General features: G+C 34.1%; 5 protein-coding genes and 1 long non-coding RNA gene across 17 annotated transcripts; 5 read left to right on the top strand and 1 right to left on the bottom strand.

Moving 5' to 3' along the window:
- The first annotated feature begins 11202 nt into the window (after nt 1-11202).
- Nucleotides 11203-13665, top strand: LOC141612412 (UDP-glycosyltransferase 76B1-like). Its single transcript, XM_074431178.1, has 2 exons — nt 11203-11830; nt 12764-13665. Exons 1-2 carry the CDS (start codon nt 11326-11328, stop codon nt 13606-13608), a joined length of 1350 nt encoding a protein of 449 aa, XP_074287279.1. The 5' UTR covers nt 11203-11325; the 3' UTR covers nt 13609-13665.
- Nucleotides 13666-18586: 4921 nt separating this feature from the next.
- On the top strand, nt 18587-21746 carry LOC141612413 (UDP-glycosyltransferase 76B1-like). The gene is made up of 2 exons (XM_074431179.1): nt 18587-19270; nt 20838-21746. Exons 1-2 carry the CDS (start codon nt 18766-18768, stop codon nt 21677-21679), a joined length of 1347 nt encoding a protein of 448 aa, XP_074287280.1. The 5' UTR covers nt 18587-18765; the 3' UTR covers nt 21680-21746.
- A 12182-nt stretch (nt 21747-33928) lies between these two features.
- LOC141612411 (uncharacterized) lies at nt 33929-41891 on the bottom strand. 11 transcript variants are annotated; one of them, XR_012529092.1, is made up of 13 exons: nt 41657-41889; nt 41280-41432; nt 40882-40920; nt 39965-40274; nt 39477-39757; nt 39218-39259; nt 38831-39086; nt 37146-37894; nt 36156-36286; nt 35697-35798; nt 35267-35341; nt 34781-34982; nt 33929-34214 (listed from the first exon to the last, which is right to left on the bottom strand). It is a non-coding gene; the product is annotated as an uncharacterized LOC141612411 (long non-coding RNA). The 11 variants fall into 11 exon arrangements; XR_012529094.1 differs by having other exon boundaries at nt 41308-41432; XR_012529087.1 differs by adding an exon at nt 34458-34564 and having other exon boundaries at nt 37805-37894; nt 40882-41432; nt 41657-41888.
- Nucleotides 41892-43150: 1259 nt separating this feature from the next.
- On the top strand, nt 43151-47611 carry LOC141612409 (PHD finger protein ING1). 2 transcript variants are annotated; one of them, XM_074431175.1, is made up of 7 exons: nt 43151-43360; nt 45109-45180; nt 45319-45506; nt 46224-46287; nt 46383-46482; nt 46994-47147; nt 47250-47611. In XM_074431175.1, the coding sequence occupies exons 1-7, from the start codon at nt 43330-43332 to the stop codon at nt 47358-47360; spliced, it is 720 nt and encodes a 239-aa protein (XP_074287276.1). In that variant the 5' UTR covers nt 43151-43329; the 3' UTR covers nt 47361-47611. The 2 variants fall into 2 exon arrangements, with proteins under 2 accessions (XP_074287276.1, XP_074287277.1); XM_074431176.1 differs by having other exon boundaries at nt 43170-43360; nt 45319-45476.
- An 11588-nt stretch (nt 47612-59199) lies between these two features.
- Nucleotides 59200-60625, top strand: LOC141615374 (WUSCHEL-related homeobox 5-like). The gene is made up of 2 exons (XM_074433760.1): nt 59200-59678; nt 60261-60625. The coding sequence occupies exons 1-2, from the start codon at nt 59309-59311 to the stop codon at nt 60470-60472; spliced, it is 582 nt and encodes a 193-aa protein (XP_074289861.1). The 5' UTR covers nt 59200-59308; the 3' UTR covers nt 60473-60625.
- Nucleotides 60626-63930: 3305 nt separating this feature from the next.
- On the top strand, nt 63931-71838 carry LOC141612418 (26S proteasome non-ATPase regulatory subunit 7 homolog A). Its single transcript, XM_074431186.1, has 10 exons — nt 63931-64311; nt 66338-66430; nt 66542-66623; nt 67979-68075; nt 68491-68566; nt 68712-68770; nt 69145-69267; nt 70158-70215; nt 70305-70390; nt 71512-71838. Exons 1-10 carry the CDS (start codon nt 64125-64127, stop codon nt 71584-71586), a joined length of 936 nt encoding a protein of 311 aa, XP_074287287.1. The 5' UTR covers nt 63931-64124; the 3' UTR covers nt 71587-71838.
- Nucleotides 71839-72089: the final 251 nt, after the last annotated feature.

Below are 72089 nucleotides of genomic sequence, written 5' to 3'. Positions count from 1 at the left end.
CATAGCCCATATATGAACATTTTATGGTTAGAGGTGACCATTTTCTAACCATTAAAATATAAAATTGTCACATAATGGTTATATCTGACCATAAAATGAACACATGCCCATTTGAAGACTTAAGACGAAAACGACTGTTTGAAGGGAGACCTCGTGTGCATTACTACATAATTGCATATATACTACAATTTACATACGTATGGTGGCATGCAGTGTGTATGAAAGTACAAGTGATGTTCATTATCTTGACACAAATTTCGAATCTGTTTTACTTTACTAATTACTTAGAAGTTTTGAGATCATCATCAGAAAATGATATGTAGTTATTTAAACGATTTTACAGTTGTGTTATTCGAAAGTCACATATAATTAATAGAATGAAACATCTCTATAAAAAGAGTATCCGTTACTATACTAGGTTTGTGATATACGAATTAATATCCTTAATTTATAACTTAGGTCTTGGTTTTTTAAGCTAAAATGAGTTCAATTAAACTGAATAGATGAGTTGAGCTGAGCTGAACTGAACTGAATTGAACTAAATGAATTGCAATTATAAGTTAGAAAGAACGAGATCTTAATACATTATTTTAGACGGCCGGTTGTAGACGATTATCTCAAAAGATAATTTTGTCTCTCTTAGCTAGTCCTCTAATTAACTTATTGCATAGATTAGATTATTGGGAACTTTGTTGTATACATAGTGGCATAAAACAAGGTGATTAGCCCTGTTTTAAGCAACATTCTTGGTCATAATCATCTGTTGTTTAGTTAAGATTGTCGGCAATCAACTAGGTTTGTTTAATTCTAATTTGAATAATTAATTATTAAGTTGTGGATAAACAATAATTAATTAAATGTTGACAAATTGAAAGTATTAAACTATTTTAATTTTGATAATAATTGAACCCATTTCGTAAATTCTTGCCAACGTTCTTCTCCTTTTGCCACTCTCCAAGCCTACACATACATAATGCTTCTATTGCACATGCACCAACATATATTTTTTATACGTGCATAAGTGCATTTCTTATCGTTTTGGCTTGGTTCACTTAATTGTTGACAAATTTTTGGTTAATGGAAATTAATTTATAGAATATAATGTTTTGAATTCATGGATTATTTATCATAATGAAATTATTCACTATACGGCTACTTCGTTCGGTGTACCGAATAATTTAATTTTATTTGTCATTAGGAATATTTTTTTTCTATTTCCTACAATTTAACTATATTAGGTTTAAAATTAAAACTTCAACGAGTAATATAAAAAAAAGGAAGAAATGTTTGTGTCGTTTATCGTACATTCGTACTTTTTAATTCTATAGATATACGAAAATAAATTTCATTTCTAAATCAATAGAATTTTCAATATTATGCTCTCCAAATGAGGATATCGTTACTAATAACGTCACAAGCCAAAATAAAAAATCTTCTCTATATCGGAGAGACGCGCACACCACACTACATTGACATCATATGACAATCACAAGTGTTAGAAATATATTATAATCAAGAATTATCATAAATTCATCAGTTGATGATAATGCCACCAATAAGAAAAAAATTCTCTAAACCGGAGAGACGCTTACGCCACACTTCATTGGGCATCATAGGGCAATCAAAAGTGTTAAAACATGTATATTATGATCATGAATTATCATAATTCATAAAAATATCCTATACAAAAGTGTTAAAACATCATACACTATTAGCTATACTACTACATCTTTCTTTAACAATAATGTTGCATCACATAGTAAATTAGATAATGGATATATTCTTATTTTAGACGGACACTATCCGTTTAAAGCTGTTGATGGATAGTGGCTCTCTCACAAAATGCAAGTGGGAGGGTAAGTGGGGTATCCATATCAACCCACTTACACTATCTACTCTCGTTTTATGAGAGAGACATTATCTATTTACAGCTTTAAACGAGTAGCGTCGATCTACAATAATACAATAAGACGGATGGTTGATAATGATAATTGGTGATGCGACAAGATCCTTTGCTTGTGAACTTAGTAAACGGAATTATTATCCCATTTGCTTCCTCTCCAATTTAAGCTCATACCTATCCGTCAATTGCGTCTTACTTATTATTCATATCCCCAAATGGGTTAGGTCCACATTTTAATCTACTGGTCCGATGGGCTCAGATGTTTTCATGTCTCTTTCATCTTATTTTATCTTTATTAAAAGAAGAACATTTAAAACCCTCACATTAACCCATCTCATCACAATATATGTATATTCTACATTCGAAGTTGATTTTGACGTGATTTCACCCCAAGTTATGAGGAAAAATTCTTGTGTACTCTGGGAGTACCGTACTCCTTACACCTAGGTTATTATTATATTCTATTTGGTGGATTAGTTGTAAGTGTAAGGAGTACGGTACTCCCGGAGGACGTAAGAATTTTTCAGTTATGAGCATCACCTCTCATAACAACAAGGATCCTCTCCATTTCTTTCCTCTCTATTTCCTCTTACAAACTCATTTAATAATATTATCTCCTCTATACCCTATTAAACCTTTATTTTTATGCATAAATCGTAAACCGTTTGATATTGACCAGATACAATTTGGACCGTTGATAGAGAATGGCCTCTCCATTTCTTTTTAGGGAATGAAGATGATTTTGACTCCTCTCATAAGTCATGACTTTTTTTTAACTTAAATTAGTTGACATCTACAAATTATCGATTGATCATGTTGAAGAAATATCATCCAATTGGAATGTAGGAGTCTTTTTCACCGGCTTACATAATTTGAAACAATTATAAAGTTAGGGAGTTAGTAATAGTCGTTGTCTTCGCGGAATAATGAAAACTTTGAAATTTAAATTAAGTCCTTATATGAAGAAGTTTAACCAATGATTTGCTTGAGATTGACTAGTTTGAGTATTTAGCTTAATAAGTCAAATTGGAAAATGAAATATGAAGAACTAAAATAGCAACAATTATTATGTGACAGACAAAAAGTGATCATTTTATGATAAATAGTGAGTAGTGATTATTTTATATTAAAAAATGGTCACTTTATTAAAACAAATTAAAATAGATTATTTTAATATTAAATGATCATTTTTTATTATAAACTAAGGATGCTGATTTTCGCAGTACATATTTTACTCATCGCAGTACACTATTGACAATTATACCCCTTTTATTCCCCCCCCCCCTCATTTTCTCTCTCTAATATCTTTCTAACTTATTCTCTCTAATTAAACACACCTATTTTCCATTGATAAATTAAGTAGTGTGTTCATAACTTTTTCACTTCATTGAAAATTTATTTTTACAAACACATAATTGATAAATAACTTTTACAAACGCATATATTGCATTCATAAACGGAATACTAAATTGAAAAAAGATGAAAAAAAGATCTAATTAAACTAACACCACCTATGCTGCTCACCTTTCTCTTCCTCTTGTAACGCTGTATTCATAGTCGCAGATTTCACCCAATTAAATTGATAATGTAAAGTTATCTTGGCCTTTAGATTTACTCAAGGGGCAAGCTTCTATTTCTAATACGTAATACGTAAGTAGATTTCTAATGCGTTTGATGGGACAATGGGACATGATAGTTTGAGTTCTAAATTGCATTTGAATGTTACGTGTTTCTTTGATAAGTAGATTTTCAAAGTAAATGATTGTAATATCTTTGAGAATTGAATATAAACGATGATTTTTCAATTAATTTCAGCATAAACCCTAATTAAAAAAGATACAAAATTATAATAGAGTCAATTTGATTATTAATGATAATGTGTTACTGAATTAAATACTTGCTCCATACTCGAATAATCATTCATAATTGAAGAATTTTAAGGGGATGAAGAAAGTTAAGGATTTAACCACAGGGAGAAATTAGAGAGAATTAGGTTTGTGTTTTTTAGCCAAGGGTAAAGGAATGGAAAATTTAGTGCAAAAAGTACTGTAATAAGTAAAATACGTACTGCGAAAATAAATTACGTAAACTAATCATGTTCTAAATGATCGCAGGTTGATAATCTAATTTGCGGCAAATAAAGTTGTGATATCTCACATGATTAATTATCATCATTAAGAAATATTGTTTTTTTTTTTTTTTTTTTTTTTTTTGGCAGCTGTAAAACAAGTTCTACCTATACATATGGCAATTGACTCATTTGGTCAAGTGCGCTTATTTTAATAAAAACATAACCTAAAGCAACAAAGTAAAAGTAACTGCATTGGGTAAACGAAGCGTGTTGATGGTGTGTGGACTACCAACACAATGATCATCATCCAAATCAATCTTGAAGTGGCAATCAGAACTCGCCACAAACTCGAACAAAACCTTACTCTTTTTTGTCAACGGTGCTTCGGAGAAATACCTGCAACAAGACACAAAAATGTGTCTTGGAGATTCATCCCCTAGGCTATAAGACACAACTCCTGGAAACCAACGAGACCCTTGAACCGTCGAGGCTGAGCAAAGTGTACTTACGCCACTAGGACGTAGAAAGGAAAAGCGGAAAGCATACCACGAAAGTCTGCCTCCAAAGGAGAAAAAACTCCTACACTCCGAAACACAAACCCAACAGACAAGTACCTTGTAGCCAAGAAACGTGAGTAAGTAGATTGGTAGTAAAATAAGAGCCACTTTGTTGATCAACCTCCTAACCAACATCATCTCAGAAGGATAAATAGAGATGGGCACAACACAAGCCGAATGCAGAATTACCCTTACCCTTATTGGGATTATGACGGCTAAAATTATTCGGAAGAACATAAAAAGACTGAAAGAAAATTTAAAAACCATGAGCTTGTAGAAGAGACCACCGCAGCCAACCAAACCAACACAGATTCCAGACCCCTACTCGACCCAACCATGACACTTCACATACCCCAAACCTTCAACCGTAAACTCATTCCAGACGAACCGACAGACCCAACGACCACCCAAACTGATCGGTCAACACAGTGACCACAATAGACCAAATCAAACCACGATTCTCCAAAACAGCCTCCCGAGGCCACAGCCTCACATGCAACAAGACCAACAAAGTCCAACGAAGATAACAGACCATAAAACCGCCAAAAACAACCGTAAACCTGACAAGGGACAGACAAAGCAAAGAACCGATAGGTGGGGGAAATGGGGGGATCACCAATCGGTCCCAAACTGCAACTGACACCCCAGACAACGGACCGATTGATGGGGGAAATGGGGGGATCACCAATCGGTCTGCAACTGACACACCAGACGACGGACCAATTGGTGGGGGAAAAGGGGGGATCACCAATCGGTCCAAAACTGACCCGAAAAGCAAAGCTCATCGACACAACACAACAAAGACTGCCGGACTTAACAACACCAAAACCGACCACAAAAACATTAAAAACCTAGGACAAAGGCCTTACCAGGGGGTGGGGAAAGGGGCGAGGGGTAGGGGAAACACCCCCTGACCAAGGGTGCATGCAAGACTGGCGCAGACAAGGCGGAGAATCGGAAGAAGAGAAGAAAATTGGATCAACAAGGCAATACTACACAACCAATCAGTCGGCCGATCATCAAAAAAACTCGTAGGAACGAGAGCCACGGCGGAAGAACAGGGTGAAGGGCCGAATCCGCCGGAGATAAGCCATGAAAGAGCCCATCTCCGGCGGAGGTTAGGGGAGAAAAAAGGAGGAAGTGTGTGGGAGGCGGAGGCGGCGGATCAAAATAAGGAATTAGGGTTTTTTTGGTTTAGAGAGAAGGGGGAGAAAAGTAGAGCCTTTTTATTCATGGAATATTGGAATTCATGGGTATTAAGAAATATTGGAATAACCAATAATAACATTCCAATTACAAATGTCAAACGTTGTCCCATAACGAACGAGCAGCCCATCATTAGCCTGTCTACCATAGCGTGCTAGATAGCAATCATGTTAGTTCATATGGAGCATTTGAACATTATGATTATACTTCCTCCATTCAACTCCACCCTACCACTTTCTTTTTTCACGTTTGTCAACGCGTGTTTTACGCGTTAAATATCGTTAGCTACGTATTTGCAAAAAATATAAAAGTTAGATATTTTTAATATACTCGTAAAGACGAATCAAACAAGATCCCACATGAATATATTTCCACTTACGTATCGAGAGAAAATCGAAATTGAACACACAAATGTGAATAGTGTACGAAAGGGAAATAAGTAGAGTGGAGTTGAATGGAGGAAGTACAACGTAGTACGTAGGACCGTTTTACATTGTAAAATAATTTTATTATATAAAAAGATAACGTATTTATTAGTAATAAATAAACAGTCTTTTTATAAATGAGGGACGTCTCGTGATATAAGACCTTCTTATACTATAATTTGTGTATGATTATTAATAATAATCCTAAATTGTGGACCTCAGCCCCCAGGGACAAAATAAGACCATAATTCAGTTTCACTAGTTCTCTACAGAATATTTACGTACAGTAACGGAGTCAGGATTTAAACTTGGTGGGCGAAAAAATTTAGGGGGGACGAACAAATAATGATCTAAGGTACATTTGAAAAAAAATCGAAAAATTTAATTAAAAAACTTGAAATTTTCATCCGTCAGGAGGGACGACCGCATCCGCTAACTCCCCTAGCTCCACCACTATTTACGTATAAGTCTATGAGAAAACCATAACACAGTTACACAACAGATGTCAACTAGCTTTATTGGTAAAGTCCTGAGAAGTAATTCACTAATCCTCACGACATGGGTTTAAATTTCGTCGACAACGATTCACCTTTGTGACTCGCTTAAAAAAAAAAAAAAAAAAAAAAAAAGACTACCCAAATTGTCACTTACTACTTTGGGCCTGATAATGGCTGTCCAAAAATTCTTTCTAGTTTTAAGCCCATCCCTCACCACTTTTTCACATAGTGGATTGGGCTTAAAGCAAACAATTTGTGCTCGTTATCTGATAAATGCTCAGTTGCTAATTTGTGTACAATTTGTGTCATAATACACTCATAAGTCGTAACTCGCAAGTATTTTTGAATTTAGCACAAAGATTAAAAAGAGGGGAGGAGATTATTTGTCGATGATGTTATTAAGTGACATATGGATAGTAGGTTACGTAAATGATCCAATTATCATTCAAAAATATTCCAAATATAAAAAGGTATAAATGAGACACCCATAAATGAAATAGGTAAACAAATGACCATGACGACAATGATCATTCAAGATAATCATATTTGGGGATGCGGAAATTCTTTAATATTTTTCTGTTCCAATCATTTATTTACCTTTGGTTTTGCACAAAGATCAAGGAAAGAGCCAAAGGGGAGGACGTCAATTATAGGAGGACAATTGGACCAAATTGAATGTGCAGGACATAATTGCTAACCAAAACTATTCTCAAAATAGAAAAAGTACAATGGAGCGAAACACCCAAAATGAAAAATGTAAACAAATAACTGGAATGGTAGGAGTTCTTTTTAAATTAATGTAAACAATTTTATTAGTTATACAATTCATGTTGAAAAATAGAATTTGAGAAATCCCAAAAATATTGCAAGCAAAAATAGGACAATTTTTAAAAATAGAGAGTAAGGGGGTGTTTGATCGCGTGTGGGGTATGAGTTTGGAATCAGGAATAATACCCAGGTGGTATGGATTTGGAACTTGATTGCTCATACCTTGTGTTTGTTTCAGTTTTAGATGAAATAGGGTTGAACTTTATCAAAATTTAAAACATCTAAAACACAACATTAAAAATAATTAATTTTTATATTAAAACTCATGAAAATAAAGATTTGATCAGATAAATGAAAAAAAATAATTTAAAATGTTCCATATAAGTATTATCCCGAATAAAGGAGGAGGGTTATAGTTGAGCCTCAATCAAAACCTTAAGGTGATGGTTGAGGCCCAACTACTATAATTATTTCTATTACGCTCCCCCATTCAAATGATCATTGGGTTTTAAGAGTGGTTAGTGCACAAGCTTTCGTGTACCGTGGGTTGAAATTCCACTTCGTGAGTTATTGAAATTGTCATGCATGATTCGAACCTTTGATCACGCTGACTCTGATACATGATAGATGAACCATCTCAACCAAAACCTTAAGGTGATGGTTGGGGCTCAACTACTATAATTATTCCCTATTAATCCCTATGGATAATTTATACTTATTTTATTTAATGAGAGATATAAAGTAAATGTAAACTATTAATTGGGACGAGGATATTAATCTTAAAGTTAAGACAAAGTAAAATGCATAATTGAAAAGAAAAATTCATATACACCCGTGTCACTATGTGAGATGATAGTTAACACATTTTAATTAAAACAGATAACTCGTTCTTAAAAAACTAGCTGTGTTGTTGTAGTTAGACCTGCCAACCAAAACCTTACCCCGACTCGACCCAGTTTTTCAGGGCCAAAGACTCGTCAATCTTGACCCGCATTCCGAAATGACACATTATTTTAGGATCGAAATCCGATCCGACCCATTTGACTCGATGGATCAAAGATAAATAAAAAATATTATTAAAATATTGATGTTTTTATATTTTATTTAAAATAATAAATAGAAAAGTAGTTATTTTAATATTTTAAATGAAAAAATTAATTAAAATTCAATTTTATTTCATTTTTATTTCATTTAATAATAAATTAATTTGTTATAATAATTTTATTTTTATAAATCTCTTAATATAAGTATGATAAGTAGTGAATATAATTATTTTATTATTATTGTTAAGTGAATTTATTTTAAAAATATGTTTTTTTTAATTGAAAAATGGGAAAATAGAAGACGTTCTAATCATTTTTTCACCTTTATTCTGACCTTATCCAACTCGAGAGTCGTATGACCGAACTCGTATTCTGACCTAATCCACAAACCGACCCGTTTAACAGGTCTAGTTGTAGACTGTAGTGCATGTATGGTGCAGTATATGTATCCCACGTTGTATTGTGAGTGTGGGGTTGAATAGGGCATGTGAATTACTACTACACGACTATGGAAGTCTGCTGGCAGACTGCTCGTAAAGATGATGCAGTTAAGAATGTGACTGCAATGCATCCATGTCTACAACAACATGTCCATAAAATGGGATCAAGTTTTTATGGTAATAGTTGAGGCTTAACTATTATAATTATTCTATTAGAAATAAAATAAATGTAAATTATTTATTTCTAGAGAATATTACATTACGTAATTCACACCTTGAAATTTTCATCCAACTACCAATTCAAACTCCACTGTTGAACATATAAACATGTAACATGGGTTCATATCCGATTTAACATGTATTTTGAATAATTAAGCCAAGTTGACATCCTTTGTATTGTCATGTTCAAAGTCTACAATTCTAATTTCTCTTACTACGGAGTAAATAATCAAATAATCAAATAATCAAATTAAAGGCAAATAACGACAATAATTTGGGATGAATATGGAATATTATAAGAGCATTAAATTTTATGATTTGATACCAAAAATTGAGGTAGGTAAGCACACACGAGACACGACCATTCGACCAATCATTCTATCGTACTACCCGGACCTGTACTCGGGCCGGGCTAGGGCCGGGCCGGGCTGGCCAGGGGGCGGGCCGGGCTCTCCTGGTCAAACCCGGGCCAGGCCAGGGGGAAGGGACGGGGTTGGCCGGGCCGGGCTGGGATATGCTTCACCCGGGCCAGGACCAGAGGCGGGCTAAGGTCGGGCCGGGCTGGCGGGCCTTACCATTTTATTTTTTTTTATTTTTTATTTTTGCTAAATTGGCGGGCCAAGGCCGGGCCGGGCTGGAATTTCAGGACCCGGGCCAGGCCAGGGTTAACGGCGGGCTAAGGCCGGGCCGAGCCGATTCAGGCCAGGCTGCATAAAATAACGGGCTAGGGCGGGCCGGGTCCGTGCCGGGCCGGGTCAGCCCGTGCTGATGGCCAGCTCTAGTACTACCTCCTTTATTTCGTATCATACAAATAAACAGCGGACAAACAATGACGCGATCCGAAATACAATATAGATTGTGGAACTCGGCACGAAATTAACGGGTTTGGTTGAGGCTTAATAACTCATTTATATACGTGGATCAATATAAGCACGACACAAAATTTTATTGGTTTATATTTTAGGTTAAGCACTTTAAACACGAACTTGAGATAAATGACTTATTCATGAAATTAATCATAATTTTTATTCATCCTCCATAACCTAAATTATAAATATACTAACACTTTCCAAATATTGACACGATACAAAAATACGACACGAACCAGACACGAATTAACGAGTTAGGGTTGAGGCTCGATGACCCAATTTATGTAGGTGGGTTGAAACGAACACGACAGGAGATTTAATTGGCCTGGGCCGGGTTTGAGCTAAAGGGTTCATGACCAGTTTACATGTGACACGAACACGGACCCGACACGATCCCGATTTGTTTGTCAGGTCTATTAGTAAGTAGACTATGACCTTGCTTGGCACTCACCGGATTAATATTAGCAGAAATAGATTGGTAAAGCAGATTAAAAATGAAAATTGGATTGACAGGTTTGACTAGCTAGCATATTTCAATTAGCAGATTTAATAATAGTGTTTGATAATTAACGGATTTAGGTTAATAGATTGTTTTATCTATGTGTAAATGGTTGCCATATTCATTTTTCACAAACTAATAATGTGAATATGCTCGGGGGAGCACCATATTGAAAAACAATAAATTGAGCTTCAATGTACTATTTCAATATGTCATTTACCAAACACTCAAATTAGTGGATTGGGAGTCAAATATGTTAAAGGTCTTGAATATGCTGAATTCTAACAATCCGCTGTTGACCAAACACCTCATATATCATCGTTTGTATTACAACTGAGGGTATAGTTTCTTAGCTTTATAATAAAAAAAATTGAGCTTTAACTGTAAAATTTATGAGCTAGTATATTGAAAAGTTTCTAAGCTCCTTTACATAAATATTACGCTCAAAAAATTACTCCCTCCGTCCCGGTCAATTGTTGTCCTGTGATTTTGGCACAAAGACCAAGGAAAAAGGAATGGACCAATTACTAAATGTCAAGTGAAACAAATTGAGTGTGACTGATTAAATTGTTCATCAAGTTCATTCTTAAAATAAAAAGAACAACAACTCATTGAGATACCCGAATATGAAAAAGGACAATAAATGACCGGGATCGAGTGAGTATAATGGAACTAGGTTAGATTTTTTTGTGCAACCACCATATGGTATAATCCTTTTCACTCAAATAAACAATTCATACAACCTCAAAAAACTAAAACTAGAGAATCTCACCATAAAAACAAAACAAAAACAAGATCAAATTAAAGAAGCTAATCACCTCATAATCAATGGAGGAGATAGCAATGAATCAACAAAAAACCAAAGTAATTAGCCGTAAACTAATATTATTCCCTATACCATTTCAAGGTCATGTAACACCAATGCTACATCTTGCAAACTTACTTTACTCGAAATCGTTTTCAATCACCATTATCCAAACTCGATATAGTTCTTTGGATCCCAAGTGTTTTCCACATTTCACCTTTTATTCCCTCGACGATGAAGTATCCGAAAATAAGTCATTTTCCTCGGATAACCTTGTACCGGGTTTGGTTGAAATGCAAGAAAACTATAGGGAACCATTTCGGGTTTGCTTGGGTCGGGTTTTAGATGGAGTTGAACCGGGTTCAGAGCCGTTTAAGTGCTTGATTGCGGATTCATTGTGGCGGTTTCCTGGTGATGTTGCTGAAAGCTTTAACTTGCGTCGGATTGCGTTTAGGACAAGTAGCATGTCTGCCTTTGTTGTTAATGATTATCTGCCTTATTTTAAAGATAAGGGGTATTTCCTCCAAGGTAATTAATTAACTTGCATTATATTTCTTTGTTTCATTCGGACATAACCTATTTGTGTTGCTAACACAAGGATAAGGCTGCATATATCTGATCTCCCTTACCATGTAATTTGCGAGCCATTGAGGCATTGAGGTAATGTTGTGTGTATCGTATATCTCCGTTTCTATTCAACTTGCCTTTTTTTTTCTTTTTTTTTTGGTGACGAGGGACCTGCAACCGCTACCTTCGGTGTCCACTGGGTAAACCCTCAGGTGTACGTGATAGCCTGCAAACCACGTATACCAGGTAAGTCACCCGAGGGTGACAGACTCGAAGTCTATTAGGCATGGACTCAGGCCAAGAATGCTCCACACGATTTTGCTCTTGCGGAGACTTGAACCTGAGTCTCCTTTGAATTTCGCTTATTGTCAACTACCAAGTTTATTTTGCTTTTATTTTGAGATTGATTTCAATGAGTAAATTGACAATATTCGTTAAAGTGTGATGCACTGGATAACAAAGGTAAACAAATTATCGGGACAGAAGGATAACTTTTACCAAGTATAGAAATTTCATTAGTGTTACCTCAAAATAATGTTTCACCCACTCTTTCATACCTAGATGGGAACTGAAGAGGTCTTAGCCTAATGGTTAAGACGAACGTTTTGTGACTATGTCTCAAGTTCGAATCCCTTATACTAAGATACGGAGATATTGCATTGATCTTATACCTTCTTAATCAATCCGACTCCATGGGAGCCACAAGAGATCAGTGTTAGATAATTGAAATAGTCGACTTGTATTATTTATCACGGAGAAGATATATTTATAATACATTATATGAATGTTTAAATCCTTACTCAACCCGTACTCATTATGTTTCACTAAGCATTACTAAAACCTTTGAGTCATTGAGTAATGTTGTCGTCGTTGTTGTTGTTGATGTTGTATCAGGGTCTGAGCCGGAGGAGCCACTACACGAAATCCCTCCTTTCAGAGTCAAAGACCTTCCAGGAGAAGACCACCATGACATATTAGCTTTTGTAGTACATCAAACAAAGACATCTCAAGGTGTCATCTGCAATTCCTTTGAAGAACTTGAAAGTCCCTCAATCACAAGAGTTCGAGAAATCCTCTCCATTCCCGTCTATCCAATTGGTCCGCTTCACAAATACTCGCCAACTTCTGCCTCAAGTATATTGACAGAAGATCATACTTCAATATCATGGCTCGACAAACAACCACCCAATTCCGTACTCTACGTGAGTTTTGGTAGTATGGCCGCTATTAGCTCTACCGACTTTTTGGAGATAGCATGGGCATTGGCTAATTCAAAGCAACCTTTCCTATGGGTGGTTCGTCCGGGTTTGAGCCAATGTCCATTGCCAGAGGATTACATGGAAATTGTTAAAGACAGAGGCCACATTGTGAAATGGGCCCCTCAAGTCGAGGTTTTGGCCCATTCGGCTATAGGAGGGTTTTGGACTCACTGTGGATGGAACTCGACTATAGAGAGTATTTCCGAAGGTGTGCCTATGCTTTGTCTACCGTTCTTTGTCGACCAGGCTATGAATGCTAGACATGTTAGTGAAACTTGGAAGACCGGACTGGTTCTTGAAAATGGGATTCGAAGAGACGAGATAGAGAAGGGAATTAGAAGATTGATGGTGGAAGAAGAAGGTGAAGCAATGAGGAGTAGAGCTGCAAGTTTTAAGAAATTAGCAACACAATGTCTTATGGATGGTGGCTCTTCATATAAAGCTTTAGATGCCCTCATTAGCTATCTATTAGCATCTTGATTTTATTGTCACAATTCACTCATTTTCAATGCAATTTTCATTATGTTTTTTTATAAAATAACATGCCTGCATTTTTTTTAGGCAAATTTAACGAAAATAACCCAACTTTTGTTCAGTCTTCTAAAAATAACCCAACCTTTTGTTATTAATACTAATAACCCAACCTTTATATATGTCTTACAAAAATAACCAATAGTTCGCCGGCGTGAGAATCTTCGGTGAAAAGGAATCTTATTATACTAATTAAAAATCTATCTATTTCTATAAAAACAAGATATATAAAATCTCCTAAATATGCTTATGTAATCCAACGTTATAAGTCGTAACCTTCAGCCTTCCTTTTCATTATGTCAATTATTTTCTACCTTCTGAAAAAAAAAAAAAAAAAAAAAAAAAACATCAGTAGATCAGGAAAGCAGAAAAGCAAGCTTCTGGAGGTAACTTTTTCTTGTTTGTAAATGATTTAAGTTGTCGAATATTATCATTGTAGCTCCGATGAAATAAGTGAATTTTTATGCTTATGCAATTTTGGGTTTTGTAACTAACTCGTCAATGTTTTCGGACAAAAAATTCATAGGCAAAATATGGTTATGGTGAAGTTAATTTATTTCCATGGGGTCAATTTAAGAGAAATCCCAACTTGTTGTACATAGGTGGCCAATGAAAAGAACACTATGATGATCCCGATGAGTTGTGTACATTTTGGTTGTTTGATTTAGCAAAAAAATGTGGAAATTATGAAACAATTGAAGGGTTATAATTTCTTTTACCCGAAATGAGTTTAGACTGTGGATTGAGGAGGGTACAAAAGGATGATGAATGATGATGTGAGAGAGATGATACATCATGCGGCCTACTAGGTAGCCGGTAGCCTATTGGGTAGCTGTAGAAGATGAAGTGAATGTTGGGGAGGGATAGATATTGAATACCACACACATATATGCAGTAGACCTTTTTTCATGTCTTCGGCTTTCACGTGGATGAGGCTGGATCCCACATTATATTTACAATGAATTTCTCAATTTTTTTTTGTTTATGGAATGTTCTATATGTGGAAAAGATTCATTTTCACCGGAGATTCTCACGCCGGCGAACTATTGGTTATTTTTGTAAGACTTATATAAAGGTTGGGTTATTAGTATTAATAACAAAAGGTTGGGTTATTTTTAGAAGACTGAACAAATGTTGCGTTATTTTCGTTAAATTTGCCTTTTTTTTACCGTGTTTTCAATGATACATCCTCTAGCGTAGCACAAACCTAAATGTAATGTTATTTTGACGACTTTGTTAATTGCCTCGACTGGCCGTCGAGTAAAATGAGCTTGTAGGGAGCTATAGACTATAGTAGTTACAGAGTACTTGTACAAGTTTAGTTGGCAGTCTTGGCACATCGCAGCTAAATTTTCTCGATGATTATAAATATCGTGCTGTTAAAAAAACATACGAGTACTACTTACAATTTATACGTTCAGTTAGGTTTGCTCCTCAAAATTTCTCATTTTTGGACAGAAAAATGCTCCATCACTAGTCCTATTACTCCTATACTCAGGCCAAAAGGTTATCATGTCATGCCAAACGGATCTATATGCACAATTAGAATCCCAATAAATACTGATTAAAATAATTTATTAATCTAATCTTTTAGATAAAAAAAAATTCTATAACTCTATATCATTTTATAAAAAATATTTATTAAAATAATTTATTTTACAAAAAGTTTTAATATATATACCGTAAATAATAAATATAATTATAATATTAATATTGAATATTGATTAATTTTATAAAACTATACGGAGTATGTTTTAACCTTAAACTAGTTTTAAACCCGTGCAAAAAAATGCACGTATTTGCTAAGACAAATTTGAAAGAAAATCAAATATATATCAATTTTATTTAGTGCAAAAATGCACGGGTCTTTATTTTCATGACTTATATTTAACAAAATGATTTAAGATATTTATTTTGTGACTTTTTCTTATTGCCAATTGTGTTTTTTTTGCCTAAATCGAATTTTTATTTTCATGCATATTTCCATAATACGCTGCGCGTACCTATTTTATTTTTAATCATGATTCATACATGTTTTACTACTTATATTATCATTTTAAAAAAAAAATATATAAATTAAATTTACAATAAACATATTGATAGATCAATTCTTAGGAGAATTACTCTCTTCGTCTCACGCATTTGTCATTTGTTTATACAAATATGTGATCGTAGGTTAGAGTGCTTAGACCATCAAATTAAATAGAATTGGTTAAGTCGCTAAATTTGAAACAAGACGCGCAAGGGTGGAGTCTAGTGGTTAAAACTTTAGTGAAATTCCCAGAGCAAAATCTTGTGGAGCATTCTTGGTCTGAGTCCATGCCTAATAGACTTCAAGCCTGTCACCCTCGGGTGACTTACCTGGTATACATGGTTTCCAGGCTATCACGTACACCCGAGGGTTTACCTGGTATACGTGGATTCTATATAAATATAGAATCCTCTTAAAATTGCATGCTTAAGTAGTAAAAGTAATTTCATCAGTAAAGAAAAGAATTGTAGTAACATTGGATATAGTTATATGATAGTAATCACTCATTTGAATAGTAAAGTAACAATATTATCAGTGAGATTAGTGAAAGTGGTAGAAACAACAACGAGAGTAGTGAAATAATCAATATTAATGCGGGAATAGTGAAAGTAACAATAATTACGGCGGGAGTAGTGAAATTATCAATATTAATGCGGCAATAGTGACAACAATAATAATTACGGCGGGAGTAGTGAAAGTAACAATGATTACGGGCAAGTAGTGAAATATTATTACTATTGTTTCATTAATAAGAGTAAAATATTAATAGCGGGAGTAGTGAATTTGTCTCAAAATTTATTTCATCGTAATTTTAGGATATATCATAAAAAAATATATTAATGATAAATTTATTGGTTATGCAACTTTAAATAATTTTATTTAATAAAAAAACAAATTAATGGTAAGTAGAGGTAGCCCGGGCGAAGCCGGGCACCAATACTAGTGAATATATATTTACAAATTCACTAAAGATTTTTTGTAGTATGATTTATATAACTTATTCTATTTTTCATACTATGTATTTATTTCATTTAATTTTTTTAGTAAGATTTTTTTATACTTTATTTTTTTACACTCTATTAGTTCTATTGTAATATAGTGCATAATACTTTTACGAATTAACCGGGTTAAGTCTTTGAGCCGTATCTAGTAAATGGGAAAGGAAGCTTAAAAGATTAGGAAGAAATTAAAAAAATGGGAGTGGATACAAAATTTGTTGAGTTATTACTGTATGAATTTTTTTTCCCAAACAATTTGCAAAGAAAAAACGAAAAACTAACTTTTTTATTTTCAAAATTATAAAAAAAAGAAAATATAATTCGAAACAAAAAAAGTGTAGCATTTTACGTATTGGCCATTTGTCTTGGATAGTCTCCCTTAAGACAGAGGTAGCCGTTTTAATATTACAATGAGTCAAATATCATCCGAGTTAAACATTTAAGACAAATATGCATTGGAATTGTCAGTTAGTCTCCCTTTAATACACATACGTCTTGACGCTGAAATGAGACATATATCATCTCACTTTTCCATTTAGACAAATCGTTTGTTTTCTTCATGCATTCTGCTTTTGTCTTATTCATACTATTTGTCCCGTCTTAAGGTAAAGACAGATAATATACATCCATCTTAAATAAGAATTTGTCTTTGGACCGTAACGTATGTGATGTCGTGATGGGATATTGAGTCTCAAAGTTGTATGATTCACCGAGTGGAGAAGGCTAAACGTGGTTTATCTTGAATTCTTAGTCTTTTGTCATATTTTTTCATTACCCTGGTGAGATTTTATTTACATATTTTCATTTATTTTTTTGTTGTTCCATTACTTTGAGAAATTTTATTATTACTCACAGTTTTCAACAAATTTTAGTCATGTTTTATACTCATTTATTTATGTTTACTTATATATTTTGTAAATGAGTAGCATTTTTCAGGGGTTTAATGATTTTCTTTCAAAAGTTCATAAAGCAATGAACGCCAATTTTTTTAAGAGTATACTTAATTTTTCAACAACCCAACCCGACTTTTTAACCCATTTTGTTCTTGAAGTAGCTCATTTTTAACCCACTTAACCCGTTTAACTCAGTTAGGCAGGGTCGTCGGGGTCGTTGGGTTTTAACATTAAGAATGGAATGAATTCTAACTCTAGGAAGGCACAGGGTTAGAAAGTCATCATACATGTTTATAGTTGTTTGGTTCAATCCGGGAATGGGGAATAATAATGTACTGGGTGGGATGTAGTTAGAAATTTGAAGGGAGAGGTGTGTATGAGATTTCAAAGGGTTAGAATGAGTTATAATCTATCATGTATCTAACTCCATTCCAAACTGCTCCAACCAATCTATTCCAAAAGTTCCAACCAAACACCCCCTTAATTCCTTAACCTGACGAAGCTTTAATAAACTATTAACCCTAAATTATTTTAATGATTCCTACTTTTAAACGGTTGATTAGATATTATTAAGTCAACCAAACGAAATCATGGCTAATTTAAATAAATGTGTTAGTCGTGCCGTGTTTGTGTCGAATTACCTCAACCTTGACCCACCCACTTAAGTTTCATGTCGTATCCATGTCAATTCAATTATATAAATGAGTCGCAATGTCTTAATCCTAACCCGCTAACTTCATGTTGGGTTCGTTTCGTATTTTTGGGTCGGGTCACTAATTGTCACCTCCATTCACAACACATATTTTACCATATAATATTAAACATTTACACCAAATTTATAGCCAAACTAGTTTAATATCATAACATAAATTTTAAAATTTATTTATAAAAATATTATTTATATATACCCGTGCAATTTTGTACGGGTTTTAAGCTAGTAACCACAATAAATTGAGATTAAAATGAAATATTATAAGAGCACTAGCCTTTATTTATGATGATTTGTTTTGGTACCAATTACCAAAAATTGAAATTGAGGTAGGCACAAACCAATCTTTCTATCCTACAACCTCCACATTACTTGCGCACCATACAAATATACTACAAATTCATAGTACTTCAAAAATTACCTTAAAAACAAGAAAACAAGATCAAATTAAAGAAGCTAAGCACCTCATAATCAATGGAGGAGATAGCAATGAATCAACAAAAAAACAAAGTAATTGGGCGTAAACTAATATTATTCCCTACACCATGGCAAGGCCATATAACACCAATGCTACATCTTGCAAACCTACTTTACTCGAAATCGTTTTCAATCACCATTATCCAAACTCGACATAGGACTCTGGATCCCAAGTGTTTTCCACATTTCACCTTTTGTTCCCTCAACGATGAAGTATCCGAAAACAAGTCCGTTTCCTCGGATAACCTTATACCAAGTTTGGCTGAATTGCAAGAAAATTGTAGGGAACCATTTCGGGTTTGCTTGGGTCGGGTTTTAGATGGAGTTGAACCGGGTTCGGAGCCGTTTAAGTGCTTGATTGCGGATTCATTGTGGCGGTTTCTTGGTGATGTTGCTGAAAGCTTTAACTTGCGTCGGATTGCGTTTAGGACTACTAGCATGTCTGCCTTTGTTGTTAATGATTATCTGCCTTATTTTAAAGATAAGGGCTATTTTCTCCAAGGTAATTAATTTTTAACTTGCGTTTAGGACCAGTTGTACCCAGTTATATGCTCTAGAACCTGAGCTATATAATAAAGTTTTCGAATTTTGTTTTAAAGAAGCCGAGCTATACCATATAATTTCTGAACTCATTAACTTAAACATAAAAAAAAAAAATTAACTTTAAAAAAACTCAAAAAATTTATAAATAAGCTCGATAAGATATAACTTGTTGTATGGTGCTATTGTACCACTGGAGGTATAATGTTTTGTGGACCTAAACTTTATATTTTGGTGTAGCAGAAAATACATTACTCGAAAACAAACATTTTATGTGTTCAAATTTACGATGTCGCTTATAATCAACCAATAAATTTCAGTTCTTTGTTATTTTTTATGTAAAAAACTTACTATTGTTCTTTAATCTATATTCTATTGCTAAAAGAAAGTGAAAATAAACCAAATTTTTAACACAAACACAATAGAATTTATGGAAGAATACAACTATCAAAACATCACAAATTGGGCTAGAAAATAAAGAACATACTCCCTAAGTGGAAATTTTGATTAGTTTCCTTCTAAAAGAATTTGGAAACGGCAGTGATTAAACAAAAATCAATTAATGTGTCGTGGGAATTGTGATATTAAATAAACAAATATTCTAGGAAAATAGGAAGAAACTAAATAGATACATTGTGGGAAATAGTGGATGAGTATTACTAAAGGGATATGGATAATAAATGACAAATCAATGAGAATTTAATGGTGTAGCGAATTTTTATTTCCCCTTAATTTTCTTGGATTATGGTGTAGCACTTGCCACACTAATGTTGTTCTTCGGTCCGCCCCTTTATATCTCTGTTCATTCGGAAACCACCTTTTTGTATGGCTAATACAAGGGTAAGGCTGTATATATCCGACCTCCCCTTACCCTGCAATTTACGGGTCATTCATGTGCTGGGGTAATGTTATGTTGTACTCCCTCCTAGTCTGAGTCACTGAGTGTTGGTTCCTATTTCCATTTCCATGCTAATCGGGTGTTGGTTCTTCTTTCCTTTTTTGATAAGTTTTGTGTGGTTCAAATTCAATTCCGTGTGGGGTAAGGTGTTTTAAGTGGTCCAAATTCATTTCCTTAATTTTGATGCCCAAAATAAAGGGAACCAGCACTCAGACTAGGAGGGGATATTGTATATCCCTGTTTCTGTTCAATTTGCTTTTTTAACATTGTCAACCTGTCATGTTTGTTTTGCTTTCGTATTTAGATTGATACTGAAGAGGTCTTACCCTGGTGGTTAAGACGAACGTCTCGTGACTATGTCTCAAGTTCGAATCCTTGTACTAAGCCATTGCATTGATCTTATACAGTTATACCTTCTTAATTAATCAATGTGACTCCATGGGAGCTACAAAAGTTCAGTGTTAGGGAATTGAAATAATCGACTTGTATTACTAATCTCGAAAACGAGATATTTATAGTAGATTATATGAATGTTTAAATCCTTACTCGTCCCGTACTCATTATCTCGAAAAAGAGACATTCGAGTCATTGAGTAATCGACTTGTTGTTGTTGTTGTTATTGTTGTATTAGGGCCTGATCCGAAGGAGCCACTACACGAAATCCCTCCTTTCAGAGTCAAAGACCTTCCAGGGGAAGACCACCATGACGTAATAGCGTCTATAGTACATCAAACCAAGACATCTCATGGAGTCATCTGCAATTCCTTTAAAGAACTTGAAAGTCCCTCAATCACAAGAGTTCGCGAAATCCTCTCCATTCCCGTCTTCCCAATTGGTCCACTTCACAAATACTCGCCAACTTCTGCCTCAAGTATATTGACAGAAGATCATACTTCAATATCATGGCTCGATAAACAACCACCCAATTCCGTACTCTACGTGAGTTTTGGTAGTATGGCCGCTATTAGCTCTACCGACTTTTTGGAGATAGCATGGGCATTGGCTAATTCTAAACAGCCTTTCCTATGGGTGGTTCGTCCGGGTTTGAGCCAATGTCCATTGCCAGAGGGTTACTTGGAAATTGTTAAAGACAGAGGCCACATTGTGAAATGGGCCCCTCAAGTCGAGGTTTTGGCCCATCCGGCTGTAGGAGGGTTTTGGACTCACTGTGGATGGAACTCGACTATAGAGAGTATTTCCGAAGGTGTGCCTATGCTTTGTCTACCGTTCTTTGTCGACCAGGCTATGAATGCTAGGCATGTTAGTGAAACTTGGAAGACCGGGCTGGTTCTTGAAAATGGGATTCGACGAGACGAGATAGAGAAGGGAATAAGAAGATTGATGGTGGAGGAAGAAGGTGAAGCAATGAGGAGTAGAGCTGCAAGTTTTAAGAATTTTGCAACACAATGTCTTATGGAAGGTGGCTCTTCAAGTAAAGCTTTAGATGCCCTAACTAGCTATTTATTCAATTAGTCTTGCTGAAGATGGGTCGAAGCAAGTGACGGGTATTGCCACTCACAATAGCATCTTGATTTTATTGTCACAATTCACTCATTTTGAACGCAATTTTCAATATGTTTTTTTTATAAAATAACAGGTCTGCAATTTTTTTACCGTGTTTTAAGTGATACATCCTCCAGCGTAGCACAAACCTAAATTACGGTAGCCCAACACATGAATACAGAAGGTACTTGTATTAATTAGGCAAATGTAATGTTATTTTGACGACTTTGTTAATTGCCTTGAGTAAAATGAGCTTGTAGGGAACTATAGACTGTAGTAGTTACAGAGTACTTGTACAAGTTTAGTTGGCAGTCTTGGCACATCGCAGCTAAATTTTCTCGATGATTATAGAATATCGTGCTGTTAAAAAACATACGAGTACTACTTAGAATTTATACGTTCAGTTAGGTTCAGGGGGCGGAACTAGGAATCGTATGTACCTAGGGCTAATTTTTTTTAAGGTCGAAATACATTAGAACGGTTTTATTAGTAGTCCCAGGCTAATTAAGTACTCCCTCTGTCTCGGTCATTTGTTGTCCTTTTCCATTTTGGGGTGTCTCAGTCATTTGTTGTCCTTTCTATTTTAAGAATAAACTTGATGGGTAATTTGATCATTCTCATTCAATTTGTTTCACTTGTCATTTAGTTATTGGCCTTTTCCTCATTCCTTGGTCATTGTTCTCTTCCAAAATGACAGGAATTCTCTGAGTTATACAACTGGTTGTAGGGTAGTATTTGTGTTCTCCGAGTTCTTCACCCATTGGAATGCACTTACAATCAAATGAAACATACGGGTATGATTGTATGAACTAAGCTCGAGCTCATATGAAATGTGGACCGTATTAACCATACCAAGCCAACAACCAACAGTCTAAGATTAGAATGGACCTTGACGAAGATGTGAAATTAACAACTTGACAAGTATGGAACAACGATTATGCCATGATGGATTCAGCGACTGAAAATAACCATAATGAAAGTTCAACCTTTTTACTCGGTGTTTAGAGGAGCAGATAAAAATTAAGGACATCTTAAAAATACATAAATTGTTTTCCAGCCCATTTAAGGATTAATCAGACGACATCCCCAGGCTAACCAATGCACAAAACACACATTTGTAGCACTTGAGCAAATTTTCCATTCAGGACTGATAATATCCTCTTTATTAAAAGAACAACCACAGTGCTGAGTTGTCAGTCTGTGGTTGAAAGTCAATAAGTCAAAGTACAACTTTTGTTTCCTTTTTTTCAGGACCCACGTTCTGGCAATGAATTAATTAAGAATTTGATACATCTTTCATTCTTACTGAGTTGGGACAAAATTATTTAATCACAAAATTACACCAGATAGTATAAACTAAATATTAAATGGTCCAATATTAAAAATACTCCGTACAAACTTAGATCATTATAATTACAACAATTATGTAAAATAATTGAACTGGTCTATCAAACAATTGTTAGTATTGATATTCTGTATTGCCCATAAATGATTTCCAATGCTAAAAATATAGAATATATATTACTCCTAAATAAATACTCCCTCCATTCAACTCCACTTTGAACATTGCTTTTTGCGCGGGTATTAAGAAACGGATTAAAAAAAACTATTAAAAGTACATAGGAAAAGGAAATGGTGGGGTTAAAGATATTAAAAAAATCACAAATTCTCATTGAAGACATGACATATCCGTCACAAGCTGAAGACGGATACCATTTTATCTCACAATGTACCCACTTTTTCTCTCTCTGCAACACTATTCATGTGGTCCCCTTTCTCCACTAACCCATTTTGTTACCATTTTATCTCACAAAATATCCGTCACAAATGGTAACCCGTCACAAGGGAGACCAATTGTAAAAAAATATAAAGGTGAGTTTTATGGTGGATTTGTGTGGGGTATGAATGACATTTTTTGTAAATATAGATTTTCAATAAGGATAGAAAGGTCTTTTACATGTCCAAATAAGAAAACCTGTAAAGTGGAGTTGAATGGACGAAAATAGAATACTTGTAAAGTGGAGTTGAATGGAGGGAGTATCAATAACAGACATATATGGCAAACTTAATAAAATTACCTGTGCACGAATGATTGAGAATGGGTGGTAAATCCAATATAAACTATAATGATATTGTTAATAAATATTACGTCAAAGTTTATCTAAATAATTTTAATAAAATACCTATATTCATTAGATTTTTAATGGAAAACAGCCTTTTTTACGTTATTATTATTCTTATATTCACTAGATCTACAATTTCAAAATCTAATGTATATAAAAATGCATTTATTTAATACTAAAAAAGTACTTTTAATAATTTGATAATAAAAAAATATTTTTAATAGAGAAATCATAAGCCATATTAAGAGGGCTTATTTTTTTAATAATTCTATGAATACAAGAAAATTTCTCACTCAAATTTTAAACAACTCATGAATCATCAAAATCATCTGGGTCGAGACAAAAACTAATGAAATACTCAAGGAAAAAGAGTATTTTTTTTATGTACTAAAAAAAAAGAGCAATCATTTCACATGAAATCACCAGGAAATATAGAGATCTACACCATTGAACTCATCAAAATGCAAAATATTGCCCAAAGTTCAAGATCATAATGCTAACAATACATGCGTGTTTAAAGCTAAAAAAAATTAGTAAGATCATCAAACGTTGTCATTCAAAATAATTGATGACAGAGGATTGAGAGACGAAAATTTGATACAATATGGAGCAATACAAAAAATTGAAGAATTTATAATTACATAATTTCATAATGACGATTAAACTTGATATGATAGAACCGAGATCTGTTCATGCAGATTCTAATTTACAATAACACACATTTTTTTCTGATTAATTGCATAATCAGAAATGAGTAAAAAAAATGAATATAGAATAAAATCAAAATATAAATACTGGATTCATACTACAAAAAAAAAATTACGATTGTACAAAAATACCAAAGTTTAGATAGTATAAATACAGAATTATTTTGGAATGGATGTTAAATAATAGAAATACAAAATTATAATTATAATCGTAAAATTAAGTCAACAACCTAAATCTCAAAGATCAAATTTTTACATAAACAAATTAATTTAGCCCCTAAACCATGAGGAGAAGAAACATATTGCAAGTGGAGTATTAAATTTACATGAGTCATAAAATCAAATTTTTACATAAAGTAATTAATTTAGCCCCTTTATAAAATTAATTACTAAAAAACTCGGTTCAAAAAAATGATACTATCAAAACTAATAAATCAAACCTTTATTGATGAGATATTCATCACATAATACATACAAAATGTTCCATTAAGGATGATTTTAATTCGACAATCCTTAAATTTAATTTGAAATGGGATTGAAAGGGTTAGGTTAAGTGATGAGTTTCTCAAATGAAAGGGTTGAATTGGGAGAAAGAGGAGATACTGTGTGAGGCGGCTTGAGATTGTGGGAATGACTGAAATACTGAATGAGGTCTGTCAAGATTTGTACATTAATTTACACTACATTAATGGGTAAGTTATTTCGGCCCATTTTCTACATAAATTAATGGGACTAACCCATATACCACGATATACGGTCTAGCATATGGACACGATTATTTGATAAGAAATAGTGTTCTCTCTGTACCGATCTGGAATCGATCAAATGCGGGCCGGCCCGTTTGGCCCGCTCTAACAGAGGGCTTGGTCATAAAAAAATATTAAAGTGATAGTCACAGACAACAAAATAGGCCAGTTACAGTTAATGGGCGGGTATGGATAAAGAATAATGTCCATGGGCCGGCCCGCTAAAAAAAATATTTTCCTACTTTTATCTACATTAGAACTATAATAACATCAAAATAATGTATATAACTATAAACTAATTATTTTTTTAACGTAAAGTTAAGCGAAAAAAGGTAGAGCCCAAAAAAAAAATCATTTACTTTAATCTTGGTGGTAGGTAGTTGCGATTTTTTGTTTTAAATTTGAGCCCATGAGCCCACGGTAGGCCCGCTTATTTAAATGGTCGGGCTTGAAAAATCAATCTTGGCTCGCTATAATGGACACGGCAAAAAAATTAGGCCTGGGAGACAATTTTTTCAAGTATAGGCCCGTCCATGTTCGGCCAAGCCCGCTAATGATAACCTCTAACGATCATTTACTTAGCTTTGGTTTTGGAAAACGCCAAGGAAAGAAGGTGGAGTCGTGGAGACAATTATTTTTTGAAAATTGGACCACATTGGATATAGAAGATCAAATTTTCAATCAAAAGCATTTCTAAAATAATAGAAAAATAAACAATTGAATGAGACACTCTATAATGGAATAGGTAAACAAATGACTAAGACGAAGGGAGTACGTCGTAGGCATTCTAAATTGCTACGTATTATTTAATCGTTTTTAAAATTTGAGAAGTAGGAAGAAAATAGAAATACAACGATTTGTATTTTTAATAATTTGAATAAATCGTTTTAAATGTGCCCGATCAAGAATTTTATTCGAACCCGTTCACTAATTAATAATCAGTACTAAATTAAAAATGGGTCAAAATATTCATCTTAAACATGCACGGGTCTCGTGCACGGGTTTGAACAATTTGCACGGTTCTGGGATTATTCAAATCCGTGCTATTTCACTAATTTTGGATTAATTTTAATTCGAATAATTTTGTTTCACCGTATAGAAGTTAAGCTTTTTGAAGCCACCCAAGCTACAGAACAAAGTGGAAGCTCTAATTTATCTAACAAGAGGAAATTAATTGTCTTATAAAAGCTCGACCAATCGGCCCTAGCATAACGTATTATTTACGTTAATTGCAAATGAATTTACAATTCAAATCTAAAATCTTAAATATAACTTTTATAACCTAATTATTTACATTTGCAATTTAATTGCTAAACAAAAAACTTGAAGATTTGTATTTTATTTTAAAACATTATTGTTTATAATGATAATTATTTTTGAAAAAGATAATTAACCAATATAAAACTTCATCATGAATATTTTACATTTTTCTATAATAACAAAAAATTTTGACCACAACAATAATAACAAAATTTGAAACGAGATAACAAATTTAAAGATGATCTTTAAATATTTTAGATAATGCATATTTAAATATTATAGTATGCACTATTTGTGTAAAATGAGGCATTATCTTATAGTATGCAATATACTATATTATAATATTATCTAAAAATATTTAAATAAATATTATAATATTTAAATTACCGTAAATTATGCATTATCTTTCATTGTACAATACTCTTATAGTAAAGATGCATTATCTATTCCGTTATGTGTAAAAAATTAAGTGTATAAGTAAATATTCACCATATCTAAACAAATGATTAAAAAAATTATAATATTTTAATATTTTAAATACTATTCTGGAATATAATGTACAACATTTGTGGCAATTTTAAATACTATTCTGGAATATAATATTTTAAATACTATTCTGAAAAAATATTTTTAAATAAAACCGTTAAAAATTAAAAAAAGTGATACAACATTTAAAAATAGTGCATACATAAGATAAAAAAATATAAAAATAAATATTATAAGTATTTTCCATCACCTTATCTCTTTCATTGTAAAATGAGGCATATTTAAATATTGCATACTATAAGATTTAAATATTATAATATTTAGATATATTATTATATTATAATATTTTAGATAATGCATCTTTACTATAGTATTTAAAATATACTATAGTATTATAATATTTAAAATATCTAAAAATATAAGTATATCTAAAAATATTAAAAAAATTAAATTTATTCATAATGCCTCAATTTAAATACTATAAGTATATTTAAATATTGCATACTATAAGTATATTGCATACTATAGTAAAGATGCATTATCTAAAAATATTTTAGATAATGCATATTTAAATATTATAGTAACGAATTCCATAGTTGAAATTTTAAACACATAACAAATTCCAAGTAGTATTTGTGGCAATTTTAATCTTGTTTTAAAATGAGGCTTTAGACATAGTCATGGTAAGTGAGTGGTGTAACATGTGTTGTGTTGATCGGGAAGCTGCAGGTGGTTCATAATCAGATTTTGGGACAGTGAGTGTAGGGTGTTGGGAATTAGTTTCATGTTAAGTTTTGTATGAGTTTTGCGGTAATGAAATAAAAGAACTTGAGAATCTAGTGTGAGTGTATGTAATGATTGTGGATCGTGAGTTATGAGTATGGAAATGGTGCACGTATAGAGGATTATGTCGTTTTGGCGGTAATAGGGAACAAGTGAAGTTTTGGTTTAAGCTAAGGATTTTGTGGTATAGGTTAGGTGGTGTGACGAGTGAAGTGAAGTATGAGAGATGTATAAGTAAGAGAGCTTTGGATATATACATGGCGAGTGTTTAGATTATAGGTGGCTATCTTTGACATGCGGTGGTGATGAGGATAATGAGACAATATAGCTAGGATTAAAGTATTAGTGAGTTACGAGGACGTAACATTTATCTTAACAGGAGTAGGATGCGATAAAAGAGATTTTGATGGTTGTACATATGGTAGTATATTTGGAAGTAGAGTGTTGGTGTAGCATAAAGGACGGATATTTGTTTTGTTTTTTTTTTAAAATGAGGCATTATCTTATAGTATGCAATATACTATATTATAATATTATCTAAAAATATTTAAATAAATATTATAATATTTAAATTACCGTAAATTATGCATTATCTTTCATTGTACAATACTCTTATAGTAAAGATGCATTATCTATTCCGTTATGTGTAAAAAATTAAGTGTATAAGTAAATATTCACCATATCTAAACAAATGATTAAAAAAATTATAATATTTTAATATTTTAAATACTATTCTGGAATATAATGTACAACATTTGTGGCAATTTTAAATACTATTCTGGAATATAATATTTTAAATACTATTCTGAAAAAATATTTTTAAATAAAACCGTTAAAAATTAAAAAAAGTGATACAACATTTAAAAATAGTGCATACATAAGATAAAAAAATATAAAAATAAATATTATAAGTATTTTCCATCACCTTATCTCTTTCATTGTAAAATGAGGCATATTTAAATATTGCATACTATAAGATTTAAATATTATAATATTTAGATATATTATTATATTATAATATTTTAGATAATGCATCTTTACTATAGTATTTAAAATATACTATAGTATTATAATATTTAAAATATCTAAAAATATAAGTATATCTAAAAATATTAAAAAAATTAAATTTATTCATAGTGCCTCAATTTAAATACTATAAGTATATTTAAATATTGCATACTATAAGTATATTGCATACTATAGTAAAGATGCATTATCTAAAAATATTTTAGATAATGCATATTTAAATATTATAGTAACGAATTCCATAGTTGAAATTTTAAACACATAACAAATTCCAAGTAGTATTTGTGGCAATTTTAATCTTGTTTTAAAATGAGGCTTTAGACATAGTCATGGTAAGTGAGTGGTGTAACATGTGTTGTGTTGATCGGGAAGCTGCAGGTGGTTCATAATCAGATTTTGGGACAGTGAGTGTAGGGTGTTGGGAATTAGTTTCATGTTAAGTTTTGTATGAGTTTTGCAGTAATGAAATAAAAGAACTTGAGAATCTAGTGTGAGTGTATGGAATGATTGTGGATCGTGAGTTATGAGTATGGAAATGGTGCACGTATAGAGGATTATGTCGTTTTGGCGGTAATAGGGAACAAGTGAAGTTTTGGTTTAAGCTAAGGATTTTGTGGTATAGGTTAGGTGGTGTGACGAGTGAAGTGAAGTATGAGAGATGTATAAGTAAGAGAGCTTTGGATATATACATGGCGAGTGTTTAGATTATAGGTGGCTATCTTTGACATGTGGTGGTGATGAGGATAATGAGACAATATAGCTAGGATTTAGTATTAGTGAGTTACGAGGACGTAACATTTATCTTAACAGGAGTAGGATGCGATAAAAGAGATTTTGATGGTTGTACATATGGTAGTATATTTGGAAGTAGAGTGTTGGTGTAGCATAAAGGACGGATATACTTTAATCAATACTAGTTTTCAACCCGTGCAATTTGCACGGGTATGAATTTATAATCACTGAAATCACTGTAAATATTTAAAAAATGTTAAAGTAATATACATGGATATTTTATTTTGTATTTCTTTTATATATTGATAATAGAATAAAACACGTGCTAAATTTGCAAGGGATTGAAACTTGCACATGTTTTAAATATGTGATATAAACCCCATAAATTCGGTGTTGTAACATGAAACATAGTATATAGTATATAGTATATAGTATATAATAAATGCAATATATGGGAAATAATAAAAAGCAAACAATATAAATATCGCTATAAAATGGAAATAGTTATCAAATTTGAAAAGAGTTTACAATCAAATTGAAGAAACATAATTGTAGAATTAACGAAAATAGTCTAATATCATTCCAAATGTTGGAAAATTTCATGGTAGACTACATTAGTTGTTGTATTCGAATAATTAAATTAGTACGTTCCGAACAATTTCGCAAATAACATCAGAACAGACGTTATTTTGTAATTAATTCCGTAGTTTTCTCTGTGGGGCCCGTATTTTCGGAATTTAAAAAAAAAAAAAAACTTGCTATGATGAAGTGGCTGCACATAAATCCTTTAAATTTTTTTGTTTTTTATTAAGATAAGATGTAAACAAATAATCGAGATAGAAAAATACTCCCTCCATACCACAGCAATGGTAACATTGACTTTTTCACACTTGTCGAGACACGTTTTGTAACGTGAATATCTTTTGTTACACATTATTAAAAATTATAAAAATTTGATATTCTTATAACATTCATGATGATAAATCAATCAAGATCTCACATGACTATATTTTGTCTTATAGATTAAGAATAATATCGAAGATTCCCTACGACCATGAATAGTGGCAAAACGGTCAATGTAACCATTGATCTGGTATGGAGGGAGTACTATTTAGTGGGAGATGGAGAAACATATTTAAGGAAACTTAAAAGGTAAAAACAATAAGGCACTTTAAAAGGTAAAAACAACAAGGCCAAACAAAAAAAGTAGGGTGAATTAAATAGAAACATATTTATGAAATGTATTCACTTAAATTATATTTACTTTTAAAGTACGTTTCTTTATTGTCTTATGATTATCATTGTCTCGGGTAATCGAGATGGTAGCACTTCCATGCCTTAAGTGGTCCTGGTAAGGTACTTGGAGTATGGGGGTGTTACAATATTAGTCATCATATTACCAAAAATACGTGAAAGTGGATGTTGGTTGAACGGATATTTTGTGTGGCATTTTCGTGATATTTTACCCAAACATACAAATTTCGTGTTTTAAGTTGGCATTTTATCGACTTTTCAATACTCGATTATTGATAAGTCGTAAACTGAGCAAACTATTTTATAATTATTTAAGTAATTATAGCGACTAACCACTTAAATTGAGTGTGTAAATGTTATTAGTGAACTTCATTTTCAATGATGTACATATAGTATGTTTTGTTACTTGCCCGTAACTCATAATGATGATTTAATTTGTACATTAAAACGAGTCGGAGAGTTAAAATTGATGCTTATATCTTCACAAAAGAAAACAAGATCCAATTTCATGGGCCAAGATAGACAAAAAATTGATCGCTCAAAATGCATGATCATATAAGATGAAAACAAAAACTAAAAAAAATAAGGGTATAATAAGCTAAGGCAAATATTATTAAATTGGTGAGATGTACTTTAATCAATACTAGTTTTCAACCCGTGCAATTTGCACGGGTATGAATTTATAATCACTGAAATCACTGTAAATATTTAAAAAATGTTAAAGTAATATACATGGATATTTTATTTTGTATTTCTTTTATATATTGATAATAGAATAAAACACGTGCTAAATTTGCAAGGGATTGAAACTTGCACATGTTTTAAATATGTGATATAAACCCCATAAATTCGGTGTTGTAACATGAAACATAGTATATAGTATATAGTATATAGTATATAATAAATGCAATATATGGGAAATAATAAAAAGCAAACAATATAAATATCGCTATAAAATGGAAATAGTTATCAAATTTGAAAAGAGTTTACAATCAAATTGAAGAAACATAATTGTAGAATTAACGAAAATAGTCTAATATCATTCCAAATGTTGGAAAATTTCATGGTAGACTACATTAGTTGTTGTATTCGAATAATTAAATTAGTACGTTCCGAACAATTTCGCAAATAACATCAGAACAGACGTTATTTTGTAATTAATTCCGTAGTTTTCTCTGTGGGGCCCGTATTTTCGGAATTTAAAAAAAAAAAAAAAAAACTTGCTATGATGAAGTGGCTGCACATAAATCCTTTAAATGTTCTTGTTTTTATTAAGATAAGATGTAAACAAATAATCGAGATAGAAAAATACTCCCTCCATACCACAGCAATGGTAACATTGACTTTTTCACACTTGTCGAGACACGTTTTGTAACGTGAATATCTTTTGTTACACATTATTAAAAATTATAAAAATTTGATATTCTTATAACATTCATGATGATAAATCAATCAAGATCTCACATGACTATATTTTGTCTTATAGATTAAGAATAATATCGAAGATTCCCTACGACCATGAATAGTGGCAAAACGGTCAATGTAACCATTGATCTGGTATGGAGGGAGTACTATTTAGTGGGAGATGGAGAAACATATTTAAGGAAACTTAAAAGGTAAAAACAATAAGGCACTTTAAAAGGTAAAAACAACAAGGCCAAACAAAAAAAGTAGGGTGAATTAAATAGAAACATATTTATGAAATGTATTCACTTAAATTATATTTACTTTTAAAGTACGTTTCTTTATTGTCTTATGATTATCATTGCCTCGGGTAATCGAGATGGTAGCACTTCCATGCCTTAAGTGGTCCTGGTAAGGTACTTGGAGTATGGGGGTGTTACAATATTAGTCATCATATTACCAAAAATACGTGAAAGTGGATGTTGGTTGAACGGATATTTTGTGTGGCATTTTCGTGATATTTTACCCAAACATACAAATTTCGTGTTTTAAGTTGGCATTTTATCGAGCTTTTCTTTTCAATACTCGATTATTGATAAGTCGTAAACTGAGCAAACTATTTTATAATTATTTAAGTAATTATAGCGACTAACCACTTAAATTGAGTGTGTAAATGTTATTAGTGAACTTCATTTTCAATGATGTACATATAGTATGTTTTGTTACTTGCCCGTAACTCATAATGATGATTTAATTTGTACATTAAAACGAGTCGGAGAGTTAAAATTGATGCTTATATCTTCACAAAAGAAAACAAGATCCAATTTCATGGGCCAAGATAGACAAAAAATTGATCGCTCAAAATGCATGATCATATAAGATGAAAACAAAAACTAAAAAAAATAAGGGTATAATAAGCTAAGGCAAATATTATTAAATTGGTGAGATGTACTTTAATCAATACTAGTTTTCAACCCGTGCAATTTGCACGGGTATGAATTTATAATCACTGAAATCACTGTAAATATTTTAAAAATGTTAAAGTAATATACATGGATATTTTATTTTGTATTTCTTTTATATATTGATAATAGAATAAAACACGTGCTAAATTTGCAAGGGATTGAAACTTGCACATGTTTTAAATATGTGATATAAACCCCATAAATTCGGTGTTGTAACATGAAACATAGTATATAGTATATAGTATATAGTATATAATAAATGCAATATATGGGAAATAATAAAAAGCAAACAATATAAATATCGCTATAAAATGGAAATAGTTATCAAATTTGAAAAGAGTTTACAATCAAATTGAAGAAACATAATTGTAGAATTAACGAAAATAGTCTAATATCATTCCAAATGTTGGAAAATTTCATGGTAGACTACATTAGTTGTTGTATTCGAATAATTAAATTAGTACGTTCCGAACAATTTCGCAAATAACATCAGAACAGACGTTATTTTGTAATTAATTCCGTAGTTTTCTCTGTGGGGCCCGTATTTTCGGAATTTAAAAAAAAAAAAAAACTTGCTATGATGAAGTGGCTGCACATAAATCCTTTAAATGTTCTTGTTTTTATTAAGACTAGTTGTTGCACCGCGCCCTATCGGGCGCGGTGCCCCAATTTGGTGAAATGCTAGGTGGAAAGAAGTCGGAAGTATAGCAACAAAATACGGAATATGACATGGTTTTCATGGATCTTCAAAACAACTAATACTATTTGTTTTAGAATGTAGGACAAATACATAGTTACATAGACCACAACCGCCTATTATTTATAGAAACGCTCCGTAATTGTTTGCGAAATCATTCCCGTGAATGCGACGCGTAAGATGTAAATGATTGACTACGTTAAGAAATTAGAGATAATGGATATTCATCTTCTAATCCTTGTTATCGTTCTCGTTCTCATTATCTTTCTCTTTCTTTTGTTCATGTCCTCTAGCTATTTCCATTTTTTTTATCTGGATGCAGCTGTGAACAAATAACAATAATCATTAACTGGAACAAAATACTAAGAAAGATCAGAAAACCATAGAAATGAACTAATAATAACATATTTCAGCACACCGAAAGAGTTAATACTACTCGATAACTCGCTCATTGTCATTTTGACATTGATTAAAAAGCCAAACAAAAGCCCATTTAATTTGTATAGTAGCTTAATTATCAACAACTGACATGTTCAGACTACAGAAAGACAAGCAAGTAACGTACCAAAAAAAGAATGACAAGCAAGTAGGTCAGGAGTTAAGCTTAACGGTCTCTGCCTTTCTCCCACCCTTCAACCCGTCTTTCTCTTATATCCTCCCTCTCAATCCCCACTGTAGAATTCACAACAAAATAATTGTGTTTTGGGCAAATCAGAATAATTGAATTTTGGGCAAATCAGTTGAGTTTTGCGAAGGAGATGAAAAACGATTACTCCGTACTCAATAAGCATATAATATAAACTTCCAAGGCAACTCTTTTCGTAAAAGCCATCTGACAGTACACACATCAATGCAAATCCCAAATGGGCAGTAGAAAATATAATTTACCTAAGTGAGGTTGTTCTTCTTGAAACAACCCACATGAACAATGGCTTAGTTAAGGAACAACTTCGACATGAACTGTAGCTTAGTTAAGGAACAACTTCGACAGCCCATTTGGAGTTGCCGTGCAGCCACCGGTAATGCAACCTATAATGTAGGTCAATAACATATGACATTTCTTGTTTCAGGCTTCGGCGACCACCAAATCCTGCGGGCCACATATAAATGTCATTTACATTTTCGGACTCCAGTTAGCAAATACTCCGTAGTTTCTAACATAATAAAAGAGTCATATTATAATGAGATTTAAACGTGAAGTTATTTTCTTTAATTTCCTTAAGGGGTCGTCCTTCCCTTCACTAATTTTCAACTTCGGAAGACGGTTAAATTATAAGGGTCTTTTTTTGGTTAATAGAATTACAAATGGAAATGCAGAAAGGAAGGTTGGAGAATGTAGAATCAAATGAACTGAAATGAGTCTAGCTAACGGACCTCTCTCATGCAGTATATTAGCCGAATTAGGCTCTAACGCAGTAACGCCAATGCCTCATTCAGGTTGTTAATTATCTGGATCACAAATTCAGCAACGTGGTTAAATTCAGAAAGCTTTTGTGACAAATTATCAGAGACGACTAACAAATTGAAGACTAAAAAAGTGTCAATTTGTGTTATTCCATCATATTCCAAAACTAAGGAACAATAAGTCTTTGGTATCACAGGAAACGTAGATTTATAAAAAGAACATCAGAGTCCCTGCCCTTTATTCTTTCCCCTCAGAGTCTCCTAATGCAGTACGAGCTTGCACTCAATGCTTCGATGCCTCACCATCTAGTGGATTTGCCTCCATGGCATACATACAAGTTTACTAAAGCTCTTGTCAAGAAGAGCAAACTCTTTTAGAACAGAAACATGAACTTGATACCTTGTTAAAGTCGGCAATTGCAGCGTCAAGTTCTCGTTGAAAATCATATGTTGTGCCTCTTCCGATTAGCTCCTTTGGGTAGTTTGCATCCTCCTTCAGTACCTGCCACCAGAACCATGAATATCAGCCAAATTTTTTGTCATAATATACAAAAACAGTACCGCAGTGTCAAAAAAGATCCTGCAAATAGAGGAAGGGGAGGTTGGATATACACAAATTATGCAGAGATAGTCAGACACTCCAGACATACAATCCAATTTTCGAAATGTCAGATTTATTGAAACCACGTATTTCCTAAGTATCATTTGCATTGTACATAGTATATACCCGGATTATATAAATATGAGAAATTGATATCATTTGACCATCGAAATTAAAGGTACTCTACAAATTATGTTTCCACTTTCGACACGTTGTATGGTGGAGAATAATCATGAGAATCCTAGATTAGAGCTATACCTGCTGGTACATTAGAACTTTTTTATTGTAATCAGGCAGTTGAGTTTGACACCTTCAGCTATTTCATCATTCTTCTCTCATTTTCCTGTGAAAATTACACTTCCTTTCAGCTCTTTTTGGAGCATTGTTGCCTGCAATATCCACATTTCATTGAGGTGTGACAAACTAAACAAGAGAAAGAAGGGCAATAAAAACCTTGTTTTGGTCTAGAACTCATAGTTGGATCAATATTAAACCCAAGCACACAAAAAAAGTCGAAAAATGAAACCCAAACCAGAGAACAATAACTAAGTCTAAAAAATGTTTGCAAGCAGGGACTCATTCCCGTCATCCAACACATATTCCAGCAAATTCAATTAATAGTCTGCCAAAAGTCATAGGGGAAAAACACAAGCTAAATCCCACCCATCTCCCCATATCCCTCTCAATCTTAACAAAACCAAACATAAGTAAAAGCATAGTCTGAGAGTGTAAACGAGATCAGCCTTGAAAAATATTTTGTTTCAACAAAAACCGGGCATAAATAAAAGCATGATCTTCCAAAAAAAAAAGATGAGAAAGAGAAGAAAAATGGGAGTGTACAGTGCAACTGAAGGGGAAATGGAACTGACACAAATCACCAGCTCTCCACTGTCACCTCTTTCAGCCACCACTGACACTGTCACTAGCAACTTCGGCTTCCAATACGCAGTCACTACCACCAATTCAATCAATAGTGAATACAATGTAAAACCAACTCAAAGTAACCCATTAAAAAGAACCAACCCCCACCTTACCAACAACTATACAACTAATACAAGCAAACACGACTGTAAAATGTTTGATTTTTGATTTACATTGGCTAGACCATGATTAAAACGAACAATCTGATCAAAATGACAATTATGAATCTATTCACCTTGGGGATTGCAACACAATTTTTAATGAGAGGAGGATAAAACCATAAACAGGCCAAATACATGTGAAAATTACAGCACAGTGTAGCCTCACATTGTATCAAACCAAATAGAAGAATTCAGTATTCAGTTGTATGCTTGTGGTAGTTTCTCAACTTGCGAAACACAAATCCATGGTCTAGCCAACCATCAGCATCATATTTGTCGTACTACCTCCCATTAGGCTGATCACCCAAAGAAGCATCCACAAGCCTATGTATGCTTAACACCCCAAAAAAGCATTAACAATTAGACGATTTTGCCGACCTTTATTATTAACTTCCAAAAATCATGGCATTGATACACAAACAAGAAACCCAATTAACATACTGACAAAGTAAGACATTGACAACTGTAGTAAAACTTATGTACTACTTAGTGCATCTGCTGCATGGCATGTCGCCTCGGTTGCATAGACATCATCAAATGAATCCTCAAGAAATGGCATTTTCATGAAATCAGCCTGCATAACCAAATAGCAACACAAAAACGCAACCTAAATTCCTGATCACTACAACCCCCTGAGTCTCTGTGCATTGATCCCATCACAAGAATCTCAGTTAAGCTAGCTAGCATCAACAATTCATTCACAAGCAGAAAATCAATACCGGCTGGCTAACAAAATTAAGAGTTTAAGTTTAATGTTGTGTTGAAAGAGAGAGCAATTAGCAGGCAATAATTACGATCAAATGCTCAATTTGAAGACAAACTAACACTTATAAAACCAGCATCTTAAGCAAATGGGAGGCAAGCCCAACACTCCAGCTAGCAATAGTGCAGTTGACCTTCAGAAATAAGGTCTACCTGAAAAGCAAGACAATTTTGATCATCAAAACAATAAAATGCTCCTAATGTCACAGCCCCATTTCATAACAAATTCCATCAAGCTGATACAAGGACTTTAGGTAATCAGGTACTAATCCCTCCATCTCAGTCATTTGTTACCAAAGATTATAATACCTTCACAAAGAATAAAAAAAAGGTAAACAAATGATTGAGACGGAGGAAGTAAGAATTATCATCACTGTAAATACCAAATGGCTTCTTTATTTATAAGATCATTAATTTTCATGTGACCCTTTAAACCAATTAAACAACCTCACCAATAAATCAAACTAACCAACATCTAGATATCAACTACAAAGAATCATCTTGACAAAAAAATGTGACAAATAGCAGTTTGACATGCAATATAACTAAAAAGGGGACAAAGGATACATAAGCATAATGAATTCACCGATGAAACTACTGAAATGTAAATAATCAAATTAAAAGCAGTTGGTCTTGCTTAAGACCGTCTTCACTCAAGACGTCTCACAACCTCCTTTAATTTTCCACATCTATTTTGTTGCGTATGAGAACCGCCTTAAGTCAAGATGGTCTTAAAAAAGAAACGGTAAATAAAAAGATAAGAACAAAAAAATACCAGCCGACTAAAAGAAAAGGCACACCTTTTGAATAAAATCAACACCGAATTTCTAACAACTAAGTCCAAATCCCCATTTCTTAATTGTTTTAAGTAATCAAAACCAAGTAAATGCTGTATTTCTTTGTTAAACATGGATGATAAACACTCATCATTTTTTTTTTTGTAAAAACCCAGAAAACTCAACAAAGTCTTGATTTTTATTTCCTTCCATTTCATATTCATTTGCTATTTAGAAATGTGCAACATGTTCCATCGGTAAAGATTATCAATGTGACCTATAAATATCTACGAGAAAGAGACAAGTGTTTTACTTCAAATAGATGTGATAAACACTGTATCCAGGCGGCATGGCCTAAGCATGATGGCGGGCCTTCGTGCCGTGCCAGTGCTTGGCTCATCAGCCAAAATTGTGCCGTGGCACGGTCTGTGAGATAATGTTCCCAATGCAACATGGCAACGCTCCAACGCTCAACTTGACGCAAATCCTCCTGGTAGGCCAAGGTTCATTCTCTTTGGCCAGCTGACCTCCTCTGTCTCATTTCCCTCCCTGATCACATGAGCTCGGGCCTGAACAAAACAATTGAACCACATCATACTGAACATATAAACACCATAAAACAATCAAACTGGGCGTCATGTTTGGAAAAGTCCAAATTAACACAACAATAATAAATCCTTTACAAAAAAGGTGAACATACCTCAAGAATTCTGCATAATCTTCCCTGACAAATCAAGCTGGGCTGAAAAAAATGAGAACAATTAACAAAACCATTAAGAAATTGTATCGACTTTAAATAAGGGCAATATACCAGAAGTAAATATTCGATTAATTATCTGGGAACCCAGTATGACTAATCTGTTGGACACAACAATGATTTAGAGATACCATGTAGGTACTAACCCCACATTTCATACAGTAAGTGATCAAACTAATAGGTGAAAGCACAAGGATATAACCTGATCCATATCATAGTAGCCGATCTTTCAGCTTTTGAACGCACATCGAACCTTCACCGCAAAGTAAAAATGGGTGAGTCATGACCATCTGAACATGCTAATGGCATTTTCTGCAAGAGAACAAAAAGGGGAAAAGGCTATATACGGAAATCTGTATTAAGGTCCAGATTCCATAAGGTCAACTGATTCTCGGTATCCATATCCTTGTTAATGCACTCAGTGACTCGAACAACATTATTAAATGCATTATGAAGAAGTGATTCAGGGTGTTCTTCATCCACCTACAGTACATAAGTCCCCATGAAATGTATTAGATACATCAATTAGATTAGAGATGACAATGAGTCGAGTTCGAGTTTGTTGGACCTTAACGCACTTCGTCATCCACCTTAAATAGGAGCGGATATTAACCGGATTCAGGTTATATTGACGTTCTGGTTCCCACATAATAAATGTAGCAGGCTTTAATTCAGTCATTTGAGTAATACCTTAGTGAGGTTCAGTATAATTAATGGATCTCCATATCTTGAACGAAGAATCTGGAAATGAAGTTCTGTGGCCTCGTCAGTCGTCACTGCTGCTTCCTTCTTTAGAAACTATACCTGAAGTAGAGCACAGAGGACGAAGAACACCCTGGATTTTTTCTTCATAATGCATTTCAAAACACACTCCTGCATGCACATTTTTCTCCATTTTTCCAGCTTTCTTTTAGGTTGAATTCCAAGTGTGCTCTTGTCTTTGAAAAATGGTTACGAACGCCTTCATATTCAGAAGCATCCAAGAAAAAATAAGGTTTGCCTGGTAAAATAAGCATTTATTGAAGTTAATTCTCTGATATACAGCTGATAATATTCCCACCGTATACAGCTGACAAGAACGATAAGCAGAGTTCCACAATGTTTCATGGTTGGTTGTTCGATTAAGTTTAGAACGTGTTCAAATTTGTGAAATGCTTCTAGGTTCAAAAGAAGAACTCCAACAATATAGCTTGCGAAACTAAAAGTACGCGGTGTATCAATTCAAACTTATATTTGAATTAAAAAGGGGTCTATCAATATTGATCAGCTAAGCACTGACATTCTGAAGCTACTCTGCCTACACCTTACTCTTACTCAAAGCTACTCACCCTTCAATTTGAATTAGCAAAAGCAATGCCTCCTTGCATAATATGGATTCCAAACATTCATGATTTGGATGTGAATGAGTCGAATTACTTATCCCTCGGCATAGTTTCTCATAATTTATCAGTGGGTTAAGGCAACAAATAAAAAAAATCGAAACCAAAATGCTGTGTTAACTCTTAAAGCAGTTTGCAATGCCTAATAATCTTTTCAAACATAGTTTCTCATAATTTATCAGTGGTAATGATCGACTCAATCATTGAAATGGTGATATTATTGCGCACCTTGTTACTCCAACTCTTCATACGACACAAGTAAAAAGGCTGTCATGAACACAAAATAAATTAAGCAATATCAAAATTCAGTGCAAAAAAGATCTACTGTTTATGGAGAGTGGTGTTGCTTTATTAGCCAATCAAATTATATATTTATTGACAAACTAAGAATGCACGAAAATGAAGTTTATGGAGAAAATCTGGGCAATACTAAATCTGCCAAAATAAAACAACCACCCCACAAATTAAGAGAATACCAACTATAGTCAAACCCAAGAACCGTAATTGTGCAAAAAAAAAAAACACAGTTCAGTTGTTGGTCACCTCTTTGTTGCTGTTGAAAATCAATGCAAATTAAAGGGAATGCTTAATTAATAACATGCAACAAAGGTAAGAGAATTAATTACCTGGTGACGACAATGACCAAAATCTTACCGTCATCGGACAGCTTCAGTTGTACTCGGAGGCGCAAAAATTGTAGCCATTAAATTCTGGACTTCATCTCACCAAACAAAATCGTAAAAACCTAGCTAATCAATTCAACCGACTGATCATCATACCTATATCATCAAAAATTACTTGATCAAACTTCTAAAAAAATAGCTGAATATCAACACCATCAAAATTACTTGATCAAACTTCTAAAAAAATAGCTGAATATCAACACCATCAACGCAAAGAAAGAGATGACATACCCCTTGAAAATGTCGATACCCAAATCAAATGGCCAAGATAATAATAAAATAAAAAATAAAAAAAAAAAAAGCAAAGAGAGACAACATACCGCCTATCTCCGATCTCTGACCTCCGTCCTCAGCAACCACTTCAAAAACAATACCAACTAAAAAGGAAATGGGGAATTAGTTAAAGGGAAATTAGTGTGAGAGAGGGTAAGAAGGAGAATGGGTGGACTAAATGGGAGGAGCAAGACATGCAGTAAAGCCTGAAAATGGAACAAATGAAAGAGAAGAGAATGTTGTAGAAGAAGGCAGCAGTAGTGTGACACGCAAATAAAGAGGAAAAATAAAAAAAGGGCAAAATGGTCAGAAATTGAAAATGTTACTGTTACAGCTACAGTAGGGGATGTTTAGGATTTTTAAAGATGTATGGATAAGATGTAAACAAATAATCGAGATAGAAAAATACTCCCTCCATACCACAACAATGGTAACATTGACTTTTTCACACTTGTCGAGACACGTTTTGTAACGTGAATATCTTTTGTTACACATTATTAAAAATTATAAAAATTTGATATTCTTATAACATTCATGATGATAAATCAATCAAGATCTCACATGACTATATTTTGTCTTATAGATTAAGAATAATATCGAAGATTCCCTACGACCATGAATAGTGGCAAAACGGTCAACGTAACAATTGATCCTGGTATGGAGGGAGTACTATTTAGTGGGAGATGGAGAAACATATTTAAGGAAACTTAAAAGGTAAAAACAATAAGGCACTTTAAAAGGTAAAAACAACAAGGCCAAACAAAAAAAGTAGGGTGAATTAAATAGAAACATATTTATGAAATAATAGCCGCATCGAGAATCGAACCCAGGTCTTGCCTCTGAAAACTGATAGCCAAACCACTATGGCAGAGAGGATTAGCTAAATATTTACTACTCAATTATGTATATCTAATGTTTATCCCTGGAAACTACTAGGGCTATAGCCCTAGTAAAATGGGCCTGTATCCGCCCCTGGTTGTAATATTCTCGAATTCTGTTGAGTTGGATTACTCGGGTTCGAATCGGGTCACTCGGGTAAGGTCAGACTTGCCGCCCCTAGACATCACCAAAAAATAACTCGAATCAACTTAACTCATTGCAAATCCTTGATACTCCTTACATAAAATCTGAACCGATTGTCTGTTTATCAATAACTCGAATCAAATCTGAACCGATTGTCTTTTTATCAATTAACTCATTGCAAGTTAATTGTCTGTTTATCAATTTAATCGGGTTAGTACCAGGTCGGGTCTGGGTCGGGTTCGGGTCACTGATCATCCGATCATGTCGGGTTATGGGTAGTCGTCGGGTTGGGTCGGGACGGTTTCGGGTCACTGATCATCGTGTCATGTCAGGTTACGGGTTGTTCTCGGGCCGTGCCGGGTCGATTTCGGGTTGTAATATTTAATATTCTCGAATTCTGTTGAGTTGGATTTGCTCGGGTTCAAATCGGGTCACTCGGGTAAGGTCAAACTTGCCGCAATGCCGCCCCTAGACATCACCAAAAAAATAACTCGAATCAACTTATCTCATTGCAAATCCTTGATACATAAAATCTGAACCGATTAATCGCACCCGAATTAAATTAACCCGTTTGCCAATCTGTCGACTGTCGCACCGTGTAACCGAGTTAACGGTGTCTCAAGTCAAAGTGCAAGGAAGACAAATCAACGACTTTTCATTGATTGATTCTGGCGCGAACAAACCCTAATTTCTCCCGATGTCCTCTTTTCTCGACGAATTTCAAGCTAGTATGTTCATCTTCATCTCTTTCTTCCTTCAATTTTTGCTTTTATCGTAATTTTTGCAGGCTTTTACAAAACCCTAGATTCAATTTGACCTAGTTTTAGTTCAATATTTGGGCGTTTTAGCATTGAATCGATAAGATTGATAGAATGTTCGTAACAATCAACAATTTGATCGATTATTTGATAATTATTGCTAATGTTGAGATGCGAACTGTTAAAATGCTTGCATTGATGTATTTGACGATTTAATTTGTGAAATAGCGAATGAAATGACAATTTGATACTGGTAGTTTGAGATTCTGAGTGAGTTTTAATTTTTGGAGAAATGATAATGGGTAATTAATGAAATTGAGGTTAGGTTTTCCGAGTAATGGTGAGAGTACAGTTGAATTGGTACCATTAATGATGTTGCTGGAAATCTGGTGATGTTTGGAGAGGGCGCTGATTAATGGTTAAGAGTAAGTTGCGACATTTGAGGAGGAGATCTTGATTAATGGTTAAGAGTAAGTTGCGACATTTGGCGGTGATAATAATGATGAATTTGTATTCGTTGGAGTGGAGGTGTTGATCAAGGAATAGTGATCAATTCGTACATGTTAGCTGTATATGCATGTCCCAACTGATTGTTCATATAGTAGAGGACCGGAAACCGTTTAAGGTAATGGTAACTAAATGAAAATGGAAAAGAAATGATGGTTGACAAAAGTAGTGATAATAGCGTGTGGCAGTGATATAAAGAATTGTTTTTTCGTGAAGTTTTACTGTGCCTTTTATGTATTGTGATGAAGAAGAATGGGATTGGCAGTCTACACCTTCGACAGTTGTAAGGTGAAGTAACCTTAGATTGCTCAATTTTAATTACTTTTGAAAACATGAATGAAAAGTAGTGAGGCTAATCTATAGAAAGAGAGTATCAAAGCATGATGCACAATATGTAGGATGCTTTATCATGTTGTTGAGATGTTATCATATAAGGTAGGTTCTGCTTGTGCAGTTCTCTTTTTGTATACTGGATCATTTAACCTGCATAGGGAGCCAAAGAAGAGTCAAGGACATTATTCATTGATCTTGGATTATATGGAATAAATAAAAATGTCTCATAAAACCGGTTGCGCTTCTTTCTAGTTTGAAGTAGCAATCATTCCGTGCAGTTCCTGAAAACCACATTCATTTTTATTATGATATAGACACAAGGGCTTTTTGATGTTCTCGTTGGAGCCTAAGAAGAGTCTTGTTTTACGGAGCATTTAATTTGTTCTCATTGTGAAAAGATCGTTTAGCAGGGGATATTTCTAAGGACCAAAACCACACTCTTTTACTTTTCTTTTTACCACTTGGTTGGTCGTCTTTGATCCATTGTCTATGTGAATCATAAATGAGCACTCATTAGTCATGTTCTATCATGTGTAAGACAGTTAATATTGTAGTTTTATAATTGAAGCCTTGAAGGGTCCAATGATGCTGGATACCAGAAAGATGTATGACATTCATCCTTGGCATATCATCTTGTTTGAAAAATGTTTGTATATTTATCTGGTCAAAGATTTTAAGTTCTCTGAAATAACAAATGATATAGTAGCTCCTGCCCTTCTAAAGGATGAACACGTTTTTATTTAGTATTCTCTTTTGGAGTAAGACTGCAACGCTGCGTATATACTACCTTGTGTGCCTTTAAGAAACTTGGGTAGTATTGCTTTTGTTGCTTTTTTTTTGCGATCTATAACTTTGTCGGGGTTGTATTTCTATTGCAGATCTTGAGTTGCTCCCAAATATTTTGCAGAAAAAATATGCTTTACTTCGTGACTTGGACAAAAGTTTACTAGGTGTGTTACTTGTTGCCATTTTACTTGTTATCTTCCAGTTACTCATCGCTCTTTCTTATTCAATCCTTAATCATGTTAATGAATGATGAGTATACACTGTAAAACATTTTTTTGGTATTTGGGCGAGATTGGTTGCAGAAATTTTGCGTCAGAATGAACAGCGTTGCGAGCAAGAAATAGAGTATCTCAAGCAGCGCTTGCAATCTGGTACCGTTACTGCTGATCCATCCCGCCTTAGATTCTCAGATGAAGCAGTGGATGAGCAAAAACACAGCATCAGGATTGCTGATGAAAAGGTTGCTTTGGCAGTTCAGGCATATGATTTGGTATTGCTTGTCATATTTACTTCTCTTTAGTTCAAGCCACCTGTTCCTTGACCCCTTATTCACACATTTTCTAAAATTGTTCCTTGATCTTGGTTCCTTGTAAACAAAGAATAACTTCAGTTAGTGAAACACAATATAGTCTAAGCCATTTTAAGGGATGGAATCAGGAATTTAGATACCCCAGGGTCAAAGAAGTTCCACTTTGTATGCGATCATCATGATGCCCACTTTATGATCTTAATTTATGTTTACTCGCTTGTAAACTTTGTTCATCCACCAGGGTCATCATGATTATAAGATGATGTTAGGGTGGATTGTCGAGTAATACAAATGTCAAAGACTACAGCCATGGAATACAGAAAGCATGTAAGAGAGGGGCTGGTGTACAGGGTACAGGGTACCACTTTATAAGCCGAGATGAACGAAGGAGTTTCCTATTTTTAGCAAAATACATAAATCTTAGAGCACGTCTTTCCAATGTAAGGGCACGCTGGTAGACAGTTAGCTGTGCTTGCATTTATCCTTGCTCCTATCTCATGTGAGCCACAATAACATGATCTTACTACAAGTAGATGATTTGTGTATGTGAATGAATTTGATTGTTGTGTTGATTCTCCGAGTGACCCAAAGGACATAGGGGCAGGAGAGAAAACATTTTGCTTTCATATGTGAGGGTCAAAATCTGCCTTATAAGTTTTGTCTTGAATTGTGTAACAGGTTGATGCACACATTCAGCAGCTTGATCAATATCTGAAGAAATCGGAAGAAGAGATCCGACGTGGTATTCTTTCTTTTTATCCTTTCTTATTTTCGTGATCTGATTGAATCTGGAATATTTATTACTATATCTTTTGATTTAAAATGACCTTTTGACAGAAAAGGAGCTTGCAGCAGCTTCTGGCTCATCTGATGCGAAGGATGAAAGTGGTGCAAAGTCTGGAAAAGGCGGTGAAGGTGGTGGCAGAGGCCGTAAAAAGTATACATCTTACCTTCACATGCATGGCCTTCATTCTCTAATTAATTTTTTTGTGTAATATTTGTGTTGATGTTTATTTCCAGAATTGGAAATTTCCTATCAAGTTAAAGACGTGTTATTCTCTGGTTTTAAAATATGACGAAATAAAGAATGATGGCTCTCGAAACTGTGTGCTTCTCGCATTGTAAACTGTAAAGTAGTAGCTGGTCTATGCAATTCTTCACACAATTTTCATCAAGGGTCATTTCTTATCATGAGCCTTTGAGGCACTGGTTTAATATTGTTCAATCGTAAATGTAGTTGTGATTATACTTCCATTTAATCTCAATCTCTCTACTTATTTTTCTTCTCTCTTTTTGCTTGTGTAAAATTTGGTTGAGTTTGTTTTAGTCATTCAAAAATCAAAAACTCTTGGCTTCCTTGATTCCCAGTCAAGAGCTATATAAGTATATTCCCTTCTTTCCTGATGTTCTGGTGGGAGATATTATCATTGATGCTATCTTTTCTACAGAACACGCCTTGGAGCAGCATCAGCAGCAGCAGCGGCAGCTCCTGTTAATCCAACGAGTATGGACTTGGATCTCCCTGTCGACCCAAATGAACCAACATATTGTGTTTGTAACCAAGTAAGCTATGGGGAGATGGTTGGATGCGATAATAATGAGGTATGTAATATGTTGCGTATTTTAATAAGCACTCACTTTTTTTTTTTTTGTTCTTGTCCATGATTTTAAGTCTTAACTGAGACACATTTTCTACTCTTGCAGTGTAGGATAGAATGGTTCCATTTTGGGTGTGTTGGAGTGAAAGAGAAGCCAAAAGGAAAATGGTATTGTCCTGATTGCTCCGTAAAGCAGAAACGACGTAAAGGCAAATAGCTGTAGATTCTCTCAGAAGGGCGAGACGAGAGATGCTAATGTATGTGTTTTGTGCTTTACCTTTTTTTTTTTTTTTTTTGTGTTATTTTAACTTGATGTTGTTTCTAGATAATGTATCTTGGAGCCTCTCGCTTACCCCCCGTTTTCATTGGCTTCCATTTTGTGATGTTAAACTCTTGAAAATTCCTCAATGTAGCCGTGTATGAATACAGATATATATATGGGACTTCACGCACTCTGAGTTCTACTCATTCGGGTTTCTTCTCATTACTGTGATAGTTCTTATTCGAACTGCTTTATTTCTTATCTTTAGATCTCTTTTCTTGTCAAAATGAAGTGACTGCATCTATTATTCGAGTGTCCTAACCCAAACAGTCGAAGCCCATGTAAATAGGCTAGAGCATCCAGAATAAGACGGACACGCCTCACGTGAACCGCCAAAACCCAACCCATTAGAACCAGACACGATCTCTATGACTCTACCTTAAACTGGTCCGACCCACTGACTTACCAGCTCTACGCATGGGGATGCTAAACCTAAACTAAGTTCGTTTTCTTTCCAATAATGCACCAGTATTTTGATGGCGGCAATCCCGAAAAAGGTTGACATCTAGAACAAAATCAATAATTTGCTGAATCATTTTATGTATGAATGCATGATATATTCATATTTATTATATTATAGGTACAAAAGGGAAATTATGTGTTCCTAAAATGGGGCTACAACATAGCCCCCCAAAATTCAGGATCCCACTATGTCAGGCTTCCCACTCAAAGTTACAGAATGTTACACCTTCCTAAATCTCTCATTATCTACTGTTTTTGAGTACACATTTTTGAGTTGAGAAGCTTAGTTTTTCATGAAACGACAATATTAGTGGCGACAACATATAAAACGACGGAATTTGAGGGCCGGCTTTGATTTCACGCGTGCCCTTGTATTAGCACCGCACCACTTCTTTCTGTATTATTTCCACTACTATTACGGAGTTGTGCAACACTGCAGCTCCAAAATACTATGTAGTGGTCATTTTGATTCAAATGTTGGGAAAATAATTTTAAAAAAAAAAATGTTTTAAGAACATTTTAAAACATTAAACGCATACTATAAAATGCCAAACAACATAATAAATATTATTCTGTAAAACATTATACCAATCGTTGGTTGGCGCAGTGGTAGCATGGGGCTGCGCTTGGTAGGGAGGCCTGCGGATCGATCCCCCACAACTGCGATTGGGAGGGGTTTAAATACCGTAATCCTTGGACACGCCCCGAAATCCGGATTAGTCGGCCCAATGTGGTTCGGATTACCGGATGGTTTAGACAAAAAAAAAAATCTGTAAAACATTATGATTTGTCGTATTAAATACGGAGTATAATATAGCAACATTCATTCAGTGATAGAAATAAATGAGTTTTCAACTAAGAAAATGACTGTCTCACATTGTCAGACTATCTTATTCTATAATTTAGACGAATATATACCACCTTAAGAGTTGTAATTACAACTTTATAAGAATCGATTATATGTGCTATTGAATATTTGATAGTTTAATCTTTTGGTATTGAATTCAACACAAATTCTTATTTGAAAACTTGTATCTAATAAGATTATCACGATTCACGAGTTTGCTTATTATATGATAGTTATTTCGTTAATGTAATTTGAACAAGTTAAAGGATATATACCTTGTTTATAATTTGAAAATCTCGTGAATTTGGTTTTAAAACCCATTTCTTATCGGCTTAATTTTACTCAGTTTAGCCCACTTCATTTTAGTTCAGCTTAATTCAGGTTACTTCAATTCAGCTTAGCTTATTTCAGCTCTATTTATCTCACCAAATCTTGATTCTCAGCTTCATCCAGTTCAGTTCAGCTTAATTCAGTTAAGCTCATTCAACCAAAAAAAAAAAAAAAAAACAAGGTCTAAGTTCCCTATACTTAATAACTTTGTCTAAGAAATTCACATTCACAATACTAATTATTATTGATTCGAAGGGATCCCTATAAGCAACTAGATGGTCGACCAAATTCACAATTTGGTGATTAGAATTTAGAACTCCTCTAATACAACTATTATCAGTGTGTATAATTGACATCTCTAACATAAAAAATTACTAAAATATCAATAATAATTTGTAAAGATGAATTAGATTGCATCGAGAATCATTGAATTCTAGGTTCCCCCTCTTTTGGACACTATTCTTTGTTGTGGAATGGTAAGCCTAAATATATGAAATATTTTTTTGGATAAAAATTACAAGAGATAGATGACAATAGGAAAACGGACATATGGGCACTTTCACCAACTTTGTAATCTAGGAGATTAATTAATCTAATCCCAATGAGGACTGTAAACTGTAAATTGTAATTGTAATCATGTAAATTTGAGTTGACGGACTCTGCTCGAATCTTGTTTAACTTAAAATGTTGGATTAAAAACTCGACTTGTGAAATGTCTCAAGTTCAGCTCGAAAACTATCCAATTATTATCATCTTTTTTACTCCGTATTTTTTTTTTTTTTTTTTTTCTGATTGAAATGAAAACGGATATATTTTCAATACAAATGAAAAATATGAAATACTAAATCAAATGTTTACGTACATAATTAGTGGATGTTAGAATAAACATAAACATAAAACAAATAATTAAATAACTAGTCTTGCTATAGACGGATATATCCGTCTATAGCTAAAGACGGGTCAAATAGCTTGAAAGTGGTGACATTTTTTGCCCCCACCACCCCACTTGTTGTTTATCTTATTAGGAGTATGATATTGTATTTGACCCGTCTTTAATTATAGACGGATATGTGCCGTCTATAATAAAATTTTGTGATAATTAAAAGTAAGTCCGAGTAGCCGCCGAGTATATGAAGCCAAAATTACGCCTAGGAAATGAGAGTTGAGAAGGATATGTGGTAGTGCCAAGTTCTAAAAGACAAAATCATACTCTCGTGATACCAAAGTGAAAAACGTTACGGACTTCAACGCCACTCATTGACGGTGCTCTAAGTCGATTACGACGGACAATCGGTTATAGTTTTACTCCGACGTTGTAGACCACTTGCTTATTTGAGGTCTTAAAGTGATGTTTATATAAAACTATATTTTTATTCAAAGAGAAATGAACTTTTGATTTCAAAGTCAGAAGGTGAACTATTTCTTATTAGGATTAACACTTGGGTAATATCAATACAATGTACTTATGATCAGTTTGACTACTAATAGCTAGTGAAGGTAAAAAGGTAGAAGTTCATGTGAAAACCCATCGTATAAATTACCATGGAGTACAAATGTAAAATGCATATATGATTTTGACAAGTAAAATGGAAAGGAGATCGTGTTGTGACCTCGTGCAATTGCTCTCTTGAATGAAAAATTCTAGGTGCATGCATGCATTTGATCATTGTATAACCTATGAAATGAGAACATTGAGTTATACCATGTTTCTTATAATGAAATTTTCTAAACTGAATTAAATTAAAAGTAATTCTAAATTATGGAACAATATTGAACATTCAATATTGTGATCACATGCTTCTAGAACATTCTACTTCCTTGATCAGCAGCAACACGTCAGCCTTGTAGTCAACAGTTAGTTAGGAGGAGTCAAAGTTTGTTACATATATTTTGAGTTTGTTAGAGGGCACTATTGTAAATAGCTACAGTTAGTTAGAATTCTAGACTGTGTATAAATATAGGATCAAAGCTGTAACATTATTTACTTTTCATTTCTCAATAATATCCAACAATTCTATTTACATTTGCTCTCAATCAATTTACTCAGTTTCTTCAATCATAAGCTTGCTATACATCAATGGCGTCCAAATCCATGGCTTCTGATGGTATCAAAGCAGGATCTTAGATCCTGATTCTGCATACTTCAAAGCTTCCGCAAATTAAAGCATAATTTTCTTCAATCTTTCAATTGAACTTCTTAAAGATTCACAAAATAAAAAAAAAATAAAAAATCGTTTTTTTTACAATTACTCATTTTTTCCACAATTCAATCACAAATCAATCAAAATTTTCAAATCAACCAAAATGCCTACAGAATCAGCAAATTCTACTGTTTCGAATTCAGATTCAAGAATCTTTGATGATCCTTATCATCCTACTAATGGTGATCATCCAGGGATGCATCTACTCACAGTACCTTTCAATGGAAAGAATTTCTCAAGATGGAGCCGAGGAATTAAACGCGCTCTTGCAGCAAAAAATAAGGCGTGTTTCATTACAGGAAGTCTCAAAAAACCTGCTGAAGGACATTCTGATCATCAAAAGTGGATTCAAGTGGATTATATGGTCACAAGTTGGATTATGAACACAATTTTAGGAGAAATTTCTGGAGATTTCGATTATGTTGATAGTTCAAAGCACCCTTGAGATGATCTAAATGAGAGATACGGTCAAACTAATGGTCCTATGTACTATGAGATTGGGAAAGATTTGTATAATCTTCAACAAGGAAGCATGTCCATAGCTGAATACTACGGGAAAATGAAGCATTTATGGGAAGAATTGCAGAACATTGAAGGAATTCTGGAATGTGTGTATGAAGTTCTTGAAAAATGTTCCTGTAGCCTTCTGAAGAAGTTCATAGAAGCTGAGAATAACAGAAGGTTAAATCAGTTGTTGATGGGAGTTGATCCAGCATATGATCATCTCAGACAGATTCTCCTTGCACAAGATCCCTTGCCTACTGTTAATCAGGTCTTCTCAAGACTATTGCAAGCTGAAAGCCAGAGGTCAATCACAGAGAAATTGCCTGTCAATGAGGAATCTACTACTCTATTTGTTTCCAAAAATTATAATCACAAGATTCAGTATCAAGGCCAAGCGAACAAGGAGTACAAAGACTTCAAGAGATCAAAGTTCAACAACTATGGAGCAGAAACAGGAGACTCATCTGATGCGATTGTCAAACCTATGTTTTGCAAATATTGCAAAAAGGATAATCATAACATTGAGAACTGACGCATACTTGAATACAAGAGGAAGCAAAAGAATAACGAAATAGGAGACAAATCTAATGGAAATCCAGCACAAAGAAGATTTGCAACTAATGTTGCTGAAGAAAGTATTTCAGATCCATTGGAATTCAACAAGAATACTGATATGCAGTTCAGTCCTTCATCCTCACAGTATTCTGATAATATCAATCAGTTTCATGCTTATTCAAGGCAAGGTGTTCAGGCTCCCTCAATGGCTATTGATAAAGGATATCTCACTCGTATTATTCAACAAGTTGTCAGAAATATGAGCATCAACCAACAGGCTGGTGAATCTACCAGTACTGCAAATTTGGCCAATTTTGCAGGTATACACTCTGCGTTATCTGCTATTAATGTCTATTCACAAAGTGATGTTATGCATTGGATAGTAGATACAGGAGCGTCTGATCATATGAGTCCTTGGATTTCATTATTTCAAAATTTGAGGAAATTACATCATCATATCTGCATTAGTTTACCTGATGGTAGGGTAAAATCTGTGCAACAAGTTGGAGATATAAGAATTAATGCACATCTTTTGCTGAGAAATGTGCTATTTGTCCCTGATTTTCGACATAATTTGCTTTATGTTGGCAAGTTAGCTATGGACCCTGGTTATCAAGTTGTTTTTGATAACAAAGGGTGTAAATTTCAGGACCCTACAACTAAGATTACTCTGGCTTATGGGGTGAAGAATTCTAGATTATACAAGCTACTCAATGTCAATGAAGGCTTGGATTCCATGAGAAGCTTGAATAAAGACTATGTCTATAGTTCAATGAACAATGTAATAAAAGATAGGGCAAGTAATGTTAGCTTTGTTTCCATTTTACATGCCAGACTAGGGCATAGTTCAGTCTCTAAGATGAAGCATATCCCTGGAAATTTTTGTAATGACATTACTAAATTGGATTGTGAAATTTGTCTCAAATCAAAGTTTCATCAGTTTCCTTTTGAAAGAAGTGATTCAAGGGCACCTAATGTTTTTGATTTGGTACATGATTTATGGGGACCTTATCGCGCTCCTAACATCTCTGGTGATACCTATTTTCTTACAATTCTTGATGATTTCACACGCACAACTTGGACACATTTGCTTAAGGACAAACACCAAGTTTATTATACCTTATATGCTTTTATTGCTTATGTGGAGAACCAATTCAGTACTTCTATAAAACAAATTCGTAGTGATAATAGGACGGAAATTATATATGGATCTTGCAAAAGATTGTTAGCAGATAAGGGCATTATCTCTCAGCGTAGTATTCCAGGAGTGCCTCAACAAAAAGGACGGGTTGAGAGAAAACACCGTCATTTACTTGACACAGCATGGGCAATCAGGTTTCATGCTAATCTCCCTAAGAGGTTTTGGGGAGAATGTCTTCTTGCTGCTACACATATAATCAATATGCTTCCTTCTTCTGTACTTAATTGGCAGATACCCATTGAGCTTCTCCTCAAAAAACCTGTGGATTATGATGCCTTGAAAGTTGTTGGTTGTTTATGTTATGCATATAACAGGACAGTTAATAGAGACAAATTTGATTCAAGAGCAAGACGTTGTATACTTCTTGGTTATCCCCATGGAAGCAAAGGATACAAGCTTTTTGATTTGGATGTTCAGAAAAAATTTCTTAACAGAGATGTTCGGTTTTATGAGAATATTTTTCCATACAAATTCAATCTTGAAAATTCTAATTTTTCTCCTTCTGAAATCTTACTTCCCTTGGTCACACCTTCTTCTGATTCTCCTCCTGCAGTTTCTTCATTTGATTCTGTTGTTTCTTCTAGGATTGTTACTGATATTGAGGCCACCAGTGGTTCTGAATCTCCTCACAATACTGCCAATATAGATACTACTATTTTGCCTCTCTCTCGCAATGCTTCTCCTGCTATTAATACTACCAATGATGTTCTTCTTCCTGCAGAACCAAGGAAATCCAGTAGAGAAAGGCAATTATCTTCTAGGTTGCAGAATTTTGTTTTGCCTAAATTGTCCTCTCTTCCTCCTTCATCTACTGTTTTCAACATTCACACCCTTTTTTCTTCTATGCCACATCACAGTCCTGAGTATAAAAGCTCTTTGGCAAATGTTTTGGCTAAGCCTGAACCCAATTCTTATGTTCAGGCAGTCAATGATCCCAATTGGACAACAGCTATGAAGCAAGAATTACATGCTCTTGAGAAAAATCATACCTGGGATGTCGTTGATCTTCCTTCTGGTCATCGTCCTATAGGTTGCAAATGGGTTTATAAACTCAAATTTAAACCAGATGGCAACATTGAACGTTATAAAGCAAGGCTTGTAGCAAAAGGTTACAAACAAATTGAAGGCAAGGACTACAAGCACACGTTTTCTCCTGTCGCTAAATTTGCCACTATTCGTACTGTCATGGCTTTAGCAGCAGCTCGTGGTTGGCCATTATTTCAATTGGACATCAACAACGCTTTTTTGCATGGCTATCTCGATGAAGAGGTGTATATGGATCCACCTCAAGGTTATACAAAGGCAAAGCCAGGGCAAGTTTGCCATTTGAAACGCTCTCTTTATGGTTTAAAGCAAGCAAGTCGACAATGGAACATTAAATTATCTCGATTTCTCATGAAAAGTTTGGGCTTTTCACAGTCTAAACATGATTATTCACTTTTTACAAAAGCACAAGGATCAGATTTCACAATAATTCTTGTCTATGTTGATGATCTTTTGATCACCGGTTCTCATTCTTCCTTTATACAACAAATTAAAATGGCTCTTGACAAGCAATTTACTATTAAAGATCTTGGTCTTCTGAGATTTTTCCTTGGGGTTGAAGTAACTCGAAATCATCAAGGTCTCCTCTTGAATCAACGGAAGTATATTGTTGACCTGCTTCTTGAAACTGGTTTACAGGACTGTAAACCCACACCAATTCCTTTTCCCCGGGGTGTCAAATTATCTCCTGATGATGGTGAGTTGTTATCAGATGCTGAATCTTACAGAAGACTTGTTGGACGTTTGTTGTACCCTAATTTAACTCGCCCGGATATCTCTTATTCTGTACAACAATTGTCTCAATTTCTTAGTGCTCCTCGCCAATCCCATTATCAGGTTGCTCTTCACGTTGTCAAATACTTAAAGGGTACACTAAATCATGGCCTTTTCTATCCTTCTAATTCTGACCTGCAGCTCCATGGATATTCGGATGCTAATTGGGGTAATTGTCCATTCTCTGCCAAGTCTCTTACCGGATATTGTGTCTTCCTTGGGAAGGCTCTCATTAGTTGGAAAATAAAAAAGCAGAAGACTGTTTCTAAGTCTTCTGCCGAATCTGAATATCGTAGCATGAGTGCTACCACCAGCGAATTAGAATGGGTTGAAGGTTTGCTTAATGATTTGCAGCTCAAGGTTTCCTTACCCATTCCTCTTCTTTGTGACAATCGCGCTGCTCAACATTCGCTGCTAATCTTGTCTTCCATGAGCGCACCAAACATCTCAATATCGACTGTCATTATGTCCGGGACAAAGTGCAGGAAGGCTTCATTGCTACAGTTCATGTTAAATCTTCTCTTCAATTAGCAGATATCATGACCAAAGGTTTAGGCGAATCACAGCATAACTTTTTGACTTCCAAGTTAGGACTGTGTTCTACAAACTCAGTGCCAACTTGAGGGGGGGATATGGAACAATATTGAACATTCAATATTGTGATCACATGCTTCTAGAACATTCTACTTCCTTGATCAGCAGCAACACGTCAGCCTTGTAGTCAACAGTTAGTTAGGAGGAGTCAAAGTTTGTTATAGATATTTTGAGTTTGTTAGAGGGCACTATTGTAAATAGCTCCAGTTAGTTAGAATTCTAGACTGTGTATAAATATAGGATCAAAGCTGTAACATTATTTACTTTTCATTTCTCAATAATATCCAACAATTCTATTTACATTTGCTCTCAATCAATTTACTCAGTTTCTTCAATCATAAGCTTGCTATACATCAATGGCGTCCAAATCCATGGCTTCTGATAAATGGATAATACCTTATTGTACAACAATGGTGGAAATTCTCAAAAAAATTAGAAACAAAATCATTTTTTTTCTTTTTTGGTTAAATGGGCTTACTGTGTCGCGGTTAAGAGTTGAATCCCCAATCTTACAATTGAATTATTAAAACAGCTCTTACCACATGCATAAGCTAACTCTTATTATTACAGAAACAAAATTATTGAAAGTTAGATTATTAGTTAAGATTTACGATGCCATTGTACATCAATTATCCGATCTAGTTATAAAGATCATCCACACTCCCAAACAAATAAGACAAGTCCATAACAACAAACAAATCCGATCACAAACATGCTTTTAAATCTCACCCTAGCTAGCTATACATCTATCGTAGTTGTGGCCTCCTATTGCAAATTATTCAAAAAAGCATTGGCTTTTTCCTTGGTTCCTAAAAATTAACAATCCAAAAAGGAGAAGAAGCATGCAAATAATCAATAAAATAAAACTCTTTTTTACAAGTTTACATTTGTTTTGTCCCTAAAAAATGTTTATAATTTTGGTGGCTTCGAGTTCAATGTCTTCTCTTTTGTGTTCCCACATTCTTAAAAGAAGATCCAAATTTCCACAATTTTTGACTGACAAACATAACATTACACCATCTCTATATATCTTTCACTGACAGTCAACCCGATCCATGTCAGTAATCGGATCCAGAGAACTAACACAAACATCCAACTAAATATCCGACACTGAAAATTGTTGACTTTCACTTCATTTGCACTCAAAAAGCAAAACCCTAATTTTTTTATGAGCCAATCATGTACACTTGGTATGTCCTTGTGATCTTGGTAGACATGTTTTTTTACTAGTTTATGTCCCACTTTGGATTATCTATGTGTCCACAAATGTTATCATACTAGTGTAGCTCCCGTGCAAACATTGCACGGTATATATAAAGTTTTACTTTTTTTAGTGTATTATATTTATGAAATTTAAACTAATTAAACTTTTTTTTTTCAAACGTTTCTCATCGTTATATTTTGATTTGAAAAATTAAAGTCAAAATCGTATTAATCATGAAATGAGTATTTCAATGAAAGTTTTTCCTATTAGCGAGAGATTAATGGTGTTATTTTATAAAATTTTACTGAAAATATATTTTTAGCCGCAACTTTTTATCATAGAAAATCAATGAATTTTTTTCTATGATTCTTTAAACAAAAAAAAAATCTTTTTATATTATAAAAAGATTGGAGATAATTTTGTGTAGAATATAAAATACTAAATGACATGAATATCACAAATAAGTTTATAAATCTGAAAGATTATGTGTATTATATCCCACCATACTTATAGAATATGCTAAAAAAATAACTAAATTTTATTTTAGGAAATATGTTTAGGCGGGAAAAATTTGGAGTTTGCCTATTCATTTAGTAAATAGGGGATTACTTAAGTACTGTATTTAGGAGATATCGGCTAATTTAAATGGTAAAGTTATGAAAAATGATACACAAAATCTGGGTTTAAATCTCGTCATCATCAAATCTGAGTATTGTCCCTCCATTTTTTTAAAAAAAATAGAATTAACAAATTTTTAAATACACGAGATTTTGGATCAAAGCAAGGTTTATTTAAGTTTTTAGTTTAATTCGAAGATATCAAAATAGAAGTATTGTGGTTCGACACTCTATATGAGCTCAAGTACTGTCCGACACTCGATCCTTGAACACTGGTATGACACTCGGACACTTTATTTTAGACCAAAAATTTGACTTTTTTTTATTAAAAAACTATGCCCGACACTTGGAAATGCATCCATGTCCGACCCTTCAAGCCGAGTCAGAATAACATAGCATACAAGTGTATGAGTTTCAAACTCAAATTAGGTATGTGTAACACTCAATAATAAACAATTGATTTAGATTTGTCTTAGTAACTTTTAGATTTAGCTAAAGTATATTATGCAACTCGATCAAACACTTATGTTACATTATATAACCTTTTGTACTAAGTCTCACATGTGATGGTCGCCCTTTTTGCTTTATAATTTTTCTTTTCAATAATACTCGCTCATATTCACTATATTCGTCCCCTTTACTTTTTACCCAAGAAATAAGGAAGTGAATTTAGACCACACAAAATACACTACCCCACATGTCATTGAATTTGGACGACACAAATCAACCCAAAAAAGGAAATAGGGAAGAAAACCCGAATAACCGAATAAGAAAATAGGGAAGAAAACCCTGAATAGGAGGGAGTAATGGCATTTTAGATTTAATTTGTCTCTTGATTTTTAACTATGAAAACCACTTCAATAAAACGATTAGGCTATAGGTTGAGGTGCAATCAATGGTTACTGATTTACTCGTATTTCATAAATCTAGATCTATGTAATGTATAAATCATATATTTCAAATGTTGATGTTGTTTGAGGGCTGAGGCCCTTAATATATTTAAATCTTGTTATTTTACCAAAATGAAGTTGAGTTGAACTAAAGTAAATTGAGCTGAAACTGAATTGAATGGAACTAAAGTGAACTGAAACGAACTTAATAAATAATCGAAAAATTTAATAATACTAATAATAATAACATAAAATGTTGTTTTAATAATTGAGCATATTACATTATTACCATTACCATAAAACTTACACTAACATCATTTTTTGTGAGTGGGATTATTATAATGTTCATCGGAAGTATTTAATAACGTTGTACTCTATAAAGTTAAAAGCTAAAAAAAAGAAGACAATACACTAGTTGCATTGACAAAAAAGGCATTGGAACATTGCTCTATAAAAGCATACCACCATGGCACCATGCTATATATAAGTTGCTCTTAATAACTCCCTTTTTTAGGAACGTATCCCTTTTAAGTTAGTGTTGCCTTACCTAAAACTCAACTAAAAACATCACTAACAAAAATACAAAATAAAACAAGAGTGCACTACTACATAAAAAAAGTATGGAAGAAGAAGGAATGCCAGGGTTTTGCATTCAAGCAAAAAGAGGTGGTTGTTTCGGTGGCGGTGGGGGTGGTAGTGGGACTAAGTGTGGTCGGTGGAACCCTACCGCGGAACAAGTTAAGGTTTTGACCGATTTATTTAGGTCCGGGCTTAGAACCCCTAGTACTGACCAAATTCAGAAAATATCTAATCAGTTGAGCTTTTATGGTAAGATTGAAAGTAAGAATGTTTTTTATTGGTTTCAAAACCATAAGGCTAGGGAGAGGCAGAAACGACGTCGTGTCTCCAAGGATAATAGTAACAATAACGATAATACGTCGTGCTTCCAAGTTGATGATCATCATATAAAGGCAGTTGCTCCTACAAAATGTACGTCCATCTTTCTTTGCATGAATGATATTTATTTTTTATAATAGTTCGACTATCGAGTTTATTATTTCAAAACACTCGCTTATGAATCCTGGTCATGAGTACCAGTTCTCATAGCTTTATAAACTAAGTTAGCTGACATATGGAATATTTCGTATTGATTGTGATTATGTTTAGAGCAAATAATTAGCACGAAGTAAGAAATACATGTAAATATGGTGATACCGAAACTCATTACTGACCTAGTTATGATTTTGTGCCCGGTGTATGAATGATCTTTATTTGTAATAATGGTATCAACTATCGAGTTTATTTCAAAACACTCGCTTATGAATCCTGGTCATCAGTACCAGTTCACAGGACTTTATAAGCTAAGTTAGCTGACATCTGAATATTTTGTATTAATTGTGATTATGTTTAGAGCAAATTAAATAATGAGCACGAAAATTGAAATAACATGTGAATATGGTGATACTAAAACTCATTAATTACTGATACGGTTACTTTATGTTTTCGCATATTTTATCTTAGAATGATAAAAGTAATTTGCTCTAGCTAAACGGTTGTGTACTTGGCTAACAGATTTTGGCGAGATAAATCAAGTGGCATGCGAACAAGAGAGAGCAATAGAAACACTCCAACTCTTTCCGATGAATTCATACAACGTACCGGAATCGGAGAAGATAAGGATGATTTCAAATGAATGCAAAGAGAACAACTATGCAACCTTTGGTTATGCCTTTGGAAGAGAGTTTGATCATCCTCCTTTGGATTTGCGCTTAAGCTTCTTTTAGGCTTAGTCATTATTATCATACTCCATTTCCTTAATTAAGAAACAAAATTTCCATATGATGCACAATGTTTAGTTTATGTTTTTAAAAAAACATATTTGCACCTCATCAACATTAATGTAATTCTAGATCATATAGCATAAAGTTTAATTTGTCTAATATGGACTCCAAGTTGTTGCAAAAGGTTGATCACTTCCTTCGTCTGTCCCAATTGATAGTTATCGATTATCATTTCTTAGAAATATGTATTTTCAAACATAGATAACTAATGACCTGGACGAAAAGAATACCAAATCCGATTATAAAAGAAACGTAAGCTAATGGAATAACATTAAAGTGATCCCAATACGCCTCAACCATTTTCTATTTGAATGAGAGAACATTTTTTGTTATAAATGTTCTCATAGGGTTATGTAAAGGAATCGAAATTTGGGATAAGGATAAGGATAAGGAACAGTTCACACTCATTTATCACTTGATCTGTGACATATTGTATTCAACTCAAACCCTGGTCGTGAAAATCGCTAGGTTGTATAATCTCTAATGAAGTTATCGGCTAATCCAGCTTCAATCATTGTCATTGTAGGCTAATCCAACTTCAATCTATCATATATCATTTGATCTGTAACATATCGTATTCAATTCAAACCCTAGTCGTGAGTAGTGAGTACCACTAGCTTGTAGTCCATAATGACATTATCGGCTAATCCACCTTAAATCGTTGTCATTATAGGCTAATCTAACTTCAATCGTTCATACATAATTTGTTCTGATCTGTAACATATCGTATTCAATTCAAATCCTGGTCGTGAATATCACTAGGTCGAGTCTCTAATGACATTATTAGCTAATCCGGCTTGAATCGTTTATCGTTGTATTGATCAACTCCATGTCATGTAATAGTGATTAGTGCATGCATGCACGGCTTGTAGTCGTTGTAGATATCTATGTTAAATATGTAAAAATCTATAAAGCTATGGAAAATAGAGAAAAAGGTTGGACATTCTATCCTTTGTTTTGATCCTATACAACTTTTGTATTCATGAATCTCTGTGTTTATTCTGTTGGATTGTTTGTGGGTTTCGATTATTATTTAGAATTGGGAATGACAATTTGTTAATTTCAATGGAGATGTCTGTCTCATTTTGCAATTGATTATATATCCACTTGGAACTATATGCTTTACCAACTTTGAGTTTATTCCTTGGAGTATGTACGTGAACTTGATCGTAGTTGACCAAGTAAACTCCATTTAAAGACTTTTTAAAGTAAGTGAACAAGTCATTTTATATGTTCATCTACATATGAACTATATGAATTGAAGTATGAACATACGACTTCATTGTATTAGTGTATGATGGTCGAAAGGTCACGCGTTCAAATTCTAACAACATTTATTATCTTACAAAGTGAAATTTCAGCATATGATAGAGGAGCCCGTGCACTAATCACTAGCCCAATGAATATTCGAATAAGGGGCATAATAGAAAGTAATTATATACAAAATAAATAAGATATGTGCTCTTATTATAGCAATGTATTACTATGGAATATCGGTTTAGTTACCATGATTAAGCAAAAGGTGACTGCTACAAGATTTTTCTAACAAGGATGTATCTAGAGTATAAGAGCATCCACATTGAAGAGTAGGTTCTCTTTCTCTCCTTTATTTTTTTCTAATTTTTTCATTGGACACAATATTTTCTCTTATTTTTTGCCACACTTTTCAATTTCTCATCGTCTTCCTTTTTTTTTCTCCACATAAAAAAGAATGTTCTCTTCCTCTCCTTTCCACCTTTCCACCATATTTCTCTCTTATATGACACAAGGGCCTAGACAAGAACATCCTCCATAAATGGAGGATGTCTTCCTCTTCCTCTTTAAAGAGGATGTTAAGAGGACATCCTCTTAACACTCTCTTTCATCTAAGAGAATGATGGATCCTCTTTCATCTAAGAGTGTTCATCATATATATATGACCGGACCCAACAGAAACCTCGAGACCGGGCTACCTATAACCCAAACTCAAAAATCGGGCCGGATCAAATTGGAACAAACCCATAAGGTCCAATAAGGTAGGTGAGATTGTTTTAGATACCGAAGTGGATATGACACTATCACCATACTTTGTGGACCCGGAGACCGGATCCTAAGGTAATAAGTCCGATTTGTCATTCTGAACCACTCTTTGTATGGTCCTAATCCGAAGGGCACGTGTTGAAAAAGCTTAAATAAAAAGTTTGATAATAAATATGGAGTAGTACTCTCTCCATCTTCATTATTTGTTTACCCCTGCCTTTGACACAAATGTTAAAGAAAGAGAATTATTTATAGCTATTGTTATTGGATAACAAGTTGAGATGATTAATTTACTCATCAAAAATACTTTTAATATAAAATGTAATAAACAAATAAGACAGCTTAAAGTAGAATATATAAACAAATGATCAGGATAAAGTATTAAAATATCGTAGAAATTTGAAGTGAGTCATCATTTGTTGTTATAAACAAATGTCATCTTTTATTAGGTTACATCTAATTTGACTCATCTTGCCATAAGACAGATTCGGTCAATTTCAATGTTTGGTTGGAGCATTTTGGAATGGAATTAGATACCTGATTGATTCTAACTCCATTCCAATCACTTGAAATCTCATACCCACCTCTCCCCCCAAATTTCCAACTCCATTCCACCCAACACATTGTTATTCCCATTCCCGGATTGAACCAAACAATTTTAAACATGTATGGGGTTCTAACTCCATATCTCCTTGGAGTTAGAATCCATTCCATTCCATACTTAATGTTTAAACCAAACGATAGCTAAATAGAGCGAGATAACTTAACATGACCCAATAAATCTGACATGACCCGCTTGAAACCCAATCTAACAAAAGTCGAAAGTTTATCCAACCCGAAACTGATCAGGCTCGTTTTGGGCCCGACACCCAATATAACCCGGTAATTAGTGGCTTGAAATTGAACTTGACCCAACTCGATATTGGCCGAATAAGATTGGTAACCCAACAATTATTAAGCTTAATATTATTCCAAATGAAAGTGATGTAGTGTTTAGCTTTTACGCTTGATTTAATAAACAATGTCACAAAACCAAATAACGATCAAAAATGAAAATTACAGGTCAAAAGTTGAAGTGTCGCGACAAATAAAAAAAGACAATAAGTCGACCGGAAAATGACCTTACCCGACAGCCACATCAAGAGATCGAATGATCTGACCCGATAACAACCTGACCCAAACCCGACTCGATCTGAAATAGCACTTCGACTCGATATGACACAAGCCCAATTTGAGCCAATCCAATTAACCCAACTTGAAGCCGGCCCGATTAACCCGTTATCACATCTAAAATATCTTGTCAAACAGAGCCTAAATATGTCAAGATGCAATGGGCTAAAATGTATCAATGAAATATAATTGGACTATCCATATCCTCACACATCATAAACATCTCAGCCCAACATCAAAACTACCAAAAACATGCCAAAACACCAATCTAGCAGCACAAAGAAGTAAAAGAAAAAGCAAAAGCAAAATCAGACAGATTGTTCCTCAAGAAACCCGAAGAAATCAACCAAAAACCTCCATTAAAACACTCCAAAGAAACCTCAAAATCACAGCATAATACTCAACAATGGACGTGATTAAAACACAACAAATATCAGCAAGACCAATTGAGAAAGTGGTAGTACATCCATTAGTACTACTTAGTATAGTAGATCACTACAATCGTGTAGCGCGTGATACTAAGAAGCGCGTCGTTGGTGTTTTGCTTGGTAGCACTTTTAAAGGCACCGTTGACGTTACTAATAGCTATGCTGGTATGAACTCTCTGCGATCTGAGTTTTTGATTTTTGATTTTTGATTTTTGATGAATGTTTGAGGTTTTAGGGTTTACAGTTTACAGTTTACGAGTCGAAGGATTGAGTTTTGTGAGTTATTGTTTGGAGATCTGTTTAATTCGGAATATGGTGGAGTTGTTTGTTATGTTTAGGGTTTGTGATTGGTTGATGAAATTAGTAATTAGTGAAATTGTTGATCTTTCTTGCAATTTGCTTGGAAATTGAAATTGTTTAGGGTTTCTGCTTGTTGAAGAGCTGAGTAATTTAGCGTGCATTGGCGAAACTGTAGATTTGGAACACTATCTTCATCCCAGTATATTGTTTTAGTTTAATTAATGCTAAATAAACGAATGATTAGGACGGAAGAAATACAAGTTTTTATCTTTATGTGTAATTAGAAGTCGTCGCACAATGATTCCGATTGGGGTTGCTTTTAGGGTATGCAGCCGAGGTGCTTAATTTGTTTACAGTTGTCTTAAGGTCTGGTTAGCGAAATTAATACGATGCAATCAAAAATTGAGTTGACTTTACAGTAGTAGAAGCTTTGATGGTCATTGCAACGAAACTGGGATTCCGATCCTTTGACTTTATTGAAGCCATAGGTTGATAGTTGATAGTTGATACCGTTGTGGATATAGAGTGTCACTAAAGCCAACTTCATAGCTAAATTCCTTTCACGAAATAAGCCTTTGTTTGGATGCAATTTGAGAGGGAAATGGCGGGAAGGGGGGAGGGGCGAGTTGTGTTTGGGTATAAGTTCTCTCCAAATTTTTCTGATGTTGGAGCCTTGGAGGGATTATGATTTACTTTGGAGGAGGGAAGATGAATCCCTCAGCTTCCTCGTATCTTATTCGTTAACCAAACAAAGGATTTTGAATCCCTCGTTTCCCCTCCCCTCCCTTTCCCTACAAATCATCTCATCAAACTAGGTCGAAGGGTGTGTTTTGATTAAAAAAAGAAAAAGGGTATTTGGAGAGGAGGGATTTAGGAGGGGGCGCAAGGGCTGGGATAGCTTTGAATAGTTTTGAAATACTTCCTTAAACATAATAAAGATTTGGAGGAAAATTGTATTCAAATAAACCTACTCCATTCTCCACACCTCCCCTTCCCTTCTTTTCCTTTCCTTCTATCCCTCCCCTCCTTTCCCTTCTATTTTATTATCAAAACAAGGCATAAAACATTGACTTTTGAACCTTTGTTATCTAGTCCGCTTGTGCTAAACTAAACCTTAGAATGGATTTGGCTAAAAAAATTGGAGGGAAGGGAAAGGAATGGATTTGGCTATAAATCTTTCATATGTTGGTTGGGTTTTTATTAGGTGTAAAGGAGTGAAAATGGATCCCGCCATTTCGATCCTACCTTTTAGCTAACCAAACAAGCAAATTTATCCTTCACTCCCCCGCTCCCCCTTTCCCTCCAAATCCCTTGATCCAAACAAGCCCTAACTAGCTCGGATAAATACTCACTGACCCCAGCATTTCTCTATTGTTTTGTGCTTTGGTGGCATCACAAAAATCTGAATTTCACACTCTTTTGGTTTCTGGACAAATGTTCTTCGTCTTATCATTGAGCTATATCCATTTGTATGTGTTGGAGTAAGGATATCCATGCAATTCTCGATGCGAATTTTATTTTTGGTCATTGGGAAACAATCTCCGTGTCGTATTGTTAACACAGGTGTAAGGTTGAGTGCTTCTGGGTCCCATTTACCGTGTAATTTGTGGAACCCATTGTACTGTTGTAGTAATGTTGTTGTACATTACTTCCTAGTTTTGTTGCTGATTGGGCAAGGCCTTCTTTACTAAGCCCAATGCCTTCTTTACATCTTAGAATGTGAAGATGGAAATTTGATTTCTACATTTCTGAGCGTATTTCATAATAAATTAGGTTTTGTGTTAAATACTAATTTTGTGTATACGTTCATTAAGTTTCTGTACTGTTTTTGATTCGTAGATAAATATATGCAGTTGATAATTAATCTACATTCTGATTTCAAACAATGCAGTGCCATTTGAGGAAGATGACAAGGACCCAAGCATATGGTTTCTCGACCACAACTATCATGAATCTATGTTTTCTATGTTCAGGAGAATAAATGGTTTGTCTTCTCTGAACTACTCGCTTGATACTCCTGTACTATGAGTGTTTAGATTTAGTGAATAGCTCTTTAACATTGATCTCATGCTCTGATATTTTCCTTGATGTTTAGCTAAGGAGCATGTGGTTGGTTGGTATAGCACTGGCCCAAAGCTACGACAGAATGACCTCGATATCCACAGATTATTTAACGAGTAAGATAAATTTACTTGCCTGAGGATATGATGTGTTTGCCTTGTCGGCTGTCGCTTTCTGTATATATGTTGTGCTCCACTGCTCCATGATTTTTAATCCTGTTATGTTTTATGTTGATTGTATATGTTATGCTATTTTCTTCCCCTTTAAATCCGTCAATAAACATTACATGGTTTTTTCCTTGTTCCACTAAGTGCTAAGCAAATCTTTTATAGACATGATTTGGGTTCCAGAAACATCATGTTAACAATACACCAAGTGTATTTAGACAAACAAGGAAGATTAATAACATCCCTTCCTGCGGATTCAAAACAAATGAACTTGAAGAAGTGTGTGATCAACTATCAAGGACTTTGTGATCTCTAAGTGAGGCGTGATATAATTGATTAAAAGTTTTTGAAAGCATGGATGGCTTGCATGGCAGACACTTTTTCTCTTGTCATTGAGTTACATCCTTTAAGAATAATCCTCTAGGAGTTTCCTGGGGCTAGAGAAAGGTGAAATGCAGCAAAAAGCAAACTTTATACTTTTTAAATTAATAAAAATCAAACCTTTTTTAATAAATAATATTGCATTATGTCTTTTATGAGTCATAGGAGTTACTCTCTAGAAAGAGTGTTAGACGCAAAGTGAAAGAAAGTAATTGATCATTTACAAGATTGAGGTTTGAAAAAACGTAATTGGTGAATAATGTGTTATAAATGTTTCGTATGGCCATATTAGCACCAGACAGTACTCAGTAGATACTTCTCATGCTTTGAGGGTTTGAGTTAACACCTCTGAGTTGGTGCTTTTCTTTTGATACTTGAACTCAGTTTTCTGCGTAGGGAGATCTCAATATGCGCGCACCTTCTTTAATCTGTTCCCGAGCTGCTGAATAAGTTGAACAAGATGAAACTGTGTCATATTGTCAGCTTGTTTCATTGTTTTGGTATATGCTAAGGGCCTTTGTTCTGAATTTCTGCAAACTTATATATGTAGCATTTATAAATGAGTAATTGACATCTGTTGTACTCTCTTCACCCTTTATTTAGTTATCTTCTTCACCAAAGAAAGGAAAATATTACTTTCAAAGTCCGACCTTTTTGGAAAATTTGTAAGTTTTAGAATTAATGAAATAACCAAAAGAAGATGATAAGTTCAAGAATCTATTGAATTACTTTAGATAAAACCACTGTATGAAATATGAAGTGCTGGTTTCCATTGTACCTCAGGCATTCTTATTGAAACTTCAGCTGCTGTTTATATCTGCTTGCATGGTTATTTATTTGTTATTCACTCTAAGCTTACTTTTGTTGCTGGCTTTATTCCATAGTTGTATTGCTAGATTTACTTCCGTTTTGGGTTATTGCAGTTATGTTCCAAACCCTGTCTTGGTTATCATTGAAGTTCAACCAGAAGAGCTGGGAATACCAACCAAGGCTTATTATACTGTTGAGGAGGTCAAAGAAGTATGTGTCTGAAAACTGCCTTTATTTTGCAGTCCAATTCTTGCTATTTATTTATTTATTTCATATTACCTCTAAAATTGGACAATTCTTATTGGCCACCCCTAATTAATTTAGAAACAAGACTTTCTTGCTGTTCTGGACTAAAGAAATGTACCTCTCAAGTAGAAATTGATTTTTATATCTGGTTTCTAGCTTAGGAAAGACTAAATAGTCCTTATGAAGCCATTTTAGCTCAGCTTCATATGTTTCAATCTTGCAATCTATAAGGACTATTTGTTCCTAAAGGACTATTTAGTCTTTCCTAAGCTAGAAACCAGATATAAAAAGCTATTCCTATCTGCAGACTGTTAGTCAAATTCTAAAATATGATTGAATATGTAGAATTTAAGACACTAATTATATTATCTGTTTGCAGAATGCAACACAAAAGAGCCAGAAGGTCTTCGTTCATGTTCTATCCGAAATTTCAGCGCATGAAGTGGAAGAGATTGGTAAGTTTATGATCTTATTTTTTTTTTCAGTTGACAGTGGCATTTACTTCCTTTGCCCTATTTTGATAATATGACAGTTGCGGACTAGCCTGTCTGTCATCTCATCTGTGTATGTTTGATTGTAAGACATTTGGTATTCTTGCAGGAGTGGAGCACTTGCTCAGAGACGTGAAGGATACAACTATCAGCACTTTAGCAACAGAGGCAATTCTCAACACTTGGCTAGCTTTGTCATTTGTGATGGTTTGAGAATAGGCTTAATATATATAGTCGTCATTTGGTTGGATGTTGGAAGTTGTAGTTCCTCTCGTGAAAGATTGCTTCATTGGAAGTAATAGGAAATTTTACTTGGACATGTAGGAAATTTCTACTAACCTTTGGGGGGAGGGGTCTAGATAAGAAATATCCCACATTCTGTGTTTAGTAGAACTTCCTAGGAAATTTCAATACCACATATGGAGTATATGTCAACTAAACAGTCACTTCTCATGCCTTTTGGTGTTAATCACAGCAGACCTCATATATCTTCTGTTTTAGGGTTGGTTAAAGTTAAATCACTTCTTTCTGGCAATGTGCAGGTGACTGGGAAACTAGCTGCTCTCAAGGGGCTAGATGCACGTCTTCGGGAGATTCGTAGCTATTTGGATCTTGTTATTGATGGAAAACTCCCCCTTAACCATGAAATATTGTACCATTTGCAGGTTTGTTAACTTTGGCTCTATTAGTTTGTCTTGTGTACTGATATAATCGTGCTTCCTAATGCCAATTCACTATATTTAGAAGGAAAAGCCGTCTCATGTCTTGCGTGTCTTCTATTCAAATATGCCAACTGTTCTTTATGTGAAGAAGTGAAGATAATATAGTGCATCGACACCAAAATGTGACCATTCTATGATCAGCAGGATTTCATTGTAATACTTTTTGAGACAATGTTGGCCGATACCGATATTGCGAGTCCGCCACCATGAATTTGTGGCTGAAACAGATTTAATACTCTTGAGTGTATCCCAATTTCATTATTCTTGGTGCTTGCTACTTTGGCATATTCTGGTTGATAACCTTGTTACAGGAATGATGTAACTGGATAGTTTGCAACGTGAATGATTTACTATGTGATCTATGTCGCAATTATTAAAAATAAACTTTAAGGTTCTATGTGCATTTTTTCTTTTCTATTGAATCATTTATTTTTAAGCCTATGAATTTGTGGGATTCCTTATTTCTAGAGATTCATAAAGGTGTTGAACTTCTTTTGGGGCAAGCTTCATCATTAAGTTTCAAGTAAATTAGGCTTGGTTTAGTTCTTTAGTACTATAGCCACATGAAAGATAAATCAGGTGTTAGCAATTTGTATCTATTCGCCTTTCTGTTTTAGAGGGGTAAGATGGGACTTGGAAGCTAATGTATGCAAGGGAAGCTGGATCATAGTTGAACTTGCGTAGTTGTGTCCTGCAGAATTCTGCTCTACACAGGGAACGTCATTTTAGTGTCCCCCCATTCAGACTAAATTCTGTACGACTTATTAGGGAGCGCAGCCTTGTATTGTTTGGTTTCATAACACCCTAGATTACTCATTGAGGTTTTTTTGCAGGATGTGTTCAATCTTCTCCCTAATCTAAGCGTTCCAGAATTGATCAAATCTTTTGCTGGTATGGAGTTGTTTAGATTACTTCTTTTCATTGGTTTTCTGCTCTTCTACATGTTCTCGTTTTTTACAGTGTGCTGTTTATTCTTGCAGTTAAAACGAATGACATGATGCTGGTTATATATTTATCATCTCTTATCCGAAGTGTCATCGCTCTCCACAACTTGATTAACAACAAGGTAAGCTCCTGTCCTGAACAGTATTTAGAAAGACAAATAAATTGCTTTCCTGTGCATGTTCACAAATAATTGTTTGCTCTTATTGAACCTTAAACTGATTGTAGACCTTGTATTGTAAGGGTTGCATGATTTACACTTGCTGGTTTTGCCTGTAGTACCTTCAGTTTAGCATTTGGATGAGTTCTCTCTGACTGAAAATTTCTGAAAAAAGCTGATACGAATCCAGCTTAAAACATTAAATGACCTGCGAAGACGCGTTCATTGATTAGCTAGTTAGGTAGTGTTTGGATAGAAGTATTTCATTTCAAAACCTTGATTTAGAATCTGAAAATTGAAATTGAGTTTTTCAAATGCAAATATACTGTTTGGGGAAGTGAAAATTGTGAAATTTGAATTTGAGACCAATGCTTTGAATCTTGTATACATTTCAATTACCAAAAAAAAAAAAAAAACTTAAAATCGAGAAAGCAAAATTTTATATAAATATTAATATTAAATTACCTTGTTTTTCCAAATCAAATCACCATAATTAATCACATTCCTCCTAACACATCTTGTTACTATTTCATAAACCCTAATTATTGCATAGAAATCCCCAAATTTGCTGGGCTCTAAAATCTTCTATGGAGGGCCATCTTTTTTATTAATATTTCATGAGATGATGAATCATGCACAGAAAAACTGAGTACAAGATTGAATTAATGACGCAGAGAAAGGTGAGTGAGTAGTAAAAAAAGATTCGGGTTGAAAATCTGTATAATTTGTGATCCTAGAGAAACAAAATTGATATGGATGATTGTCAATGACGCAAGATTTCTAAATGACACCCTGAGAGGTGGTATTTGTTTTAGTCTGATAAAGATTTGTATTAAATCACTGAGGATTTGATACAAATCCAAATCCAAAATTAATTGGGCTCCCAAACAAGAGATTTGTGTCAAATTGGGATTTGAGAATCAAATATTGATTCCCAAACAGGCTGTTACTTTATTCATGAATTTCTCATGTCTTTAAATTTTCTAAAACGTCAAATGGAAAAACTTTTTTTTTTTTTTTTCTAGAGATCATATTTAAATTGTGGTACATTTCATGACAATGATTGTTCAATTTGAACACGCCAGATGCTTAACAAGGAACACGAGAAGGCAGAAGACTCAAAACCAGTTGCCGTAGTACCCACTGCACCCGCAAGTTAAATGCATTGTCCTGGGCAAGCTTTGAAATTTGGTTCGAGGGCGCTTCAGGAAAGTTTAGATGCATCCCTTGTTTGAGCATTTATTTAGGCATTATTTTTTTCTCAAATGTTATTTGATTCATCGAAATATTATCAATCCTGAATGGAAAATTTGCTCAAGTGCTACAAATGTCGTCTGATTAATCCTTAAATGGGCTGGAAAACAATTTATGTATTTTTAAAGATGTCTTTAAATTTTATCTGCTCCTCTAAACACCGAGTAAGAAGGTTGAACTTTCATTATATGGTTATTTTCAGTCGCTGAATCCATCATGGCATAATCGTGCATTGGTAAGCCTGGGGATGTCGTCAAGTTGTTAATTTCACATCTTCGTCAAGGTCCATTCTAATCTTAGACTGTTAGTTGTTGGCTTGGTATGATAAATACGGTCCACATTTCATATGAGCTCGAACTTCGAGAATTCCTGTCATTTTGGGAGAGAACAATGATCGGATTGTGACATA

This window comes from Silene latifolia, chromosome 11 (assembly GCF_048544455.1).
Source record: "Silene latifolia isolate original U9 population chromosome 11, ASM4854445v1, whole genome shotgun sequence".
Taxonomy (NCBI): Eukaryota; Viridiplantae; Streptophyta; class Magnoliopsida; order Caryophyllales; family Caryophyllaceae; genus Silene; species Silene latifolia.
The sequence above is the reverse complement of the archived record's forward strand: the minus strand, read 5'-3'. Positions and strand labels throughout refer to the sequence as shown.

Bases quoted from the DNA above. Each gene is read 5' to 3' on its own strand.
- LOC141612412 (XM_074431178.1), top strand. From the start codon at position 11,326: ATGGAGGAGATAGCAATGAATCAACAAAAAACCAAAGTAATTAGCCGT. The intron at 11,831-12,763 runs GTAATTAATTAA...ATGTTGTATCAG, and splicing joins TAAGGGGTATTTCCTCCAAG to GGTCTGAGCCGGAGGAGCCA.
- LOC141612413 (XM_074431179.1), top strand. From the start codon at position 18,766: ATGGAGGAGATAGCAATGAATCAACAAAAAAACAAAGTAATTGGGCGT. The intron at 19,271-20,837 runs GTAATTAATTTT...TTGTTGTATTAG, and splicing joins TAAGGGCTATTTTCTCCAAG to GGCCTGATCCGAAGGAGCCA.
- LOC141612409 (XM_074431175.1), top strand. From the start codon at position 43,330: ATGTCCTCTTTTCTCGACGAATTTCAAGCTA. The intron at 46,483-46,993 runs GTATACATCTTA...TCTTTTCTACAG, and splicing joins GGTGGCAGAGGCCGTAAAAA to AACACGCCTTGGAGCAGCAT. The intron at 47,148-47,249 runs GTATGTAATATG...CTACTCTTGCAG, and splicing joins TTGGATGCGATAATAATGAG to TGTAGGATAGAATGGTTCCA.
- LOC141615374 (XM_074433760.1), top strand. From the start codon at position 59,309: ATGGAAGAAGAAGGAATGCCAGGGTTTTGCATTCAAGCAAAAAGAGGT. The intron at 59,679-60,260 runs GTACGTCCATCT...CTTGGCTAACAG, and splicing joins GGCAGTTGCTCCTACAAAAT to ATTTTGGCGAGATAAATCAA.
- LOC141612418 (XM_074431186.1), top strand. From the start codon at position 64,125: ATGGACGTGATTAAAACACAACAAATATCAGCAAGACCAATTGAGAAA. The intron at 69,268-70,157 runs GTTTGTTAACTT...GTTTTTTTGCAG, and splicing joins AAATATTGTACCATTTGCAG to GATGTGTTCAATCTTCTCCC. The intron at 70,391-71,511 runs GTAAGCTCCTGT...TGAACACGCCAG, and splicing joins ACAACTTGATTAACAACAAG to ATGCTTAACAAGGAACACGA.